We start from the raw sequence: 72,089 nt of genomic DNA on the forward strand, positions 1-72,089 counted from the left end.
ACCCTGTGCGCTGAATGAGGCAGGGGTCCTGTAGAAAAAATAGGATATGATCACGTAATTAAAGATTGGATCATAAGGCATCTGTACAAAAGGGCTGACTTAAGGTTGCATGGGTTATTTTCTTTAAAAAAAATTAAAAAGGGATTTTTGAATGATTTTTTAAATGAAGTAAATAAAGGGATAATAAGAATCTTTTATAATGGAAAGTTTGGCAACCTAAATATAGGGGTCGCTACCAGCTCCACCTTTAGTATCTATATTCATGTTAATATGTATGTATATATAACATAACAAGACAGAAATTGCTATTCCATATTAGGCTAGTGGTCTTTCTACACCAGTCTCTGAGACCTGCCGTCATCAGTGTCCAGTATCAGCTGCTTCTGAGAGGTAAGCAAGAACCCAGTAGTGTATACTGTGACAGGGTCAGGCCAGATAGCTACAGGAGAGTGATAGAAGGCAGACATATTAGCCCCAGGTTAAGTAGGTCCCTTTTCCCTGGGTAAGGTAACAGGGAAGGTTCCAGAACAATCAGGAGCCTTCTGGAAACAATTAAGACAGGCTGATTCGAACACCTGCAGCCAATCAAGAAGCTGCTAGAATCAATTAAGGCAGGCTAATCAGGGCACCTGGGTTTAAAAAGGAGCTCACTTCAGTTTGTGGTGTGTGTGTGAGGAGCTGGGAGCAAGAGGCGCAAGGAGCTGAGAACGTGTACTGTTGGAGGACTGGGGAGTACAAGCATTATCAGACACCAGGAGGAAGGTCCTACGGTGAGAATAAAGAAGGTGTTGGGAAGAGGCCATGGGGAAGTAGCCCAGGGACTTGTAGCTGTCGCACAGCTGTTCCAGGAGGCACTCTAGACAGCTGCATTCCACAGGGCCCTGGGCTGGAACCTAGAGTAGAGGGTGGGCCTGGGTTCCCCTCAAACCTCCCAACTCCTGGTCAGACACAGGAGGAGTTGACCTGGACTGTGGGTTCACGAAAATGGGCAAACTGAGGGCTGCCGTGAAGCTCCGAGGCGAGCAAATCCGCCAATAAGTGCAAGACTCACCAAGGTGGTGGAGGAACTTTGTCACAATACTTATATAATAAGATGCCCATAGGGGAAGTTTCTTACCAGCTTCCTTCAGTCTATAGTTGTTTGATGTCTTGAAGCATGAGGAAGCAGCACTGTGGAAAGGGATCACAGTGCATCACAAGCTAAATATGAGTCAATGGTGTAACACTGTTTCAAAAAAAGCAATCATCATTCTGGGATGTATTAGCAGGAGTGTTGTAAGCAGGACACAAGAAGTAATTCTTCTGTTCTATTCTGCGCTGATAAGGCCTCAACTGGAGTATTGTGTCCATTTCTGGGCGCTGCATTTCAGGAAAGATGTGGAGAAATTGGAGAAAGTCCAGAGGAGAGCAGCAAAAATGAATAAAGGTCTAGAAAACATGACTTATGAGGGAAGACTGAAAAAATTTGAGAAGTCTGAAAAACAGAAGTCTGAGAGAGGACATAACAGTTTTCAAGTACATAAAAGTTTGTTACAATGAGGAGGAGGAAAAATTGTTCTCCTTAACCTCTGAGAATAGGACAAGAATGGGCTTAAATTGCAGCCAGGGAGGTTTAGGTTAGACATTAGGAAAAACTTCATGTCAGGGTAATTAAGCACTGGAACAAGTTGCCTAGAGAGGTTGTGGAATCTCCATTACGGGTGGTTTTTAAGAGATGGTCTAGTTCTTACATAGTCCTGCTTTGAGCTGGACTAGATGAACTATTTAGGTCCCTTCCAGAACTATATGTCTATGATTCTGTGAGGGTTTACATCACTTATGAATTGTTTATCCTATCTAATGGAACTGGGATGTCCTCATTATCCATATAAATATCTGATCCTTTTTGTAATCCTTCTAAAATCTTGCCTTCAATTATAGCTTGTTACGGCGAGTTCCACAGGCTACTTAGGAATTTCCAGACTAATTTCCATGGGCGTTTGGAACTTGCTTTCTTCCATGATCCATACAACCCTGTGTTTGTTAACCTTCAGGGTATGCTGTAAGGACCCACCTTCCTTACCTGGCTAGTAAGGAGATAGGTATTGGAAAGGGGTGATGTGGGGATCTGACGGAGAGGTTAGTTAACGTAGTTGTCACTGGACAATTTCATGGATCTTGCTAGCATTTTAGTTACGGGCATTGTCTTTTCGAAGAGGAGTAAAAATCCAAACATATCAATAATGCCCCATGGGACAGACTGAAAACCCCTTACTCACCTTAGTGAGGCATTATTTACCTGCGTAGTCCCCTTTAAATCAGTAGAATGGGAGGCAGTGTGGTGAGAGCACTAGAATTTAGGAGACCTGGGTTCTAATCCTGGCTCAGCCACTAGTCTGCTGGGTGACCATAGACAAGTCACTTCCCTGCTCTGTGCCTCAGCTTCCCCATCTGTAAAATGGAGATAATGTTACTGCCCCACCTTTTCTATTGATGAAAAGCTCTTTATAAAAGTGAGGTGGTAGTTTTATTATTTATTACTCAGGGGTGTACGTGTTCCCCGACATAAGTAAAGGTTGCACGATTTCTAGTACTGGAGGTAGGGGGGAGATGTTCCTTTTATCAATTCTAAAAGCATTGCCTTTCAATTTCATTGACTGTCCGCTTGTGCTTGTATTATGACAGAAGGTAAACGAGACCCTTATTTACCCTCTTTATGCCACTCATTATTTTATATGCCTTTATCACATCCCTTCTTATTCATCTCCTCCCTAGATTAAACAGTCCTAATCTCCTCCCTCTCTTCTTGTGTGGAAGCATTTCCATGCTTCTTATCATTTTTGTTGCCCCGTCATTTTGTTTGGTTTTTTTTGACTGCTGCTACACATTAAGCGGAGGTTTTCACTAAGCTGTCCACAGTGACACCCATGCCCTCTTCCCCCTGAGTTATTACAGTTAATTTAGAACCCAGCAATGTGTATGAGCCACTCACATTATTCCTGCCAACCTGCTCTGTGGTGCATTTGTCAACAGTGAACTTCATCTGCCATCTTGCTAGTGAATTATCCGGGTCATCTCACATGAGTGGTGATAAAGCCTTTTATCCAGCACTAGCATGTATCCTATGTATACCACATACATTACAGGGGAAGAGGACAAAAGAAGCCTTCTTTAGGAATGTTTTATAGAGGCTGAAAATGTTTTTGAGGACTTTTTTTTTTTTTTTTTTTGGTATCCTTCTGCTTGTCAGCCAAGGGCTTTAGTTGCCATGAGTCCAACTGTACAGGACTCAGAGGGTACCATCAAAGCCTTAAAATAGCTTTTCCATGCCTAAAAATGCCATGATTATAAATTCTGGTCACTGGACCTTGCTGGGCTTGGCATGCTGCTTGTCCCCTTGGGAAGCTAAGGATCTCCTCTCACCAAGGAGATAAAGCTCCCATTTCCAGACCTGTAGGGCTGTGTGTAGAAATGCTCCCACTGGCCTAGGGCTCAGTATTGCCCATCCTGAGCTTTTGGCCGGTGTGATTTGTATAGTGGAGGAGAGGAGAAGGAAACATTTCTCTGGCAGGTAGTTCAAAAGAAAAGATTTCTGCTGGAAGCTGCTCAGGGGTTGGAATGTGGGAAGAAGGCTGATGGGAGCTGGATTAGCAGGCAGATGAGGCAGTCAGAGATGCAAGGGAAATTGATTACGTGACTCTGCAACTTATCACGTGTATAGCTCCTCCACTCGTGTAGAGGGTTCATATTTCTATGCGTTTGTGTGCATGTGTGTGCAATATACACATACATACGCTCTGTTTAATATATAAATGTTATTTGTATATAACCTGCTGGTCAGCCTGTGCCCTGATTCAGAGAAGATATGGGTTTGTAACAGGTCTTTAGTTCAAGCATTAGCGACTTATGCTTTTAGCTTCGGAGCTCCCCAGTTCAATCCCTGGCATCAGCCAAGATAGCAGCCATAAGCCCTTGAAGCCACAAGGACCTGTGCTCCCAAGTCTCTTGAAAAAACTCACCCAAACCTAACCTCAAGAAACACGCTGGTATTAAACTAGGAACCAAAATGAAAACACTAAAGTTCCTCTTTTTCTTGGAAGTGACTATAAAAACAGCATTGTGGGGTTCTGTGTTCATGGTCTTTCAGTGATTCAAGATCAAAATTGGCTCCATTTACATGTAATATTTCTAACTACCAGCCCCGCAATATTCAGTCTGGGAATTGAGAGTCAAGATGGGCTTTTTTCATCTGTCATATCATCACAGGGAGAGCTGCTCCACATTTTTCACTGAGAAATGGCCTTTTCTTCAAAATGAACTTTTTTGTGGAAAAACTCCGTTTTAAATACGTTATTCCATTTTGGTTTTTTTTCTTTTTTCCTTTCCTTCACTTTTTGCTTCTTGCCCTCCCCTTCCCTTCCCCCCCCCATTTTCTTCCCTTCTCCCCACACATTTTCAAGCATAATTTTTTTCTGAGAAAAGAAGGGGGAAAAAATCCATAAATGAATAATAGTAGAAAAATTATCTTACGAAAAAATTTGGAAAAAGAAAAACTAGTCCATTCTGAACTCTGCAACGTAAAAGCAACTTTTGTTTCACCAAGTTGTTTTATCGTTTTTTGATCCTCTCTGACCACCAGTGATAAAGGTTATTCTGGTACAGCCCTGCTGTTTTCAGTGACTTTTGAAAGGTGCAATTTATTGGAAGCTAGTAAACAATTCTGTTGGAGACGCGTCTCCTCTTAGCTGTGTTGGCTCTGCAGGGCTGCCAAGAGTAAAAAGCAGTAAAAATGGATTCTTGGTGCTAATGTCAGCAGATCTGAGTACGAATCAACACAGGGAGCACATCCATGGACTGAGTTGATGCCACGTACATAGTCACTCATGAATAAAAGTTTTTGACCTGGATTCCTCAGCCTGTCTGGAATGGACTTGCACCAGAGAAAGGAGATTTGGGCCCATATGTCCCACCCTCACACCCACACTCCTTTTATTGTAAACCTTTAAGAAGGACCCTGGCATTAAACATTAGCCTTTACATGTCCTATCGCTGGCATTTTGCCTGCGTCCAAGCCCAGCCACTTACCGGAGCCTGGCACTTTGCACTTGTGGGAGGGTGACATTTCATGCATGGCATTTACACATTAGAAAGCTGGCATTTCACACCTAGAGTATGCTGGTATTTACGAGCTAGGGCACTGGTATTTCATGCGTAGTTACCATCCAGCAATTTAGACAAGGTCGTTCAGCCAGAAAGATATGATGGACTTTTTTTTTATAGGGGAAATAGGGGACAAACAAAAACAAGCACCAAAATAATTTATTTGATTTTTATTGCACTGCAAATTAATGTATTTATTGCTATATGGCAAGCCAAACCCCATCATCCCTTCTTGCTATTAGCTAATTTTTAAGTTACTTATTCTTTGCTTTGAATCTCTAATGTCCCCTCCCTTCTTTCAACAACACTGTACAGGTCAGTTGCCTCTTCCATCCCAGAAGCAATCAAAACAGTTGACAATCTACAAGAAACACTTTGCCTACCACTGAAGGACGGTCACATCTGCCGTGGGAATTGTCTGTTGACCACAAGCAATCAGGACCTCAGCATTGATGGTGACATCAGCAGCTCAGCATCTGTGCTGGGGCACTGGCATAGGTGCTAGAACTGGGGGTGCTGCCGCACCACCTGACTTGAAGAGGTTTCCATCACATAACAGGGTTTACAATTTGGTTCTATGGCTCTCAGCACCCCCACTATACAAATTGTTCAAGCACCCCTGGGCACTGGCTCTGTGGCACAGAATTAGATGCTCCACCTACTCAACCATCACAAAGACCTCCTGCCATAGGTGGGTGTTCCCTGGAGAGCTCCCATTCATAGAGTGACTGGCCTTGTTTGGGAGATCTTACAAGACCAAGACTGAATGCTTTAGATACCATAACTTCATAAAGCTATGGGGATGTGGATAGGAGTGGGCAAGGATTTCCCTGCCCGCTCTGTGTCCAGCCAGAGATGAGTTTGCTGCTTTAACAGGGAAGGGAACTTGGTGGATCCCTGTCACCCCATGATGCACCCCCAGTAGTTTGCAGAGTCCAGAATGCTCTGCCCCTAAAAAACCATCAGCTCTGGAGTCACAGCTGGTGATTCTATGGTGATTCTATGCCCAGGTCGTCATGTCACGTGGCTCTCCCGTAAGCACCACTGAGATCTTGCTGGCATGGATCTTTCCTCCTCTTCCATCCGACTTCTGTAAACTCCACACAGTAGCGGCACTAGAGCATGGTGATGAGGCAAAGGGACATGCCCACAGCATTTGATTTTGTTTAAGGCTATGGCTACGCTACAGACTATGACAGCATAATTTATTTCGCTCAGGAGAGCTCTCCCATCAGCATAGAGCATCTTCACCAGACGCGATGCAGGTGCACCCCTGCAGCACTGTAGATGTAGACATGCCCTTAAAAACACTGTATCCCTTTCTCTGCTCCTGTCCGGAATACTTACATTGTGCTGGCTGTATAAACCCAATGGGAAGACTCCTTGGCACCCAACCCCCTATTCCTCATCTGTAGGCTTGGCAGAATTCGATTTTTATTTTTTCATAATTTCAGTGGATAATATTGATGTTTGTTTTTAAGCACTTTTTTTATCCACAGTTGTGCAAAATTAAGGGATTTAAGCATTTTTATGTTATTTTTATTGACTTAAATTTTCACAGTTGTGGGAAACGGGGGGGGGAGCAAGCAAGGGGGGGGGGTCAGACGGTAATCATTTAATTATGGTAGACGTTGAGATTCAGAAAGTTAAAGCTTTATAACTGTTAAAACACAATTTGTCAACACCACATGTCAAAATGCACACAGTAAATATCCTTAAATCAAACTCTAATAAGTTTTCAAGCAGCATTTGTCTTACTTTGTCTGTCTGTAACTTTTGATTATTATGGATGGAAATATTTTTTCACCTGTTTGTGCGCATGGAGTGAAATTGATGTTTACCAATCAAAATCGAAACCTTCCAAGCCTATCCATCTGTGATCAGGAAATTAGGAAAGACAAGGTGCGTGAGGTACCATCTTTTATTGGACCGATGTCTGTTGGTGAAATTAGAGAATTAACAGGCCCTGGATCCTCTTGTGGCTGGTAACATGCTGCATGATTTTCTTTTCCTCTGAGAACTCTCAGCCAAACAATTTGTATTGTGGCTTTTGGCCAAAATGTTGGTGAAACACCAGCACTGGTAGTGGTTGATAATATAACAATCTGTCCTTATGCAGTCCATTGCAGGGCAGGGCATGGGTTGCAGGGAGAAGCAGAAATGCTTTGGGACAATGGAGAACACAGCATGAGGTCACTGTATATGCTCAGATTGTAAACTCCTTGGGGCAGGCGCTATTTTTTTGTCCTGTGTTTGTACAGCACCTAGCACAATGGGGTCCTGGTGCATGATTTGGAGGGCCTCGGTGCTACCACAATAGAAATAATAATAACAATGATCCTCTGGCCCTATAGCCTGGCTCTTCCTGTGTCTGGAACCAATCTGATGCCAAAGCTAGGGTGTGGATAAACTGGCCAAAATCTGAACCTTGGCCCAAAACATGAACAGAATTGTTTTGGGGCTTCAGAAAAGATTATCATTTCTTTTGTGCACATCGCTGCTTTCCTGGCCCAGGCAGAACATGAAATAGAAATGCTAAAATACCACAAGCAAGGTGGTTCCCATGTTATTCCTGGCAGGGGTGGAAGCAGAAGTCTCTGGATAGAGAGAAATGCTCCAGCCCAGTTTATAGACCCACGTGTTCTGGGATCAGCATTTGAACTTCTGGCTGTATTAGGTGATGAGAGAGCCTCAGGCAATGGATAAAACACAGATGGAAGCATAAGGAGATGTGAGTTCTAGTCCCTGTTCTGCCATCAAGTTGCTGTGTGATTTTTGAGAAGGGAATCTCTGTGCCTCAATTTCCCTCTTTGGAAAATGTGGATAACACATAACCTAGCTCACACAAGGGAGGTGAAGCTCAGTGTTTGTAAAATGCTTTGAACTTCTCAGCAGGTGATTATGGAGTATGATTATCTCTGAACCCGTTGGGTCAATGCTTCTGGAATAATGGTAGCGGTGCTAAGTAGTTACTTAGCTGTTCTGTAATGTTTTTCATCAGCAGCTCTCAAAGCGCTGTACAAAGAAGGGCAGTATCATTATCCCCATTGTACAGATGGGGAAACTGAGGCACAGGTCAGTGATGTGACTTGCCAAGATCACCCAGCAGGCCAGTGGCAGTGCTAGGAAGAACTGTCCTGAGTCTCAGTCTAGTGCACTATCCACTAGGTCACATTGCTTTCCCCTACAGGCACGTCACTTCTGAGGGAGTGAGGAGCAGGAAGGGAAAAGCGAAGATGAGCCCTTGAGGCAAAGTGAAAGAGGCTCCTTTGAATCATAGAATCATAGAATATCAGGGTTGGAAGGGACCTTAAGAGGTCATCTAGTCCAACCCCCTGCTCAAAGCAGGACCAATCCCCAATTTTTGCCCCAGATCCCTAAATGGCCCCCTCAAGGATTGAACTCACAACCCTGGGTTTAGCAGGCAATGCTCAAACCACTGAGCTATCCCTCCCCCCTTTGGGGGAGAGGGGGCAATAATAGACACTGCCAGGGCATGGCAAGCGTAACTAAAACCCGCCAGAAGCCGTTCAATTGTGCCTGAACTTTGCGAGTCACAATGAAGGGCGCGCTGGCTGTGGAGATCTATCTGCTGCCAGTCTGCACACCGTGGCACATTCATTAAGTATCTTTAAGATGGATACACCCCCCAATTCACCTCATGCGAGAGCCTCGGAATTTATTTCCTGCTGAACTGCACCATCAATCACAGCCCGACAACCCAGCCGCAGCTGCGTGCAGCTAGGGGCCTGCTCGGCAGGCATGTAGCCAGAGAGACGTGGGACCGGCTGGGGAGTTTAATTACTCCCCCATCAAATGGAATAGGCAATGAGCCTGGCTCAGAGGGCCCCTGTCCCCAGGGTGCTCGCAGCTTTCCGCCAGGAGGGAGTGCCATTCAGACCTCCGTGGTTCTCTCTGTCCCATGCTGAGTGGCGCTGGCTTTGTGCCTTCAAAGTGCAGAGTGGTCTATGTTGAGTGGGGACTAGCTCAGCTCTTCTAGGCCCCGGGCGCCCTTCTTGGGAATAGGTTGCCTCCATTCCTCTGATCTCAGGTGCCCTGGCTATTGCATGCTTGGGAGAGGAGGCACTCTTCATACCTCAAATGCCCAGAGGGCCTGCTGCCCCATACTGACAAGGGGGTGGTCTCCATGTGCCCTAGAACTCCCTCTGCTCCACCCTGGGTTGGGACTGTCCCCTTGCCTGGAGCTAGTGCTTATCTGGTAGAATATCCTTTTGGAGCACAGGTACCTAAGTGAATACATGTCTGCATGACAACAGTAATCCAGTTTGTCTCTGATCTATCGCTAATCAATCCCAGCTGCTGTGGAGCTGGCTAATTGTGGAGGAATAAGGATTCACCTTGAGCAGTACAGGGAAGGGGAAACAAGGGGGTGAAGATGGAAGCTGTGTGTGTTTATTGTTCATTGATTGAAAGCCAGGGTCCAGTTTCCTGAGTATTACCCCAGAATAGCTATTCAATATTTTCCCTTTCTACTTAATGTTAACTCGCTTGAGCCATGCTGGGGGGAAACCAGGAAGAGACTGTTTTCTGCTAGTGATTGACTCGGGTAGCAGGGCTGGAAGGTAAGTGAGTCAGTGTCCCTGAGCTCTATGAATTGGGGAGGCACAGTCCCCTCTCATGAATTCTGCCCAGAAATGTCTGCCCTGTCTGATTTTAGGTTCCTGATGATATATCAGATTGACCAGAGCTAATTAAATCACCCAGCGTCGGTTTGTACAGCCCATGCTGTCACAGCTTCACTGCTATTGTTATTGGAGCTAGCTAGATCAAAGCTAGCTCGGGTGTGTCTAGACCTGTTGGTGTTACACCTCCGACTACAGCCTAGACGTACCCAAAGCCTGAGTTGTTTTGCTTTTCTTTCATAAGAACTGCCATATAGGTCAGCCGAATGGTCCATCTAGCCCAGGAGCCTGTCTCCTGAGGTATGAACAAAACAGGGCAATTTTGAGTGATCCATCCCCTGTTGTCTAGTCCCAGCTTCTGGCAGTCAGAGGTTTAGGGACACCCAGAGCATGGTGTTGTGTAGCTGGACCATCTTGGCTAATAGCCATGGATAGATCTATCCTCCTTGAGACCTATTTAATTTATCTTTGAACCCAGTTATAATTTTTGTCTTCACAACATCCCCAGGCAACGAGTTCCACAGGTTGACTGTGCGTTGTGTGAAAAAGTGCTTTCTTTTGTTTGTTTAAAACCTGCTGCCTATTAACTTTGCTGGGGGCCCTCTGTTCTTGTGTTATGTGAAGGGGTAAGTAACACTTCCTTATTCACTTTTTGCACACCAGTCACAATTTTATAGACCTATATCAGATCCCCCCTTAGTTGTCTCTTTTCTGAGCTGAAAAGTCCCAGTCTTTTTAATCTCTTCTCATATGGAAGCTTGTTCCATACCCCTAATAATTTTCATTGCCCTTTTCTGTACTTTTTCCAGTTCTAAGATATCATTTTTTGAGATGCAGAGATGAGAACTGCATGCAGTACTCAAGGTGTGGGCGTACTATAGATTTATATAGTGGCATTATGGTATTTTCTGTCTTCTTATCTGTCCCTTTCCTAATGGTGCCTAACTTGTATTAGCTCTTTTGATTGCCACTGCACATTGAGCAGATGTTTTCAGAGAACTATCCACAATGACTGCAAGATCTCTTTCTTGAGTGGTAACAGCTAATTTAGACCCCATCATTTTGTATGTACAGTTCGGATTATGCTTTCCAGTGTGTATTACTTTGTACTTAACATGAAATTTCATCTGCCACTTTGTTGCCCAGTTAAGTGAGATCCCTTTGTAACTCTTTGCAGACAGCTTTGGATTTAACTATCTTGAGTAATTTTGTATCATCTACAGATTTTGCCACCTCCCTTTCCAGATCATTTATGAACATGTTGTGAATAGCATAGGACCCAGTACAGATCCTTGGGGTCCCCCCACTGTTTACCTCTCTCCACGGTGAAAACTAACCGTTTATTCCTACGCTTTGTTTCTTTTAACCAGTTACTGATTCATTAGAGGGCCTTCCCTCTTAACCAAACCAAGCAGTCATGGGATAAGAGCCTTTGGTGAGGGACCTTGTCAAAGGCTTTCTGAAAGTCCAGATACGCTGTATCGACTGTATCCCTCTTGTCCATGTGCTTGTTGACACCCTCATAGAATTCTAGTAGATTGGAGAGGTATGATTTCCCTTTACAAAAGCCACATTGCCTCTTCCCCATCATACTGTGTTCATCTAGGTGTCTGACAATTCTGTTCTTTACTATAGTTTCAACCAATTTGCCTGGTACTGAAGTTAGGCTTATCAGCCTGTAATTGCCAGGATTGCCTCTGGAGCCTTTTTTTAAAAATTGGTGTTATATGAGCTACCCTCCAGTCATCTGACACAGAGGCTGATTTCAGAGATAGGCTACGTACCACAGTTCTGCAATTTTATATCTGAGTTCCTTCAGAACTCTTGGGTGAATACCATGTGGTTCGGGTGATTTATTATTGTTTCATTAATCAATTTGTTCCAGAACCTCCTTTGCTGACACCTCAATCTGGGAGAGTTCCTCAGATTTGTCACTTAAAAAGAATCTCTCAGATGTGGGGATCTCCCCCCACACATCCCCTGCAGTGAAGACGGATGCAAAGAATTCATTTAGATTCTCCTTAGCGGCCTGGTTTTCCCTAAGTGCTCCTTTAGCACCTTGATCATCCAGCGGCTCCACTGATTGGCAGGTTTTCTGCTTCTGATGTACTGAAACTATATATATACACACACACACACATATACACACACACACATATAAACTATTGCTGTTAGTTTTTGTGTATTAGTTTAGTTGCTCTTCAAATTCTTTCCTGGCGTGTATAATATTTTTATACAAGAGTTGCCAGAGTTTATGCTTTTCTCACTAGGATTTGACTTCCAGTTTTTAGAGGATGCCTTTTTGCCAGTAACTTCCTCTTTTACTCTGCTGTTTAGCCATGGTGGCATTTTTATTTTTATTTTTTATAAACCTTTATTATGGTGTTTTTAAATACTCTCCATGCAGTTTGCAGTCATTTCACTGTTGGGAGTGTTCCTTTTAATTTCAGTTTAACTATCCTCCTCATTTTTGTGTAGTTCCCCTTTTTGAAGTTAAATGCTACCATGGTGGGTTTCTTTGGTATTTTTCCCTCTACAAAGATGTTAAATTTAATTACATGATGGCAGCTATTACCGAGCTGTTCAGCCTCTTCCCCTATTAGCATCAAGGTTGTTCTAACTATAGAAACAGATGCTTTGGTTGGGTTCCAGTAGGGGATTGTAGGAAGAAGAGAACTTAAGGGGAGAGTGAGTTACTCATGCCCCAGGAGAAAGGTAAGGTTCCTCTCCCAAGGCAGGATTAAGTTAAAATAGGTGAAACACTGAACTGGAAGCCTCTAGTCACAGGCAGAATTTCCCTGTCCTGCTCACTTGCACAACCAGAGACCTCAGAGACAGGCCAATTGTGGAGCTTCTCATATGTGTTATGCAGGAGGCCAAACTAGAGGAGCTGGTGGTCTGTTCTGCCTTTAAAACCTATTAATCTATTGATGGTGAAAATAACTGACCTGAACATGCACCTCAAACCTGAATCAAACTCAAAACAAACACTCCTGAGGTTCAGAAACGTTGAGGTAATTTCCGCCCTCCCCCCCCTTCATATGTCTCTGGATCTGAATAGAAGAAGCAGCATGACATTAATGGATTGTGGCATTTCCAACCCATCCAGAAGCAGAGCCAGACATTCAGACCTGTTTGGAGAAATCTTCTGGATATTTTTGCCAATAGGTCCAGGGTGATAGACCATTTGGCAAGATACAAAGTCTTTCTATTGGGTCAAATATTCAGTATTCTATGAGTTAGAGAAAATCCCTTTCACTGGCCTACACTACCTATGTGTATAGAAGTGAAACCACCACCTCGAAAAGGTGGTCAAGGCAATCAACAGGCTAATGAGGCTTTGAGGATCATCTACATGCCACTCGTTGTCTGTAGACTGTGGCATTGGCAGGAAGTTCAACATTTTATTATGTGCACCTCAGGATTCCTGTAAACACTTAAACAGGAAGAGAAGCAAGAATCTAGGCCTACCCTAATATGTCTGGAACACCTGCATGGGGATATGGAAATGCATTTTGTTACTGTGGACCAATTCATAGGTGCCAACTCCGGGGCTGGAGCACTCACGGGGAAAGAAAAAAAAAAGTGGATGTCAGCACCCACCAGCCACAGCTGTTTGGTGGCACCCCCATTTAGCTGATTAGGGAACCAACAAACAGTGCTTTGGCAGCTAGGGGAGGGTGGAGATCACCAAGGGGGTGGGGGTATCAGGGAAGGGGTGGAGTGGGGGCAGGAAGAGGCAGAGCAAGGGTGGGGCCTTGGGGGAGTGGACATCGTGGGGGTGGGAAGAGGTGGAGTGGGGGCAGGGCTTTGGGGGAGGGGTGGAGTGGGGCGGGGCCTCAGGGCAGAGCACGGGTGGAGCACCCTCAGGGAAAATTAAAACTCAGCGCATATGCGCCAATTAGTGAAAAAAAAACCTCTCTCCAGAGCTGTGTGTTGTGCTAGGGACAACCCCTCATGTACACCTCAAAACAAAGGTGATTGTAATAAAAGGGACTTACCATAACAGACACCACCCTCCTTCTGTGATCCAAGCTGCACACGAGCAGACTGAGATAACAGCAAGAGGCAGCCTGTTAAACTATGAGGAGGAGAGACATGGATGGTTACACCGTGCTGTTGGTAATAGTTCCATCCTTCAGCATTTGCTCTGTGCCCGTAAACCACAGCTTTCCATGGTGTTTGTAAAGTGCTAATAAATGGACCTATCTTTCACATTGGCGATTGGCTCTCCCTTTTCTGCCCTTTGCCAAAGGGACTCTGCTTTTGTTCAACAACTGGAGTTGGATGTGGAACTAGTAACACTGGGATTACCACTGTTTAGGGCACCTTGGGAGGATGCGGGGGGGAGAGGGGGGGAAGGGTGCTGAATTCTGAGCTCAGAAATGACAGTGCCAGGATTGAAGTATTGACTTGGGCACTGCATCTGGAGCTGGGCAGGGAACAGGTTTCCCATCCTGCAAATATTTGAGAATTTGAAATTTTTTCACATCTTGATTTGGGACAAAAGGTCAAAAACCTGATTTGTTTCATTTTGGATCAATCAAAACATTTCATTGAGAGACTTTGGAAATGTTTCATTTTGATTTTGACCTTTTTTCTTTGACCTTTTTTTGCTCTAATCTATCTTACATTTCTAAATACAAAGTTGTTCGGAACCGGAAAACTAGAAGTTTTCATTTAAAAATGCCAAAATAAAAGTTTTTGACAATTTCAAAACAGGATTCCTTGGCAGTGTTTTGAGTTGAGAAACTCATTGAATCCATTCTTGTTTTGCAAGCCGTTTCAGTTTTGATTAATCAACATTGTCAAAAAATTCTCAACCAGTTAAACAGAATGGTCCGACCCAGTATGGCCAAAGGTCCATCTAGCCCAGTATCCGGTCTTCTGACAGTGGCCAATGCCAGGTGCCCCAGAGGGAATTAACAGAACAGGTAATCATCAAGTGATCCATCCCCTGTTGCCCATTTCCAGCTTCTGGCAAACAGAGACTAGGGACACCATCCTTGCCTATCCTGGTTAATAACCATTGATGGGACCTATCCTCCATGAATTTATCTAGTTCTTTTTTTAAAACCCTGTGTAGCAAAGCAAGACTCACCACCGCAGCGCCTCCTGCTGGTCATCCTGGGAATTAGCTCTCCAGCTTAAGGAGTGCCCTCTGCAGGCCGGTGTCTCACCTCTCAGCTGGCCCCTGTGTCCCTCCCAGACCCAGGTACCCCTCTACCTCAGGGTTCTGCCCCCAGCAGTAACCCACAATCTGGGTTTCCCGCCCCCCAAGGAAACCCCAACCCTCTAAAGCCACCTTGCCTCAGTGGCTACTGCCAGTCATCATCTAGCCCCTGCTCACTGGGGCAGACTGCAGTCTATAATGGCCATTCATCACTGGCAAGGAGGTTGGACCAGCTGCCTCTGCCTATCTCTGGGCTGCCCCAGTACCTTTCGGGCCTTAAACAAGGCCTACAGCCTGGGAGTTTACCAGGCTGGAGCTCCCCAGCTCCCTTGCCGTATTCCTCTGCTCTGCTTCGGTACCTTGCTTCCAGGCAGTTAGCCCTTCCTACTCCAGGGCTAGAGTGAGACTCCTCCAGCTTTTGGCCCACAGCCCTCTTATAAGGACCAGCTGGGCCCTGATTGAGCTGGCCACAGCTGTGGTCAGCTACTCACTCAGCTTCCCCCAGCTGTTCTCCCCAGGGCAGCCCTCTCCCAGGGCTGTTTTAACCCCTTCAGGGCCGGGGCGGGGTGACCACCCTGCTGCACCCTGTTATAATCTTGGCCTTCACAACATCCTCTGGTAAGAGTTCCATAGGTTGACTGTGCGTTGTGTGAAGAAAACTTCCTTTTGTTTGTTTTACACCTGATGCCTATTAATTTCATATGGTGACTCCTAGTTCTTGTGTTACAAGAAGGAGTAAATAACACTTCCTCATTTATTTTCTCCACACCAGTCATGATTTTATAGACTTCTGTCATGTCTCCCAGTTGTAATTGGGATCTCCTGCCATGGACACCAAACTTCTCCTACATATGAATCATTCTCCCACATGTCAAGTTTCAGTCTCATATTGCCATGGGATGCCAGTCCTTACACCCATGTGGCTTCTACATGTTGTGTCCTTTCAGCTTCTGATAAATTCTGCAGTCAGACAACTTGCAAATTATTTATATTTATGCAGAGACCTGGGTTTTTCTTCTTTAATTTCTTCTTATGATTTTTTCCTTCTCTTTTTTTTTATCCCATGTCAGCTTGGTTCCTACAGATTATCCTGTAAGAGTAAAATAAGGACTTGTCAACCCTTTTTAGGCATTTGTTAAGATGAAAATAACGTTCCTAACCTTTTTTAATGCTTTATTTTCTGCTTCCTCTGCTGCGTCTTGATATAATTTGACTGTCTAAAGGATCTTCAGCCCAAAAGAGAAAAGCAAGGGGGAAGAATAAGAATAATAACGTATTTCTGACAAGATGATAAGGGTTTTAAGTATTACAGCGTAAATCCTGCCTTCAAAGGTGAAATACCATGCCTGAACCCCGGGCTTTTGTTCAGCATTCCTTGCCAGCTGATAATCCTGTGTCCCTGTCTGTGTTGGAGTGTAGGGAACACCTGTCTCTTTAAGATGGGAAATTTCAGTGAGAAGAAAGGAAGTGTGCCACTTGTGATATTGAAATGAACGGCGAGGTGAGAGCAGAGAAGAAGAGGATTTTCAATGGTAATGAGGCTTCGCCTGGGTTGGGATAATTTTTTTTCTCCCCTTCTTTCCTTTCAAGCATAAGATGATGTTTAAAGGGCTGTTTCTTTTTATCCTTTCCCTTCGTTTGTTGGTTCTTTTTGCCCCAGCTGTTGTGTTTGCGCCGCAAAGAGAAAACCGGGATTTGTAATTAAGATGAATTCTGGAGATGACAATGGCTTGCTACCATAAAAGTGATAGTTACGAGGTTAATGGATGCTGCTGGTGCATGGGCAGTGAAAGCACCTAGCCAAAGCTAGAAGGATCTCAGGAGCATTTCTCTTCTACCACATGTGCATGTGCACACGCCCCGCTCCCCAAAAAATTAGAGATGGGCCCAACCTGCCACATTTGGATGTAAACCTTAGGTGAGATTCTGTGCTGCCCTTCTAAGAGGCCAGATGCTGCTAAGACTTTGCTTGCTGCGACCCTGCTCCCAACATTTCCCTTCCCCATCCCTGCCCTGGCATGCCTTCTATGCCAGGATTTGCAAAGGGGTCCTCAGAAAGCAGCCGTATGGCTGTCTTCCTCAATTTCTACATTGGAGAACTCCTCCCGCAGATCCTGGGCTTTTAGGGATCCTTTATGCCCTTCTGGCCCTTTTATCCCATGTAAAGGGGCCAGGCAGGGGTGAGATCTCACCCTGAACTGTCACAAGCTTTGAAGGAATCTGAATCCAGGCTGTTGGCTCATCTGCATTAGAAAGATGTGGCACTGGTCAAATTCACTCCCGGATCTTTGGGGTGACTGAGGTCACAGATTTTAAGGCCACAAAGGATATTGTGATAATCTAGTCTTGCATATCACAGCCAGAGAACCTCACCCAGTGATCTGTGCATCAAGCACATAACTTCAGCTTGAGCTAGAGCATCTCTCTCAGAAAAACACTCAGTCTTGATGTACAGACTGTCGCATCCTTATGTAAAAAGAAAAGGAGTACTTGTGGCACCTTAGAGACTAACCAGTTTATTTGAGCATAAGCTCACGAAAGCTTATGCTCAAATAAATTGGTTAGTCTCTAAGGTGCCACAAGTACTCCTTTTCTTTTTGCGAATACAGACTAACACGGCTGTTACTCTGAAACCTATCCTTATGTAAGTTGTTCCAATGATTTCTACTCTCCCTGTTAAAAATTTGTACCTTATTTTGAATAGGAATTTGTTTAGCTTCAGCTTCCAACTGCTGGATCTTGGCATACCTTTGCTAGATTGAAGAGCCCTCTGCGATTTGAAATCTTTTCCTTATGTAGGTACTTGTAGCCCCTGATGAATAAGACTCATTGAATTTTTTGATAGAAATGTTTTTTTGACAGAAAAATGTGTTTTTAACAAAACAAAGCTTTTCACATGAATGTCTGCTTTCCGTGGAACCTTTTGACTTTCCATCAAGAAAACAAACCAAAACATTTTGGCTGAAAACCAAACATTTCGATTTGGAAATGGTGCCATGGTGCCTCATGGGAATTATAGTTCATGTTCTTCATTCCCTCATTCTTTTCAATGGATCATGTTCCCCAGCTGGACTACACCTCCCATAATACACTGCAACCATGAGACTCCCTTGATGCACTGCGGAGGCTCAGAAAGAGCAGAGACTGTGATTGATGTAACAAGAGAGACATAATCCAGCCAGGGAGTCCCCATTTACAATTACTTACATCATGTAACTAGTTTTTAATTCATTTAATATGGGCTGCATTGATTTTGTTTGTCCTGAGTTTTGGGGGTTCATGCCCATCGCTACTAGAAATGTTAATAAACTAGGATCAAGATACTGAGCTTTTTGTCACTCTGAGGTTCCTACTTTTTCATTTGGATCTTATGAATATTATGAATAAGAACTTCGTGATGGGCAAGGTGAAAACTAACCCGTGTTTTCCCCCAAACAAAGATTTGCATCCTAATCTAGGTTCAAAATTTTGGTTAACTTTATATTCCCGCATAATTTTCCACTTATGAAGCTGCCTCTACACTTCTTGTCTCTGGCCAGGCATACAAGGAGAATAGCTGAAATATACAAAAGAGGCAATATGGAAACTATTATGGAAAGCCAAGAAGTATGGGCAAATTTCCTGGAGAAGCATCTATATGCTAAGGTGCTTCTCAGACCCAAAGTGAACCAAAAAGCCTTCCAAAGATCCCCCACCACTGATAAGAAGTGGCTCCAATTTCAGAGTGATTTAGGCTGAAATCTTTTTGTTCTGTACAAAAAAAGAGTTCTGGTAAGAGTTCTAGCCCATTAGAATCTTAAGTATTTATGGTCGTCACCCATCATTCATTAAAAGACCTTTATCAAAATTCTGTGGGCCTAATCCCTATCTGGTAGAAATCCATGAATCTCTGTTGACTTTAATAAAGCTGCATTGATTTACATCTGGAGAGGATCTGGTTATTCATCGAAAGTGCCACATCTTCCAGTTTGCTTGGCCTTCGCTCTGGCGAAGAAGAGAAATGCTCTCTGTCTCTGGTTAATTGCAGGAATTGCTGACACAGGATGCTGCTGCTGTTTTGCAGGGTTCATTTGGGTCAGAAGGGTTCCGAGTTCAAATGTGCTATCCGCTTGGGAAGTATAAGCAAAGACGGTACACATTCAGCTACTCCAATATTTATTCTGGGCCTCCCTTTTTAACCAAACCTCTTGAGTCGCCCTTTTTTTCCCATCAAACATTGTTTGGCTTGGTTTTTTGATATATATATATATTTTATTTTCTCCCTCTTCATTGTACAAGATGTGACAGTAAATCTATCATGTATGCAGAGGATTGTGCCGGGTGTTCTAACCGTCATTTGCATCCAGATGTGTTAATGGCTTTGGGGTATCTCCTGATAATGTTGTTTTTTTGTGCTGCATATATTACACCATAAAAAGTTAATGTGCAGAATCTGACTTTAAATTCACGAGAGTGAAAAATTCTTCAGAGCTGGGTCCTCAGCTCCCAGCATTGTGTGTCAGGGACTAAAGCACAGACAGTGTGTTTGGGAGAGTGGCACAGTACAGAGTATCATCGGCCTTTGTTCTGAATGCCCTCGCTTTGGGGAATTTAAGACAGAGCAATAAGGTGGTTTAAATATGCTCTAGCTAGGGCTGCTTGTGTCTGCCTCAGTGAGGCCCTGGACTAAGGTCAGGTTGCCAATCTTCATATTTTTTTTAGCTGAGCCAGATGGTAAGCACCTGTATTCTGTGGGAGACTGGAATAATGGTGGTGGCTGCAGGGAAGGACTGAGGTGTACCTGCTGAGATGGGGGAAGAGCCCTTACAGTGGGAGGCAGCTTAACCTATTTTTCTGGCTGGAACGATAGCCTGGCTGCTGGGAAAGCCTGGATCTGAGTCCAGGTTCAGACGAGAACTCACTTTGGACACATCATTTCAGCTACGTTTGTGAAACCATCCCGCCTTTTGGGTGCCTTCATTTTTGCCTGCCCAACCTGAATCCCTTAAAGCCTGGCTTCTCAGAGGGGCTGGGCCCCCTCCAGCTGCCACTAGCTCCTGGAGGAGTTGGGGGTGCTAAGCAGTGCTGAAAATCCAGGCCCAAGTGTCCCAGATGGAGCACCAAGGCACCCAGAATTAGAGGACCCTTCTGCAGACATGGGTCTCAGTCTCTCTGCCTCTCTCTCTCTGCACAGGGGTAGTGTGAGGCTTAACCAGTGATGCACTCTGTGGTCTTGAAATACAAGGCACTGTATGAGGGTAAAGCATTATGTCAGGGGTGGCCAACCTGTGGCTCCGGAGCCACATGCTGCTCTTTAGAAGCTAATATGCGGCTCCTTGTGTAGGCACCGTCTCTGGGGCTGGAGCTACAGGTGCCAACTTTCTAATGGGCCAGGAGGTGCTCACTACTCCAACCCTGGCTCTGCCACAGGCCCTCCCCCCACTCCACCCCTTCCCGCCCCTCTCCTGAGCCTGCCGTGCCCTCATTCCTTCCCCCTCCCCCCCAGAGCCTCCTGCCTGCCACGAAACAGCGAACTGGGAGGTGTGCGGAGGGAGGGAGCAGGAGGCGCTGATTGGCAGGGCTGCCGGTAGGTGGGAGGCACTTGGAGCGGGGGAGGAGGAGCTGCTGGGGGGCTGCTGACGTATTACTGTGGCACTTCGACAATGTCCATTGGTAAATTCTGGCTCCTTCTCAGGCTCAGGTTGGCCACCCCGCCTTAGGGTTTCATTGGAACATTGGAGTACTGAGGTGGCGGGCAGAGCGATGCTGTGCCCTGGCCTGCAACAGCAGAAGAGGCTGCAGGTTGGGCATAAGGTGCTTGGGCAGAGCATTGTTGGTGAAACCTGCAGTGCTTCCTGTGCTCCTTCTGGCTGTAACCAGTGGACTTTCTCTCCTTGAAACGACGGCCTCCCTCATTCACAGTCCTTGTCATGTATTCCTCTGCTGCTCGCATGGACATTAGAGCCAGAGTGTGGAGGGAAGAGAACAGCACTCCCATGCACAGACAGGCCCAGAAAGGGGAGGGTGGGAAGCAAATAATCACACCCTGAATAGGAATAAGTGTGAGTGTGTATGTGGGGACAGACAAGAGAATCTCACTCCTCGTGCCATCTGCTGCAGGGTTGATTTTTTTCTGCTTATTCTCTCTCTCGTGCTCTCTCTCTCTCTCGTGCTTTGGGGTGTTATAGCTCCTCAGCCTAGGCAAGTGAGGAATGTTTAGGGGAATCAGCAGAAAACCAGCTCTCCAGCATGCTTGTAATAGAGTGATGGGTATAAACCCTAGCTCTGGATCTCCAGCCCTTGAACTGTGGGGAACTTTGGGTCTGCATCCAAACCTTATGACTGGAGCCCTTCTCTGGTTGGAACATAGTTCAGTCAGGATTCGTTGTCTTTGCTAAGAGGAGAGCTGAAGGCATAATGGATTTTTCAGCTTGCTGGCAATTCCAAAAAATCAGGAAAAATGTTATTTCAAGTCTAACCAAAAATGAATTGTGTTCAAAGTGTTCAGCACACGGTAAGCATTGCCGCTTGGGTTTTTTAAAAAAAATACTAAAGGAAATGTAGAAATGAAAAGTGATTTCAAACAAAAAAAAGTCACAATATTTCATTTCAAAAATGTCAAAATGAAACATTTAGATAATTTTTTGGAAATTTTTTAGGGTTTTTTTTTCACACCAAAACAATTCAGTGAAACTGACTCAAACTTGCAAAAAGTTTCGGTGTTACCAAATCTGCACTTTTTGCTGGACAAAAAGGTTTAGCTGAAAAATTTCACCCAGCTCCATGAGAGCTTTACGAGAGGCCTTTACCTGCCAGGGAGGCTTGTGCCATTAGGCACATGGGGAAAATGCTCCAGAAAGGAGAAACTCAAATCCACGTTGCATGTGCTGCTAATGGCGAGTCTACACTTCAAAATTAAATTGACTTAGTTATGTTGTCCAGGGCTGTGGAAAATTTAGCTCCCTGACTATTAGTAAGGTCAACCCTAACCCCAAGTGTAGACATGGTTAGGTCGATGGAAGAATTCTGTTACCTAACAGAGAGGTGGATCAGCTGCATTGATGGAAAACCCCCTTCCACTGAGGCAGGAAGTGTCAGGCTTGCCCAAGCCTCTAGATGGGGAGCCATCAGTGCTTCAATGGCGTAGCTGCAGTGCCCTAGCTGGGTTGCTGTAGGGTTTGTAGTGTAGACACAGCCTCAGACAGCTGCAGTGCTTGGCATTGTGAGTGGCACCCCAGGAGCATACACCTCGGGGGCACTTGGGAACCCAGGGAGAAGGGAAAGTTAGATTTTACTGGTGGTGCCAGATGACCCCACAGAGATTTCTCCTGAGGCCCACCTGCCTGACCCTCCTGTGCCTTGACATGCCTGTGGGGTGAATAAATACCATTCTCTCTCCCTTCTCAGTGAGTGGATGTGCTTGATTGGTTAATATGTTAAAGGATTTACTGTTCCTTGTGGGCACTCCCCATGGTAGAGGCAGAGCTGAGCCGAACCACCCATGGAGAGCACTGGAAGGCTTTGAACCCCAGGGAGGCAAAATACCTCGTAAAAGGCAACCGGGGATACCAGGCTTGCTGCACCACCCTTCAGGAGTGTGTGTGTGTGCGGGGCAGGATTAGGATCTTGCCTCCTTTCCTCCCTGTCTGGAGGCATTTGTGCCTCAGGGGTGCTATGAGAGAGCAGCCCCCACACTTGGCAGCACACCAGGACTGCTGTTGTGACTGGGCCCTGGGCTGGGGAAGGGGCCTCACTTTCTCCCACACATCCCCTTCCAAATGTGCCAGCCACAGCTAACCCTGATGGTGGCCAGTGTGATATCGAGAGGGATCTGGCCCAAGCCCACTAACGCCTTTCACATAGGCCACTGAAGAGCTGTCAGATGGCAGTGACTGCTAGTCACCACCCAAATGGGCCAGATTTGAGTAAGTGACCTAGAATGGACCCCACTGTGCCATATGTGCCATTGCCAATCTCCTGAGCTGCCCAGTTGCCTGGAGCTTTGGATCTGTTTGGTTTTAGAGACAGGCTATGTCTACACTACAAGTTAGGGGCATGGTTTCAGGTGAGTTTCTGCTTGGCACAGCTGTGTCTCTACTGCCGCTACCAGTGGCTACACGGCTATTTAATACTCAGGAGAGAGCTAACACCAGTACGTGTACACAAGCAGGGGACTCGGACCCATAGCTCGCAGTGTAGCTATTGCCTAAAGAGGGCAATGAAGGAAATTCAGAGTTCTTCAGAAGCCAAATTCAGCTAAGGTATTAGGACGGGTTGCACTACTGACTTCATCAGAGTTACACCAGCTTGTCACCAGGGCTGGATTTGGTGCCTAGAGTCTGGTATCAGGGCAGTCCCTTTCCCTGGCTCATTCGCTGAGTGTGGCTGATGTGGAAGTGGGTGGCTTGCTGATGACCACAGCCCGTTCGTAGAACTCACAAAACTCCCTTTGACCTCTGTGAAAGGGTGCAGAGTACTCACCTTTGGTGGGTCCTTAAAATGCAGCCAATTCAACAGGACAGGAAAACATAATCCCAGCAACCCTCTGTGCTCCCACAGGGAAAAGCCAACACCCATTAGAGCCCTTATGTGATGGCAGGGATCTGCTCCAATAGCCATCGAAACATCAAGGAGAAACTGTTCCATTTCTGGAGGTCAGTCTGTAAAGTCCGCCTCTCTGCAGCACAGGGGCCTGAGGGCTGGGAGATGATGGGGCTGGGGGGCAGGGGTTTGCAAGGTTTTATTTTCTATGTTCAAAGAAAATATAAAAGACTCTGTGTTCTTCTTCCATCCCTTCCTTTGTTCCTCCATCTTCAGGCAAAGCTTGTCCGTTCCACACCCCCCACACACATCCCCAGCTTTATTTCATTGGAATTTTCTAAATCTAACATTAGGAGGACAAAGACCTATTCCTGAACTGGTACTGCACCTTTGTCCACCCCAGCATACCTGCTAGTTAACTCTTCAGATGCTAGAGCTGTGCTTTCCAAGCATGGTTGTTTAGGGATACCAAACTCAGTCAGTGTCCATTGCAATATAGAGGCATGAGTCATAAATACAGCTTTCTTAGAATGTTCATAGTCTTCATTAACCCGGGAGGCGAGGGGGTAAGTGACAGGAGCAGGCTAAGGCCAGGGCCCAGAAAATTAAAGTTCATAGGAGATTAATTGAAGGTCAGATCTAGATGCTTGCAATACTTTGGGGGCACTTGATGCCTCCTAGCCACTATCCCAAGTTCTAACGTAGCAAACGAATCACAGTCTTAACTACAGCTGAGCCAGATGGATCCTGGATGGTCTGGAATAGTGGAGTCTTGCATGTCAGGACCAAGGCTGCAGAAGTGGAGCGGTAGAGTGTGGGTCAGAGCGGAGGTACATTGACAGAGCTGAATGGAGAGGGACATGGAATAGCAGGGAGTGTTAGAGGGCAGAGATGGACAGAGTAAGTTTGGCCTCAGAAAGTTAAAGTAGCTGGTTCTTGCTGCCGCAGAATCTACAGCACCAAAGAAGGTGTCCGTGTGCAGACTCCTGGACAGAAATCAAATTGGGAGGGAAAGGGGGAGGGGGAAGTTCAGGGTTAATTGAGCACCAGTTGAAACGCTAAAGATGTAGGAAGCCCTGGTGAAGCAGAGCAAGGAGCGGCATACGGATCTGATCACCACGTGGTGCATGAGAGCATCTGAAATCTTCTCGCCCACCCACATGCACACGCGCTGCGGAGGCCCCAGCAAATGCCACCGCACGTGCCAGTTCGAGCTGTTAGTGCCAAAGGACCCAATGCAGGGCTGGAAGAAATGGAAGCTACGCCTTGGTGTGTAGGTGGCAGCGAGAGGCAGCTGCTGTGAAGTACGTGCTGAGGGGGTGGAAGGACTGCAGTAGGGAAAGCAGCCAGCAGGGGGGTGTAATAAGCAAAGCAGGAGGGCTAGTTTATCAAACACCATCTTATAGCAACTAGTTGCTGTTGTAACCCCATCAGTGCACTATAAGTTACACTGTGCTGGCTCCCTGAGGTTCAGCTTGCATCCTGTTTGAATCTGGCCCTAAACTCAGTTCCTTTCCCACCGACTGGGGGAATTGCCTTGTGGTGCCAATACCAACTTCTCTTTCTTGACTGGCAGGCCCAGCCTGCCTGGGTGGGTTCTGTTCAGTTGGGCGCCAGAACACAAAGCTTTCCGAGGGTAACGCCTGCCAGGACTCTGTAGACTGGCAGTGTTGAGGCATGAGGTTCTTCACCTGACTGGGGGCAGGTTGCCATGGTTACTACACTGCCTGACTTCCACGGCAGTGGGAATTTTTCTGCTGACAGTTACAATCCATCACCTTGGAGGCCTGCTGACCCCTTTCCCCTCATGACTACTTTTCATCTCCTGCCTAAACACAGTGGCCTCGGCTGAGTCCTCCCCATCCCAACATGACTGCCCATCGCTCCGCTTCCAGCGCTGCATGTGGAAGTGTCGCCAGCAGTGGTGGAGTATTGCAGACGGGTCCTGCTGAAGGTGCACAGGCCCCAACTAGGCCCACTGAGAACAGCAGCAATGCAGAGTGCGGAGCATGCCCTCTTGGCAGCATGCTCCCATGTAGCTCCTTCCTTGGCTATCTGGTGCAACCGAGTGCAGCTACACCATAAGGGAGCAGCCTTGAGTAATGTGTTGGTTTGGGTGGCCATGTCTCCCACTAGTGGCCATTCCCTGTAAACTCACTAATAAACCTGTAATAAAAGGAGGTGAAAGTCATGAATTTGATCCCCACTGGTGACTGTCGTGTGTGCCTATGCATGCAGCTATGGTGCATTATGCTGGGACCTCTACAATGCTGATTGTAGTGGAAGTAACAGCCTCTGAGCACATGTTCTACAGGGGAGGCTGGGGTTAGCTTGTAGCTATCTTACTGTTACAGTGAATGCTGCAGGTATTGAATACAGGGGTATGTTCCATTGGAGACATTTTTAATAAGAACTATAATCAAAACAGAGAGGGTTTTTTTTTGCTACTGTGGGGCATGTAGTTTTGTGTCTGAGCTCATAAAATGTCTGAATTGTTTTTCTTAAAAGACTGTTTAATGTGAAATCCCTCCTTTCACTCATTTCACCTTGCAAAAACCTTGTGTTTTGCTCATTTCAAATTATATTGATGTGGAGGAGATGGAAGATGATCTCCTTGGCTTTTCCTGGGGGATTGTGCTGTTTCTGGGAGGCTCAAGTTCCCAGCTGGAAGCTGGTGGTGACGTGGAAGCTCTCAAAGAGGATGGTTAGTTATGAATTAGAGATGAGAGCCTGATGGGGCCTGTCCCTCTGTGAATGAGGAAGGGTTTAAACCCCTTACCTGGGCAGAAGGAGGAAGCTAGCCCCTAAATACTCCCTCAGCTACCATACCTGGAGAGAGGAGCTCTGGCTTGTTATTTGACTGCTGGAAGCAGAGCTTACAGCTGCACCTCATAAATGGGGAAAGGCCATAAAAAAGGAAGCAGAGGCTTCTGGGAGGAAAAGCATTGCTGAGAAGGAATAGGAGCTGTTCTCTGGTCTTCTCCAAAGTCAGGAGCCTCCTGAACTAGGGCAAAAAAGGAACTAGTGACTGTTTGCCTGCCTTGTTCCAGTGAAGGCTCTGCTATACCCAGAGTCTGTATCCCTCGTAAGAGCTGCCTTTGGTTGCTGTCTCCATCTGGACCATGGGCTGAAGGAAGGAGCTCTGTGTAGTGTGTGGGCACGGGGATTTGATGGAAGGCAGCCACCCTGCCTGTGTGCTGTTTGGTTTGTTGCTGTGGACAAAGGCTGTTTGGTTTTTCTCTGCCTGAGAGTGGAACTCTATTGGGGGAGCCAGGGGGTTTCTAACAGAAAGGATCTGTGACCCCAAGCCTTGGGGTAGGGACAATGGCCTTGTGACAGGGTCCAAACCCCGCAGTCACAGCCCTGGATGCTCCCTAACCTGGGTGGTTGTAACCCATGTGCAAACATTCTTGTTGGGGTGCGCAGATTTGGCCCATTAGAGGGGTTTAGGTGGGAACTCTGATTCAAACCTGCATCTAGATTCATTATTTCCATATGGGGCTTTCTCTAGCCAGGATGAAATGGGCTTTCATGTGTAGTCTATTGCCTGAACCAAAGGAGAATTTTCTAGTATTGTCATTAACTCTCCAGCTTGGAGATGAAATCTCATATCCTATTGCCTTGAGAGCACTCTCTGCAGCAATACCCTGACAGCTTAAGTCCTTCCCCGTTTCCAGTGTATCAGCATATCAGCTGTCCACTTGAAACCACTGACAGTGAGCAAGGCCAAAGCATACTGCAACTGTCCTTTTGTCACAGGAGCTGCTGGCTATACTGTGGGGTTCTTGATCCCATCCCCCTGTTGCAGAGCTGGATCTGGGATGGGTCTGGGAGCAGATGCTGCAGGCCAGTCTGTGGGGTTTCTTATTGCATTCCCATGGCACAGAGCTGGGTCTGGGAGCAGGCGCTGCTGGACTTTGCTTCAAGGGGCCAATGTTCTGTCTTTTATGTCTGATGCTCAATTCTTATCCTCGTGGTGTTCCCTGGCCTGGTGATTTTATTGGTTAATAATCTCAGCCCTCTATCATTCTCCTTGTTATGCAGATGATACACCGATTTACTGTCCTCCCTGTCAAGCCTCCTCTGTAGAGAGAGCCAGCAGTAAACATCTTCTAATAAACCAGCGTTGCATGTTCTGTGGTCAGAGTATTAACCCCTGGTATTCAGCTCAGATTATTTGGGCACTGCAAAATAATGGAATAAGGAGGTGTGGACGAAATTCATTCGCTATGTCTAGTCTGGTCTCTTGTGAGCTAAGAACTCCTTGGCTGTCACCTCCACATTTCCCTGAGACTTGGAAATTCCTGGGGAGCGTTAGCAGGTTTCCTGGCCCTGGGCTCAGATGCCTGCTTTTCGGTAGCAGTCTGACAACCCTGCGGAAGCCTTGCAGGAGCCAGTCGTGCTGGGGTTTTGGTAAATACCCAGCTTTGCAGTGGGTTCTCAAATAACACCAAAATAACTTTCCCTGGTGTGTGGCCAGTTCTTGGAGTGGCTGTGTAATCCCTCTAAATGAAGATTCAGGATTGCTGTTGCTGGACCATCAGCCTGGAGCCCAGAATTCAGTTCCCTGGAGTCAGATGGAAATAACTCTGCAAAAGCCAGAACAGGGTTAATGTTGTATCTCCTCCTAAAAAAATGTCGTGGACTGCAATTGTGTTACAGTATGACTTTTTTTTGGTCCCCATTGAGCTGAAAGTTGGACTGTTCTTTGAACCTGTGTGTGTTTGAGTCCAAATATGGCAGTTCCCTGTATCCCAGCCCTTCGCTCCCCTCCTCCTCCTGTTGGTTGGGGAAGCCATCCTCCATCCGCCTCCACTGCTGCATGGAATTGCTTTCCAAGCTGTGATGGGACCAAACAAACAGAACTTGTTGCTCACTGTGACTGATTTAAAGTAACAACCCCAAAGAGCCGGTGACGTAATGACCCAGTCTATCATCTTTACAGTCAGTCGTTTGAATACACAATGCCCATTCCCGTTCCTATTACAGAGCCAATACCCGGTCACAGAGAGTATTTCATTGTCTGAGGAATACTTATGCAAACTAACACAATGGCTTAATAGGGAACACCTGGAGAAATCTCCAAAGAAAGTGCTGTAAATTTCTCCTTCCGCTGTATTTATGGGAAAATTTTTCACTTATATTTATAGTTTCCCCGACACGTTGTTGTGGCTCTTTTGCATAGATTTGCATAGAGTGTTATATGAGTTAAGGAGGTGTTGGAGGAGGAGGTGTTAATGGGCAGCCCTGTGTTTCTTGCAAAACAGGTTCCCATGACAAATCTCTTACCCTGTTCTCCAACAGACTCCCAACTTCCTGCTGGGCACACAGGCTTGCCCAAGCCTCTAGATGGGAACTTTAATTTAAGGTTCAGAACATTGGAAGATATTCAGCCCTTCTCCCTTTAATGAATCCAGACCAGTGTGAGAAATCAGTCACCTGCTAAATCCAGCTCCAAGTGAGCGATCGGCCAAATCCAGCCACAGAACAATAGCTAACAAAGGGAAACATAGCGATTGCTCGGTTATCAGAGCAAAGAAGGTTGGACACTGAAAAAACATCATTTGATTGCTGGATTTGAGGGGGCGCCGTGGGCTGGGTTTGGTGGCTGCCCACAGGGGCACTGGATTTTGCAATCAGTGTTATGGAGCACGCTTGGATGGAATTGGCAGGTGGCAGTGAGGGGTTGTGATGGACCCCTGAGGTACAACCTGGATCTGTGGAACTGCTGTGCACCCTTCACTCTCCAACTGGGCTGTCTCTCCCAGTGCTGTGCTAGTGACAAGCAGCCAACCCCTCCAGGTGCTGTTATCACTCAGCCACCAACATGCAGAGACACACCCAGCTAAGTCGCATGAATGCTCTCTAAGCCACTCGTGAACTGCACATAAGAGACACCTGCACATTCCGCCCAGACTCAGCCTTGCACCGCAGAAGTGCACTGTCTTATACTGCTCAAGACCTTCTCTTGAACAATGCAAGCGCATTAATTAGTTTGCCACTTCATCAAAGGATAGTGGATATGCGCCAGCCTCTGTAATCTGGGAAGATTTCCCAAGCACTTTAGACAAACTCATTGGTAAAGATAAAACATTAAAATAAGTTTATTAACTATAGAAAGACAGGTTTTAAGTGATTATAAGTGGCAGGCATGAAGGTCAGAGATAGTTACCAAAGAAATAAAAATAAAATTGCAGTCTAAATTCTAAACCCTATCATAGAATCATAGAATATCAGGGTTGGAAGGGACCTCAGGAGGTCATCTAGTCCAACCCCCTGCTCAAAGCAGGACCAATCCCCAATTAAATCATCCCAGCCAGGGCTTTGTCAAGCCTGACCTTAAAAACTTCTAAGGAAGGAGATTCTACCACCTCCCTAGGTAACGCATTCCAGTGTTTCACCACCCTCCTAGTGAAAAAGTTTTTCCTAATATCAAACCTAAACCTCCCCCACTGCAACTTGAGACCATTACTCCTTGTCCTGTCCTCTTCTACCACTGAGAATAGTCTAGAACCATCCTCTCTGGAACCACCTCTCGGGTAGTTGAAAGCAGCTATCAAATCCCCCCTTATTCTTCTCTTCTGCAGACTAAACAATCCCAGCTCCCTCAGCCTCTCCTCATAAGTCATGTGTTCCAGACCCCTAATCATTTTTGTTGCCCTTCGCTGGACTCTCTCTAATTTATCCACATCCTTCTTGTAGTGTGGGGCCCAAAACTGGACACAGTACTCCAGATGAGGCCTCACCAATGTCGAATAGAGGGGGACGATCACGTCCCTCAATCTGCTCGCTATGCCCCTACTTATACATCCCAAAATGCCATTGGCCTTCTTGGCAACAAGGGCACACTGCTGACTCATATCCAGCTTCTTGTCCACTGTCACCCCTAGGTCCTTTTCTGCAGAACTGCTGCCTAGCCATTTGGTCCCTAGTCTGTAGCTGTGCATTGGGTTCTTCCGTCCTAAGTGCAGGACCCTGCACTTATCCTTGTTGAACCTCATCAGATTTCTTTTGGCCGAATCCTCCAATTTGTCTAGGTCCCTCTGTATCCTATCCCTGCCCTCCAGCGTATCTACCACTCCTCCCAGTTTAGTATCATCCGCAAATTTGCTGAGAGTGCAATCCACACCATCCTCCAGATCATTTATGAAGATATTGAACAAAACCGGCCCCAGGACCGACCCCTGGGGCACTCCACTTGACACCGGCTGCCAACTAGATATGGAGCCATTGATCACTACCTGTTGAGCCCGACAATCTAGCCAACTTTCTACCCACCTTATAGTGCATTCATCCAGCCCATACTTCTTTAACTTGCTGACAAGAATACTGTGGGAGATCGTGTCAAAAGCTTTGCTAAAGTCAAGAAACAATACATCCACTGCTTTCCCTTCATCCACAGAACCAGTAATCTCATCATAGAAGGCGATTAGATTAGTCAGGCATGACCTTCCCTTGGTGAATCCATGCTGACTGTTCCTGATCACTTTCCTCTCATGTAAGTGCTTCAGGATTGATTCTTTGAGGACCTGCTCCATGATTTTTCCGGGGACTGAGGTGAGGCTGACTGGCCTGTAGTTCCCAGGATCCTCCTTCTTCCCTTTTTTAAAGATTGGCACTACATTAGCCTTTTTCCAGTCATCCGGGACTTCCCCCGTTCGCCATGAGTTTTCAAAGATAATGGCCAATGGCTCTGCAATCACAGCCGCCAATTCCTTTAGCACTCTCGGATGCAACTCGTCCGGCCCCATGGACTTGTGCACGTCCAGCTTTTCTAAATAGTCCCTAACCACCTCTTTCTCCACAGAGGGCTGGCCATCTATTCCCCATGTTGTGATGCCCAGCGCAGCAGTCTGGGAGCTGACCTTGTTCGTGAAGACAGAGGCAAAAAAAGCATTGAGTACATTAGCTTTTTCCACATCCTCTGTCACTAGATTGCCTCCCTCATTCATTAAGGGGCCCACACTTTCCTTGGCTTTCTTCTTGTTGCCAACATACCTGAAGAAACCCTTCTTGTTACTCTTGACATCTCTTGCTAGCTGCAGCTCCAGGTGCGATTTGGCCCTCCTGATTTCATTCCTACATGCCCGAGCAATATTTTTATACTCTTCCCTGGTCATATGTCCAACCTTCCACTTCTTGTAAGCTTCTTTTTTATGTTTAAGATATGCTAGGATTTCACCATTAAGCCAAGCTGGTCGCCTGCCATATTTACTATTCTTTCGACACATCGGGATGGTTTGTCCCTGTAACCTCAACAGGGATTCCTTGAAATACAGCCAGCTCTCCTGGACTCCTTTCCCCTTCATGTTAGTCCCCCAGGGGATCTTACCCATCTGTTCCCTGAGGGAGTCGAAGTCTGCTTTCCTGAAGTCCAGGGTCCGTATCAGACTAAGAAATATTTGAATCAAGCAGTTTTTCTTACCCTGCTAGGTGTTGTAAGTAGTTCACAGTTCTTAATACACAGACTGAATTCCCTGCTCAGCCTAGGACCAATTTCCCCAGTTCAAAGTCTTTTCCAACTAAACATTCTTGTTGCCTTCAAAGTAGGTAGGGGAAGAAGGAGGCCAGGGGCTGATGTCAGAGTCCCCAATTTATACCTCCAAATCCATGGGCATGGAAAGATACTGCCTCAGACATGGAGTCAGGGGTCACATGTTCTATGTGCCCTGCTGAGGGACTGGGCCTCCATTGTCTGTGTGCTTCAGGAGGGACCCACTGGGAGAGTGGATTCTCCTTAATGCGCTATCAACCTATGACTGGCTAGTCCTATTGTAAATCCATCTTGGGGGTGTTAGTTGCTCCTTTATTGCCACCGAAAGGCCAGCTGTGGGTGTCTCCCAGGCTCACAACATATTTCAGTAACACACACACACAGCAAAACTTCCTAACTTCAGATACAATGGTAACACATATAATTCAACAGGATAGTAATGTTCAACAGATCATGACTTCTCAGATGATACCTCACAAGGCATACTTTGTACAAAACATATCAAAATCATACCCCAGTGATGAATGTGGAGGTACCGAGTGTCACTGGGATGTGTGCCGGATTTGGGCAGCGATACAGGATGATGTGTGCTGGATTTGGGGGAAGGCTGCAATATCTTGGTTCTGATTGACTGTTGCTCTCTAGTGGCTAGCCCATAGATAAAATGAGGGATCTATTACTTGAGCTTGCTGAGGGAGATCTTCTTTAGCTCAAGTGGCAGAGGCCTGTGTTCTTGAAGCTCAAGGAATAGGGTCCTGGCCCCAGCTATATTTGTGTGCCTGTTGCCTACAGCATGTGGTAGGGTTATAGAATTCTATTGTTCTGTGGCGGGATTTGGCCGATCGCTCGCTTGGAGCTGGATTTAGCAGGTGACTGATTTCTCTCGCTGGTCTGGATTAATCAAAGGGAGAAGGGCTGAATATCTTCCAATGTTTTGAACCTTAAATTAAGGGCCTGGCTATCTACTGACATTCCGAAGGAGATCAAATTAAAGAATTTCAGTGTTGATAGTTAAAGATGACAGGACGATAATGGCTCCCGCCAGTATTTATGAAGTACTGTTTTTTTAAAAAATATGTTTTCCTCCTAAAAATTAAGTGAATTTGATGCCAGTGCAAGGTACCAGCTTGACAGCCCCAAGGCCTCTCTCCATCCATATAACAGGTACCAGCAGTGGAAATGTCTTCCACACTGCCCCCTACTGGTGTGTTTCAACCCTTTCCAGAGTACAGCTATCTCTAGGAGTGAGGGGGAATCCAGCTTCCATTCCTCCTTCTTAGTTCTCTAGTGAGATTGCCAGCAAGGAAAGGAAACCAATTGTGACCGTGGCACCTCGTCTCCAGCAGTCGCAGAACTTCAGCAGGTGACTGTGTTTGGCCTCTACCAGCCTGGTCCAGAGTCAGACCAGGCACCTAGCTATCTGAGGCCATGTTTTCAATCATCACTCCCTAAGCCCTCGTGTGCTTGTGCCATCTCCCGGAATGTTTGTTCTCTTTGTGGCCGAGTGAGCACTTGCATGGTGGCCCACTGGGTGGCCCATTTTTGGAGGGAAGGCAGCCTGTTCTGTCCCCATGCTGCACACTCACTTGGTAGATATCAGCATGCGTGTAGACATGGATTGTGCAGGGTCTTCTAACCCTGTATTTTACCTACAGCATGGGTTTCCATGCCAAACCAGGCAGTGCCATGTGAGCCTGAGGAAGGGGTAGGTGGCCAGCACCCTAGGTAATCAGCTGCCTTGGCGTCTTCATGTTGTACCTTCAACACACAGCCGCACCTTGGGCTCTCTGAGTATTTGTAGATTGTCCCTAGTGCAATATCGCTGCAAAAACCTCCCTCTACCCATAATATCAAATCTATTAATCAGCTTCTCAGTCTCATGCTGTAGGGTTTATAACCAGCTAACAAAAGCAGCTTTGGCAGCCGCTCCCTTAAATGCTCTCTCTGGAAACACATCTGGATCAGCTGGGCAACTCTTCAAAATTGGGAGAGCATATGGGAGGGGATTGGCAGCGGGGTGGGGGAGGGGATTTGCAGCTGCATCCCCTGCCTCTTGGAAACTCATTTTGAAAATTGCATTGGAAGCCGATAAGTTTAATGTCTGTTTAATCAAGGTGAGCTGTAGCTCACGAAAGCTTATGCTCAAATAAATTTGTTAGTCTCTAAGGTGCCACAAATACTCCTTTTCTTTTTGTTTAATCAAGGGAGCCCGAGAGGAAGGGAGAAAGAGCTCTGCATGCGGTGTGTGAACAGTTTCCCTTTATAGTTAGGGGGGAAGGAACTAGAAGTGCTATGAAGAGCTATTTTTTCCTCTTTTAATTTTTTAAAAGCTCCTTGCCTGGTGAGAGGGAAAGCTGAGTTAATTATATTGAGTTTATCTCCTCCGTTTTGGTCTGAGATCAATCTTAACAAATCTTACAGCACCCAGTGTTTGCAAAAGGCAGGGGGAGGCAGCGGGTGAGAAAAGGCCCAATTTCCTTTTGCTAATGTGATCACACTGCCACCTGGCAGGAGAACTGGCGCTGGGCGCTCTCCCTCTGCTGCTCGCTCTGTCTGGCAGCATGCCGAGCAGGCTGGGGCAGGACTTTTGGGAAAGCCTGGCAGGTTTGCAGGATCCCAGAGAAGCCGCGCTTCTGCCCAGTCTCCTTTTAGATGCTGCTTAATTCCCAGCAGTGTTAACTAATGCAGGCAAAAGTGGTGGAGGAAGAGAGAAGGAAGGGATGTCTAAAGCAGTGGGTTGGTGGCAGTTTTTCCTTTCTCAGGGCTTGTTAAGGCTGTCTTGCCTGGGTACCTGGCTGTCAGATTTGTGGCTCCTGACCTGCGGCTGTGGGTCGGTGCTATATGGGTGCTCTAGGGAGCCTGGTTTCCTACTCGCTGAGTGATCTTGGGGAAATGACTCCCCATTTCCACCTTGGTTACCTTTTCTGTGAAACAGGGAAGCTTCTCTGTGTCCATCTCGTAGGAGATGGCGTGGCTCAGTTAATCTGTATGTGTAGAGTGCTTTCAGATCCCTCCCTGACAGGTTGATTTATTGTATTGAGCTGATGATTCCCAGCCACACCGCTGGTTGCAAAGCCAGTGGTTGCCACCACATGCATGCGCTGCACTATGAGTCCACCCTCTGCAGGAAACTGGGATGGGAGGAAGTAGAACAGATATCCCAGGAGCGTGTGAGGATTAAGGAATGAGAGGTTTGAAAGGTACACTTGGGAGATGAATTTCAGGAGAGTTGGATGTCCATCTGTATTCAAGCTGGTTCTTCAGCACTCTGGCATAAGGCTCATAAGAGGCCTGGATGCAGGATCCTATTCTGGGTCTGATTCTGACAGTACTACATAAAACTCTGATGTTCTTCTCAAGACATAAACTCATGCTATGAGATTTTCATGGCCATGTTTGGGGAACTTCCTCCAACTGTGGACATAAGTTGCATGTCACCTTATCCACCCGACGCCGGGCTGAGACTATACATAGCCTGCCTCAGGAAGCAACAACCCACTGCACTAAGGTCCCTGGCACACAGCAGAGTTAAGTCTGAATGGTGTTCTGTCTCCTCCGGTTTCCCTGTCCCGAGGGGACACTGTGCCATTGCGAAGGTTCATCACAGGTGGGGTTTACACATGGAACCCTGCAAGGGCAGGCTCAGGTTGATCTCTATAGCCTGGCAGAAGAGCTCCTTGCAAGTGGAGAATTCTCTCCCCGGCACTTGGAAGCCTAAACCTGAAGGGATCTGCTTGGAGAAGGAAGTGAGAAGGGACTTCTTGGTACAGCAGGCAGATAAGCTGGCCCTGGGGCAGAAGGTTCCATAGGGCAGCAGTCCATGGAGTGCAGTTGGGTTGTGGATGAGGCAGCAGTCTGCATGGTAGGCTGGTTCCCCATCCCATTGGGGGCTTTGTAGACTAGGACCAGCATATTCAGTTCAGGATGGTAGCAGAAGGGGGGGCTGTTGGGGGGTAAGGAAGCAGAGTGGTGATGAGCTCACATCACCTTGGAGTGCTTCTGAGGCAGGGTGCTTCATGCTGCACCAGCTGCAGCTACTGTGTATGGGTGGAGATCAACCCCATGGAGGGAAAATCGATGGTGAAAGTATGGATCAGAGTAGCCAGGTTCTCCTTTGTGAGTAAGACTCATTATAGCACTATCTGGAACTTCTCTGGAGCTTTGAGGGAGGTGCCTGTACCATCTCTGTGCAGGGTCTGACTTTTAAATAGTTGGCTTCTGAAGAGCTCCACCCTGGACTCCCTCTGCCCCTCTCCCTTCACTACCTGCATCATCTCAACCTAGTGCTGCTGTGTCCCGGGGAATTATCTTTATTGGAAAGAGCTGTCTGGGCTGAAGATCTACGTGGAACTGGGTAAATCCTCCCAGAATGTCCTGTCTTGACATGCTCTGAGATTCCTTAAAGTCTGGCATACATGGCATAGATTCTTTGGAGCCTGCCTCTGCTATGCCCAGGACTGATGAAGAGGACTGACCCAGCAGGGCTGGTCCCTGTAAGGGGAGATGGACCCGGCCCCACCTCTGGTACACTTGGCTCACCTCCCCAGGTGGCAAGAATGAAGGTCATGTGGTTCAATCAGACTACTATCTTTCTTAGCCCAGAGGCCCAGGGAGAAAGGGGCAGTGGCAGCAGCAGATGGCTGCAGAGATAGAGAAGGCTCATTTGGATCCCCTGAGATAGCACGGGAGAAAAGGACTGCAGTGAGGTAGGGCTGGGGTGACCTGCCAAGGCAGAAGAGAGACCAGACTCCAGGAAAAGCCCTGGGAGTCCGAGCCCTGCTAAAGAGTGAGACAGACTTTCATTAGAGTGTGGAGGACAGAGACTGTTTTGGTTTGTGTTGTACTTTGGCTCAGAGTGGGGAATAGCCCGGAGAGTCAGCACTCTGATAAGAGGGAGAAGAACTGCGAGTTGAGCCCAGGAGGGTGGCAGACCATTGGTTTATGTTAATTTGGGACTGTTGTTGAAGGTGGTGTGTCTTTTGGACGTGGAGTACCCTGAAAGGGGATTGAACTCTGAGAGTGACCCAGCCAGAGGGTGAATCTCTGGGAGAGTCAGAAAAACCCTGGTGAGGGGAAACTGAGGCAGGGCTACTGCAGGGCCCCCCCATGTCACAAGGGGGACCTCTGCAGGTGGCGACTCAGTTCGAATGAATTAGTGGTAAAAAGGCCAGTGGCTGGCCTACTCTGTCACACCTGCCCAAGCTAGCCATAGTGCTAGAACAGTAGGAGAAATGTGGAGAAAGCAACAGAACAAGAAAGGAGAAAAGCAGTGTCCATGAGGGAACTCGGTGTGTCTCTGTAAGAATTTGCTGCCATGGCTGTCTCACACAATTGCAGCAGATTCCCAGAATTTGGAAAAGTGCAGTACTCAAAAGAAAGGCAATCATCAATTACACAGCTCCATGAATGCCAATACCCAGCTGAGGGGGTGGCTCTTTCTCACAGCACAGCTAACTGGCACCAAACGTGACCAAAACAACATGTATCTTCACGCGGTGTTCAAAGGCAGGACTGGTTTGCTCTCTGATAAGCATCCCTGAGATGCTTTTCGATACAGAACTGCCGGGACACCCCTTAATGATGCAATCCTCTGCTGAGGAATGTTGGGGGCCGCTGGGCCTGATCTCCAGAACCTCCTGGGGTAGCCGGCACCATTTCTTACCATGGGGTTGATGGCATAACCGGGTGGCTGTTTAGGAAGCAGGTCTTGCACACACGGAGCAAAATCTGTTCTTTAAATGATAGCTCAGCCTGTGGGCCTCTCTCTTGATTTTTCTTGCAGTGACACTTGGTATTCTGAGCTTCAGAACAAACTAAACTCCATGTTGGAGAGATGGGTTTTTTTTTGTTTTGTTTTGTTTTTTGCTAACGGCAGAAAACAGAAGCATTTCAAAGTAGTGCCAGATTGCAAATGACAAATACACAGTCTTCTTTATTCAGAGAACTGAGATGCTCTTCTTATAAATTAAAAAACCAGTGGATATATAGGGGAAATGTTTTGGAGGCCACAGTGCTGCTGTTATATACACACACACACACACACACACTATTTATTTATGTTCTAAATCATTGTCACACGCCTAGAAGGCTTTTTACCTGCAGTGGCTGGAGTTCAGGGTTCAGAATTTCTCCTACAATAGCCAAAGACCTTGCTACTGCCTAAAGCATTGCACAGGAGTGGGCTGAGTTACCTTTCCAGTACTGCACTAGATGTTAGCCAATTCATCAGCTGTCACAGGAGAAACAATGAGCGAATGCCACCCGCTGCCCTTCACTCATTGTGGGCTGGGGCTGGCATCTTGGAATCCTGATACATGTGCCTTGGTAGGTAACCAAAGGAGGGAATTATTTTCACCAACATTCTTGCTTCTAAACATAGGACCCACTACTGCAGGCCACACAAACACAGGAAGCCCAGTTGAAGTCAATGGGACTCCTTGCGTGTGTAATGGGTGAAGTTGGCTTTTTTGCGGCTGAGTGTCTAGCTGGATTCTGACTCTGCTCATCTCTGGGCTACAAAAACAGGCAGGCAAATCCTGGTATTGGAGTGCATATAATCCTACAACAGGGCTCCTAGCTGTCTGACTGGTGTATGCCAATGGCCCCCCCGACCCTATGACCACATCGTAAAATTGAAAAAGATATCAGGATCTGCTCTCGTCTAGCCATAAATAAAAGGAAAGTAGTCACAGCCCCATGGGACCTGCTTGTATTCTCTCTCCGCCCCATGAAGATTATAACCCCCAGGCTGAGAACCCACGATGGATGCAAAATGGGGACCTGTCCATTTCTGAGAATCCTTGGTTAGGTTCACAAACGTGTGCAAAATGGGAAGTCATGGCTGAAAAGATGGCCATTGGTATTTAAACCTAAGCATGTTCTGCTATGTCTGGGATCTTAACCAGCTTTAATTATTTAAGACATGCATAGAAATTCTGTAAAACTCCGTAAAAATCTATTGCTTATCATAAGAGATCCCAGCGTCTTTGCAGAGTACGTCCTTAGCAATTAAATGACAATGCTCGTTCTCTCCAGCCATCTTGAATGACTGTACTTGCCTTTTGGAGTAGAATTAGCCCGAGGAGCTAAGAGTGCATGTGTGTATCTAATTCATGGTTACTCAGAGTATGGCGGTGTCATTTCCAGTTGGGGCAGACACATCAGCGCTAGCTCTGCTTGAGCTAGTGTGCTAAAAATAGTGGTATAGCCTCAGTGGCCCAAGCAGTGGGATGGGCTAGCCACCTGAGGGCATACCTACAGTTTCAGACACAGTTGTACTCAGGGTGGCTAGCCCATTGCACTGCCGTGGCTACACTTCTCCTTTTTTGCACGCTAGCTTGGTCAGAGGTCGTGTGGATAGTTCTAGTCGAGCTGGCAATGACACCGTCCAGCTCCAGGAACTACTTTGGAAGTATGCTGCCAAAGTGGGGTCACCCCACCACCAGTGACTATGCACTATGGCGTGTTCAGATGTGTCGGGGGGCGAATGCGCCCCACCTGTCAGGGTGGAATATCATTGAAACAATAATTCTGTGCTACCCCATTTCTGAATCATAGAAAGATAGAAATGTCAGGCTGGAAGGGCCCTCAAGAGGTCATCACGTCCACTCCACTGTGCTGAGGCAGGATCAAGTAACCCTAGACCAGGGGTCAGTAACCTTTGGCACACGGTCCATCAGGGTAATCCGTTGGTGGGCTGTGAGACATTTTGCTGACTTAGACCATCCACAGCTCCCAGTGGCCGTGGTTCACCTTTCCCGGCCAATGGGAGCTGCGGGAAGTGGCGTGGGCCGCAAGGACGTGCTGGCCGCCACTTCCCGCAGTTCCCATTGGCCAGGAAGGGTGAACCACGGCCCATCAGGAGCTGCGGGGGGCTGTGCCCACGGATGGTCAATGTATACAAAATGCCTCGTGGCCTGCCAGCGGATTACCCTGATGGGCCGCATGCTGAAGGTTGTTGACCCTTGCCCTAGACCATCCCTGACAGGTGTTTGTCTGACCTGTTCTTAAAAATCTCCAATGAGGGGATTCCACAACCTCCCTTGGAAGCCTATTCCAGAGCTTAACTACCCTGATAGTTAGAAAGTTTTTCTTAATATCTACCCTAAATCTCCCTTGCTGCAGATTAAGCCCATTACTTGTCCTACATTCAGCGGACGTGCAGCACAAACAATCACGGTTCACTTTATAACAGCCTTTAGTATTACCCATCAGTTATCTTTTCTCAAGACTAAACATGCCCAGTTTTTCAACCTTTCCTCGTAGGTCAGGTTTTCTAAACCATTTTTTTATCATTTTAGTTGCTCTCCTCTGGACTCTCTCCAAATTGTCCATCTTAAAGTGTGGTGCCCAAAATTGGACACCCTATTGCAGCTGAGGCCCCAAAGGTGCCGAGTTGAGTGGGACAGTTACCTGTATCTTATATAGGACACTCCTGTTAATACACCCCAGAACCATGTTAGCCTTTTTTGCAACTGCATCATGGTGTTGACTCTTACTCAATTTGTGATCCACTATAAACCCCCAGCCCTCCAATGCTTCATGCTGCAAATGGTCTGCCTGCTGAACCGCAACTCTCTGTTCTTTTGCAGGTCTTTAGTTGCAGAAGAAGGTCTTTGCAGGATTTCTTCACTGGTAAGTGCTGTGTGGTTTCCTTTAGTCCAATTACTAACTAGTGTTGAAGCATCTGTTAGTTATTCAGCATTGCTCTGTGTGTTTGTACGCATGATGGCCTTGATTGTTCACTTCCCTACACTGGAGTAATACTAGTGAAATGAACAGATTCGCACCAGTGTGCTGAGTACAGGATGAGGCCCAATAAGTGTACTGTTTGGCACAATGCAGCCCCAGTGATTATTGGCTGTTGATGGGACATTCACTCTGGTTCATTGTATCTCAACGGTCGGGTCCAGAAATTGACATCTGTTAGTTCTAGGGTTTTTTAAAGCAATACAGAAAAATATTGAGGGTCTGATCTTCCCCTTATGTGCAGGAATTCTGTGCTGGTACGGCCACTGACTTTGTTAGGGCTGCTCTTGACTCATACCTGTGCCAAAGATTCCTCCCCCGTGACATTTAAAATGAGCACAGAAGTGTGCACCCATGTAGGTGCAACAATTTATGTGCCATGGAATAATGGGCTGTTACCACTATTATTGCATGTCTGTGTAATCTTCAAAGGGAAACTGTGGGCATCTTCCGTTCTGCCTCGCTACATTTTGATGGATGGAAACTGGAAACTTCAATTCAGTAACTGACATGATGGTTTAAATAAAAGCCAGGATGCCTCTAAATCATCGTAGTAGTGAGGCTGTCCCTAAGGGCTAGGCTTGGGAGGACCTTTTCAAAGATCAGAAGGCAAAGTGTTCTGTAGGCGTAGAGCAGCGGTTCCCCTCAGGACCTTGCAAAGGAGCAAGGTTTAGATAAAGCACAAACAGAGCATTTTGGGTCGTAAGAAAATGTGAAAAGTCAAAGAAGCAGGAGCTCCGGCTTTACCTGTGTTGGACGAGTTGATTTTGTCATCTGTAACCTTTTCAGAGACGGGCTTATTTCAAACCTTCCCTTACAGATGCTGTTCCGTAGCTACCTAGTCACTGTATTTGTTTTCCATTTGTTATACAAAATGCAGTAGCAAATCACACAAGAAGTGTATTAAGCCTGGCTACTTTCCTATCAATTCTAGGACTTGTCGATTTCAGCCAGAGAGGGACTTGGCTCAACTTTCAGAATGAAAAATCACTTTATTAAAAAAAGGGAAAGCATCTCAGTTTCTTAAAAACACAGAAATGTTGTGGGAAATGCTGCAATTTCTATGAATGGCAGAGTTTCTAATACCAAATGTCCGAAGTTAGATGATATTTAGAAACTACTGGAATGCAGGCAAATGAAATCTAGGTACATTTTTAATCCACAGAAGTTCTTATAGTATATTTTTAAGTATCAACATTGTTTTATTAATAGCATAGACTGTAATGAGGAGTTCTGGCTAACATGGAGGGTTATTTACTTTGCAGAGTAACTAAACCTAATGACAGTGCAGAGCAAAAAGAGGATGTTTACATATGGGAATGACCTCCCTGTAGAGAAATGAAAAGATGAGGGAAGGCTCTATTAAAGCACATTTCTGTGCTTTGAAAACTAGCAACAGGAAAGATGTGCACTTCTGATGTGGGGCTCGTATGTGAGAGGGTGCATGTCAGTCACTCCCTGTCCTGAATGTTATGGTCTGCATGTGAGCAAAGTGAATACATTTAGGAAATTCAGAGGAATATTTGTGTGAAATTTCTTGCTGGTGATCACCTAGTTGACAACTAGAGTAGATGGGCCACTGGCCTGTCCATATGTAAAATTTCCCAAACCTCTGTTCAAGACTGAAAGGAATCCTAGAAGACTGAGTGCGTATTCACACTGTATCTTATCATGATGGTCCTGCAGCAGTGTGTATATGTAATCACTGACTAAAAGTGATCTCTGCTGGGCTGAACTAAGACGAAGTGGGGCCCACATCAAACAAAACATTCCAGCCCCCCAACATCTCACACAGCTCACTTCAAGCTACCTCCTCCCTTCCAGTCTCACTCCATTCTATGTCCTATCACTCAACATGGGAAGGGATGGCAGGGCTTTCCTGGTCTACTGCTTTGCCTGGATTAAGTGGCCTCCTTGCAGGACCTCTTGTTTCTGCCCTACTCTGCTGGCATGCTGGCTCACCCGCCAGCTCCCCATCAGTATTTTGGTGTGAAGCCTGCAAAGGCTGATCCACTCCAGTAAAACTACCATCGCCCACCTGCGACTGGCCAAGCTGGTGAGGGCCTTGCACTCAACTAGATGGCATTGCTCTGTCTCTAATGCAATAACTTTTGAACAGTACCTCAGATCCATTCCAAATCATCAGAGAATTTTCTAGGCATCAGTGGCCAGAATCCTACAGATTTGAGGGGAAATCAGAAAACTGAAAGGGGGAAAACAGGAGACACATGGAGTCCCTTTCAGCTGCTTAGCACCGCTTCAGCTTCAAGCACCTGTGCAATTGTCTATAGATCAAACAACTGTCTGATGGCACCCATGAATGCTTTCCAGCCTAACCAAATCCCTAGTTCATCCCTGCCCATTCTCCTAGTAAAGGTTAACACATTAACATCTTGAATGATTCATCTCCCAGACAAAAAAAAAATAATAATTGGGGGAGGGGGGCATGGGTAGTGTGCACAGCCCCTAGCATAGAGGGAAATGGAAGACATTGATATGGGAGGAGGAGAAAATTGGACACACAGAGTTCCTTGTGGGGGGACCCTAGAACGGGAAAGGGGGGGTACTCAGAGCCACATAGCATGTGGGGGAATGGGGAGACTCTGGCAAGGGGAGGGAATGGGAGAAACACAGAGACCCTGGCATGAAGAAGGATATGGGGGGTTGCAGAAAGTTCCTGCAATAGACGGGGTTGGGGGGTGGCACATAGGGAGCTTGTGGGGAGATGGAAGGATGCAAGGAGCCCCTAGCATGTGCTGTGAACTCAGTGGACAGAAGCAGCAAAGAGTACAACACTCCCCCATCTTCCAGTTTAGCTGGCCTGTAAGTATGTCAGGATAGACACTGTCTTCTGCAGCAGCAAACCGGCTGTCAGCAGGGCTGGATTAGCACAAGCAAAGGAGGCACGTGACTGGGGCCCAAATTCGTGGGAGAGAGCCCCAAATTTTGCATTTTCTTTAACCGATGCACAAACAGAAAGAACTTCACTCCCCTGCGTGAGTAGCGTTGCTATGTGGCGCACGGGCCTGCAGTGCCACTCAGATCTGGTCCAGCTGCCCCTGTGTCATGACTCAGTCTCTGCCCACTCATGACGGAGGGGCAGCTGGGGAAGATTTGAGCAGCATTGCAACCCCGGGCGTGCCAGGTCACAATACCACCCACTCTGGTGACCGAAGCTCTTTCTGTCGGTGCACAAATCTGCCCCCATGGATGAGGGCGCGAAGTTAGTCTTCGCACACCTGAGATTCACTTTGTCATTCCCAACAGAGCCGAGGGAAGAAGAGCCCCGCCGCCCCAGAAGTGTGTTTCCCTAGGGCCCAGTGATGGGTTAATCTAGCCCTGGCTATCAGCGCGTCATAAAGGCTGATAGCCGGTGAAGAAGCTGTGCTGTGTTGCAGACAGGCAGGTGGGGGGAGTGTGTCGAAGAGTGGCAGGGCCTGCCGTCTGGCAGGGCTGAAGATGGAGGTATCCCTCCAGAGTGAGAGAGGAGGGCTCCAGGTTGTGGGTGGGGGGGATTCTGCAGCCAGCAGCTGGAACTGGCTCGGCTAGAGGCTGTTGGCACCATCCTCTGCATGCGAGAGCCCCCTGCTGCGGTGGGGCCTTGGATCTCTGTGTTTAAGAGGATCCAGTTTTAATCTGCCACTGAGTCTGCTTTATTCAGAAAGCCTGTTAGAGGCAAATGATAGGTTTGTTAGCTAAAGTGCCTGGCTTGTTGCGCTTTGATTGTCGTCCCTTAAAAATATATATTGCAAAGTACTGCCTAATGAAAGAGTGGGTAAGGCAGGGGACTGGCAATCAGGACTCCTGGGTTCTCTTCCTGATCTTGCCACTGACTCACTATGTGTCCTTGGCTAACTCCCTAAAGACCCATTTTCAGCAGGGGTGTGTCCAAATCAAGGTACCTAAATAAATGTCCTGTCTCTTCCAAAGTTGCTGAGCACCAGCAACTCCTAGTCCCTTTGACCTCAATCGAGTTGTTCTTGACCAGGGTAAATCCTGTGGCTGATAAGCTACTTGCTAAAACACCTTCAGTAGGTTAGCTCTGTTGCCTTAGCTTCCCCCTAAATAGAAGAGGAACTTGGTGCAGACCGATACCTGTGTCTTTCCCTATGGGACATTATAAACATTATTTTCCCTGAAAAGAGTGCTAATATAGTAATATCAGATCAGCAAACTACTAAATAAGATGCCATTCACTGGTGACGAAAAGGCACCTAATGATGGGTTTTAGCAGGGTATGCTATCTAATATCTCTGTCTGTTTCAGGGGAGGCCTTTTTCCTTTTTCTTTGTGATCAGGTTGTTCCTGCTGTGGAGCTGAATACATCATCTTTAAACCTAGTGCACGGCCTAAAAGGTTTGGAAAGGGGCGGGGCAAGAGTATCGAAAAGAAGATCATGTGGCGAGAACATTACCTTTGTTAACAAGATCCCATTGACACTGTAACCCTCGAAATAAGGCCATGGGCCAGATTCAGATCTCTGGGTAAATCTGGAGTTCACTGATTTCTGAAGTCCACTGACTTCACTAGTTACCCTAGATCTACTCGTGCTTAACTGAGGTCTGAATTGGGCCCTCTATATCTGCAGAAGTCTATGATACCTGGGTGCATAGCTGTTTCTGATCCCACATGGTGACGTAATGTCTATTTTAGTTCTGACTGTATCCAGATTTGAAGATAGCCATGATCCCAGATCGTGTCTGACTGAGACACTGACAATGCAATGATGTCTCCTCCTCCTCTGAGAGTCGACTGTAGGGTTCTGAAGGCTCCAGCAAGGTTAGTGTGGAGAGTCTTCCCCACGCCCATTCGCTCTTATGCAGCACAGTCGCACCGCTTTCGGAATGAGTGTGAACAGACCCGGAAAATGATGTTCTTTCATCACAGTGAAACAATCAAGAGGCTCAAAACATATTTACAGCTTGCTCCCAACATTGGCAGCCACGGCACATCGTCGCTTTCAATCCAATTTACTGTCCCCAACGTGACTCGGTGTTTCAGTGGGAACTTTCTCACCTCCTTCTGATCGAATTCATTTAGGAGGCTGGCTGCCTTGCGGGTACTAGCCGGTTCCTGTTCAGCAGAGACGGTGGCATGCTCGTGATGAGATTGAGGAGGGAAGGTCCCACCCTTATTTACACCTCAGGGCAAAGCATGGATGTATGTCCTACAGACCACACAACACGGAGGACCAAATTCAGAAATGGATGAGTGGAAGTTAAACACCAAATGCACAGATGGAGGCAGATAAAATGAAGGGCTGGGGCTACTTTATTTTCCATCCTCCTGTTAGTTGGGGATGCTGGCACACATTAAATGGATTAAAATCTGGCTAACTGATAGGTCTCCAAATGTCATTGTAAATGAGGAATCAGGATCAAACGGGTGTGTGTCTGTGGGGCCCTGCAGGGATTGGTTCTTGACTGTCATAAACATAACATCATCACCGGTAAAGTCTGCAGATGACCGAAAAAAACGGGGGAGGGAGGGTAGCTAATAATGAAGAGGGCAGGTCACTAACACAGAGCAATATGGATTGCTTGGTAAACTGGGCACAAGCAAACAATATGCATTCTAATATGGCGAAATGTAAATCTCTATATCTAGAAACAAAGCATGCAGGCCATACTTGCAGGAAGAGGGAACTCTGATAAAGATTTGGGGATCATGGTGGATACTCAGATGAATGTGAGCTCCCAGTACAAGACTATTGTCAAAATGGCTAATGCAATCCATGGATGCATAAATCAGGGAATCTCAAGTAGGAGTAGAGAGGATATTTTACATCTGTACTTGGCACTGGTGAGACAGCTGCTGGAATACCATGTCCAGTTCTGGTGTGTTGCCCATTCAAGAGAGATGTTGATAAATTGGAGAGGGTTCAGAGAAGAGCCCTGAGAATGATTAAAGGCTTGGAAAACCTGCCTTATAGTGATAGACTCAAGGAGCTCAATCTACTTAGCTTAACAAAGAGAAGGTTAAGAGGTAAATTGATTACAGTCTGTAAATACCTACATGGGGAATAAATATTTAGTAGTGGACTCCTCAATCTAACAGAGAAAGGTATAACACAACACAACGGCTGGAAATAAACCATAAATTTTTAACAATGAGCGTAATTAACCACTAGAACAACTTACCAAAGGTTGTGGTGGGTTCTCCATCCCTGACAATTTTTAAATCAAGATGGGATGTTTTTCTGAGAGATCTGCTCTAGGAATTATTTTGGAGATGTTCTTTGGCCTGTGCTATACAGGAGGTCAGACTAGATGATCACAATGGCCCCTTCTGGCCTTGAAACCTATGAATGGGAACATTGGAGAGAGAAGCTGCTGTGAAGAAAGAGGGAAAGGAGATGTTAAGAAGACAAGAGTGAGACTAGCTCAGGACTATGAAAGGAAAGGAAACCACACAGATGGGTGCCTCAGAGATGGCATCTCATGTGATGTCTTGCAGTAAAGTTACTGAATAAAAGAGCCATGGTTCAACATCTCCTGCCGTCCTTCTGCCTATTTCAATCTTCCACATCTACCAACTGGGCAAAGGCCTCTCCAGAACTTCTCTCACTCTAGACTTTGGAAAGAAATTAGAACTTCAGCATCAAGAGACTGCTACCGTAGCTCATTGTGCCTTTCCACTAATATTACTACCACAGGTGAACCTGGTGGGGACTTTTTTTGTTCTCCTTAGAGTCAATCCAAAACTGGTTGCTAGACCTGTGGACCCAGCAACAATGAGCCCATAATCTCCAATAAAGGGACATCACCCTCCTGCTTCCCTTCGGTGCCTTGCCACAGACTTGAGAACAACCAAAATAAAGACAGGTCCTGAAAAATCCATTCCAGGCAATACACGAGACCCACATCATGTTGGATCAGGACTCTGAGAGGTTTTCAGTGTATTGCTGACATTCAACATAAGTGAGGGTCCCCAGTGAAACTGGAAACTTTTTCCATTGGTACTTGGCCACAGCTTAGAAGGCAGCAGAAGGCTCCCAATAGCTGCAGACCTCAGTGACAATTGAGTCTAGCCTTTGGTGTTTGGTGTAACAGGGATACAAGTAGCAACTTGGAAATAGAAATGGGACTCCAAAAAAACCAGATCCCAAGATCACCAAACTCTGGAGAACCGGGGATCTGGGTCTGAATCCCAACTCTACAAAGGACTGAGGCTGCAGCTGTGGAAGAGTGCAGATCCTGCTCCCAATCAGCAAGCTGGCTGGCTTCAAGATTCCAAAGAGCTCAAAACTGCAGTCCTAACAGCTCCATTAGGTTGAGATCCACGCCAGCGAAGCCATGTGGAGATACACCAATTTGTGAGGGAACACACAGTCTGCGAGTGGATGGTCTCCACCTCAGGACTGAGGTGCACTAGGAAACCCAGTTTTGAATGAACATTGAGCAGGTTTATGCACCTTTCATAGAGATTCCTCCAGGGCAGACACAGTGGTATAACAGAAGTTTCGTATTGTTCCATGCAGTAGCTGGCATGTGAACCTTCAGAGGCCTTAAATCTCAGATTCACTGTGTCCATAATCTCCGTAAACGCTTAGGGCCAAATCCTGCCCTGATTTGCACCTTCTGCCACTCCATTGACTTCAGCAGAGTAGCACATGGTATAAGGCCAAAATCCGGCTCCTCCTCTTGAGCTGGTGTTTGCCTGTTGCAAGCTGCTGCATAAATGAATTGGAAGCAGTTGGAAGTCCTTCGGGTACTGGAACTGGTTCAAGGGAAACCTCATGCACAGCAGCAGTGAGGAGTTAACTGTGGAACCAGGATGCTTGAAAACTTGGAGTGCTCTGGAGCTGTCTCCAGTCAGGGTGAGAAGAACGCATGTGTGTGCGCATGCGTGTATTCAAGAGGGGCGGGAGAAAATGATAGAACATTCTCCAAGAAAGAGGAAGGGAAGAGAGGCAAGGAAGGGAGAGGGTAGAAAAGACAATGAAGAAGGAAGTGATGGGGAGAGTCACAGGTTCCTCCATCATCTCTTCATGTTCCTCCCTTTCCCCAAGTATGGTAGTCAGCTCACTGCTTCTATCTCCCAAATCCTCTTACAGTCCTCCTATTTCACAGCTCTTACAGGTCCCACCATGTGTGTTAGCAGAGATAAAGCTCCCCTCCCACACTGAGCTCTTTCCCTAAGCATAGTTAACCACAGTCTACTGTGGCAAACAGTCTTATAGGGAGATGCCTTGAATTTGGCTTTCTTCTCTCCCTAGGTGGCTCCTGCCTTTTTTTCTTCTCTTGCTTCCTCTCAGCCCCTTTCCCTCAGTCACTCTCTCTTTCCTGCAGGCTACATGGCAGTCTCATGGCTGTGATAAATGAGCTTAATCTGCACTGCAAATTAATCACATTGTCATGCTGGCAGAGGGAGAGGCAGCTGCATGAAATGCCTGAATCTCTGGCTAATTTATCACAAGGCCGAATGCAGAACCACTCCAAGGTTTAACACTTCTTCAGCCACCCTCTGGGTCTGGGCATGCTCAGTAGAGCAAGCTGCAGCCAAAGACACTGAAAAACTAACTCAGGGCTGGGCCTTGAGAGTTAAACACCTTGGAACAGGAGTTCCCTCTTGCAAGTGGCCTGGAAGGACCTTTTGTGTCTTGCCATGCTTTGCAACAGGGAGCAACTAGGCATGCTGGGAACTTCTTGCTTAAATCTGAGGATTGGAATTCATGGGCCCTGGTGTGTCAATGAAATATTATGCCTGCAAACCATGATTGTGGTCTCTTGACGTGGCAGATGGGCACATCAGGTTGTGCCTATCTAGAGGATTATCACATCCCAAGCATTTAAAAATACAGATAGACGCTTCTGACAATAAAACCTTCCCAGCTGTTAATACGGTTTTCACTGCTGCTTCCAGCATAAGGTTCAACACCAACTGTGCTGCTTCTGCTACTCATCCCATTGCCCAGAAAAGCCTGGGCCAACAGGCGAGGCTTTCATGGTTAGCTGAGATGCTTGCATGCAGCTCTAGGTATGCTTACCATGAAATCAATCCCGCTGAGCCCTGCACTTCACCGCTCTGCAGCAAACTGCTCCCTAAAGTTATGGGTCTGAAAAGCATTTTCTCTGCAAGGAATATCATGCAGGCAGAGCTATCTATGGCACTTGCTGATTTAACTGCTGTGGGGTGTGTAATGGGCAAATCAGAAAAATAGCTGTAGTGACAAGGATTCTAAGACTTCCAAAAATGTGGATATCTGCCAATGGCGTAAACTGGCGCGGTCTAGCTAGACCAGGGGTTCCCAAACTTGGTTCAGGGCTTGTTCAGGGTAAGCCCCTGGTGGGCCATGAGACACTTTGTTTACCTGAACGGCCCCGGGTACGGCTGCTCGCAGCTCCCAGTGGCCGCGGTTCGCCATTCCGGGCCAATGGGAGCTGTGGGAAGCAGCACAAGCCGGGCCACCACTTCCTGCAGCTCCTGGTTGGCTGGGAACAAAGCGTCTCGCGGCCTGCCAGGGGCTTACTCTGAACAAGCCGCGAATCAAGTTTGGGAACCCCTGAGCTAGACTGATATATTGTAACCTTGCCCCTTAGCTGGGATGCCATTTAGCTGAAGATGTACTTATTATCCAATATAGTCTTCAGCATACTTGCATGGCTCTGAGACACTAGATAGTTAAACCCTTATGACCAGATCCTCAGCTGGTGTAGTTAGGCTGCAGCTCCATTGACTCCTGGGAGCTTTACCAATTTACACCAGCTGAAGATTTGAGGTCACAGTTCCTTTGGTTGCTCCTAGAGGTGCATCAAGGCTTGAGCTTAGCTAGGTCCAAGTTGTCGGTTCTAAAAATCTAGCTTGTTCAATGCCAACCGTTTCCCTCCTTTTTAACACAGATCTAGTTGGATGGGTCTCCTTATGTTTCCCATATAATTTAAATTCCTCATGCCAGATTCTCTGCTTGGTAGTGTGTGCTCACAGAGACAATTGCTTTAGCTTATTTCTTGCTGATGTCTCCCTGTGACAAGAGGATCTAGGATTGCTATCTTGCAGATGTCTCCCTGTGACAGGAGGATCTAAGATTGTTATCAAGAAGCTGCTCTGTCTGATCAAAAGGATTTTTGCTGAATCTGCTGGTGAAGCAATTCAGCCCAGCGTACTGACTGGCCAGCCAGTGTTTGATGTGTGTGAATTTCCAAAGATCTAAGATCTGTCTCCTAGAGGTCTGAGTCGCTAGCTAACAAGATTGTATCGGATATTAACCAGATCCTCCCAAAGATCTGGATTCTTCTGAGGGCTGGTCAGGGGAAATGTCAGTCATACACTTAGGCCCACATCCTGAAAGAGATTTAGGTGCTTAAGTCCCATTGATTTCAATGGGAGTTAGGTGCCTAAATACCTCTGTGAATCTGGGCCCTAAAATAAATACATAAATTTAAATGTTTTAAGAAGTGGTTTGAGAGAGCTCTGTTGTCCAGTCTCTTTCCACTGAAAGGGCTTGAGTCTCAAGATGTTAAATAGAGCTGCACAAACAGCAAATAATTAGAGCCCTGCGCTGATACAAGATTTGTATCTACATCCGATCTGCAAACATGGCCTGTGGAGATAAAGTGGATATCTGCAGATTTGCAGGGCTCTACAAATAATTTGTTTGACTAATTTAGTCCCTTTCGTTCTGTTCATAGCCTACAAACAGAAGTTAGATAAAACATAAACTTACTCTATCTGGAAGGTTTCAGCGTAACATTATTTCTTGAAATCCAGAACCTTAGCACAAAAGTACCAAAAACAATGAGAGAAAGCAGTCTGCTCACAAAGGCAGAGAGAAACAACTCAATCTACCTTGCTGCGTTAGGCTTTGTCAAGGTTTCTTCCCCACTCTGAACTCTAGGGTACAAATGTGGGGACCTGCATGAAAAAATCCCTAAGCTTATTTTTACCAGCTTAGGTTAAAACTTCCCCAAGGTACAAACTATTTTACTTTTTGTCCCTGGACTTTATTGCTGCCACCACCAAGCATCTAACAAATATAACCACTTGGAAATGTCTTTCCCCCCAAAATCCCCCCAAGACCTACACCCCCTTTCGTGGGGAAGGCTTGATAAAAATCCTCACCAATTTGCATAGGTGAACACAGACCCAAACCTTTGGATCTTAAGAACAATGAAAAAGCAATCAGGTTCTTAAAAGAAGAATTTTAATTGAAGAAAAAGTAAAAGAATCACCTCTGTAAAATCAGGATGGTAAATACCTTACAGGGTAATCAGATTCAAAACATAGAGACTCCCTCTAGGCAAAACCTTAAGTTACAAAAACAGAAATATACATTCCATTCAGCACAACTTATTTTATCAGCCATTTAAACAAAACAGAATCTAACACATATCTAACTAGATTGCTTACTGACTTTTTACAGGAGTTCTGACCTGCCTTACTGCTCTGGTCCTGGCAAAAGCAACACACAGACAGAGAGAACCCTTTGTTCCCCCACCTCCAACTTTGAAAGTATCTTGTCTCCCCATTGGTCATTTTGGTCAGGTGCCAGCGAGGTTATCCTAGCTTCTTAACCCTTTACAGTTGAAAGGATTTTTCCTCTGATCAGGAGGAATTTAAAGGTGTTTACCCTTCCCTTTATATTTATGACAAGCTTGTTCTTTGTAGACTGACTGCTGAAAGAGCCTGATTGCACACTTTGCTACAGAGCCCCGCAGTTTGCAAGCAGGAAACCCCTCACATTTAAAGTGACAGCTTGTAATTTTAACACAAGTTTTCAATTTCAATACACCTTTTCCTCTTTGATCTATCCACCAAAGAGCCAGGATTTTCTCAGACTTGTTCACTGTTACTAATTGTTCAGTGAATCATTTTGTCACAAACTAATCGGTTCAAGTAACTGTGTGGTGACCAAGTCATATGATCATTGTTATCTGATTGGATTGCCCAAGTTTATAAATAGGAGGAGTTTCTGAGGAAATCACAGGGGCTTTGATTATCTCAGAGAGAGCATAGATTGTGGAATGGGAATGTTTGCAAATGGAAGAGCAGGAGATAGAAGCCTGATGCATGTTAAGCCACTTGGAATCTTTTCTAGCTCTCTCTTGCACAGGCAAGGGCATTATATTTGGGTATATGCAGATTGTAAAATGGCTGGGTTCCTTCCTGGGCGAGGACAAGGTAGGGGTGTATGTGTAAGCAGCTCAGACTTCTTTGCATGTAAAGACTGCTAGACAGCAGTTTCCACTTGTCACAGCTTGCATCATCGATCATGTGTGCACGTACATGCATGGTCCTGATGGTAAAGGTTATGGCCAGATCCTTGACTGGCTCATTTAATTGTCTCTGCCAGGGCTCTGCCCAAAGGAGTATTTCACCTATTACATGCAACACAATACTGTTTTATGTATATTGTCCAGTTAGGGTGACCAGAGTCCTGATTTTATAGGAACAGTGCCGATATTTGGGGCTTTGTGTTATATAGGCTCCTATTACCCACCAGCCCCGTCCCGATTTTTCACACTTGCTATCTGGTCACCCTTAGTCCAGTGGATGGACTGAATACGTTGGCTTCCATTTTGTCACACAACTATCTACTTTTCACCCCGGTCATTAATCTTATGTATTTGTACAATACTGTGTGCAAAGGGTTCCTCTGCCTATCTTTGTCAGTCTTATTATCTGCATTATTCTCAGGTTCCTGGACTGGGATTTTGCAGAATGCTGTTTCATTGCTGTGTTTTGTTAAATATGGCTCCATATAAGGCTGGACACTTATCTACCTGGTACACTCATTTCATTTACTGGCCTTGCACTTTCTGTCCTCATTCAGTATAGTCACTGCCAGCCACCGAGTAGCGGTGTTTGTCCTCAGCTCTAGTCACTTAACATTGTGCATCTTTTTTGTTTGATTGCCAGGATAGTTTTGTAAGAGTCGTCTTAACTGTGTCCCATTCCCAACTCGTGTGTGTGTCTGTGTGTAACAGCACCCTACATGTATTTTTCAAGTTCAGTTATTCAGAATACTGGTATCCACCTTCTGTCACAATTAATTAGTCACATGTGCATACTCTGCTACAAAGACTACTGTCAGATGCCTATGTCGACCTGTTCTCCACAAATCACCAACAAGTCCTCTGGACCGCTGCTGGTTCACAAACTGCAGCTTTGGACCAATTGATCTAATGGAAGCTTCTTCCCACTCTGTCACTTCCTATCCAGAGACTCGTGCCAACTAAATCTGGGAAGAGCTAAAACCATATACTTGGGAGCTTGCAAAAATACAACCTACAGTGGGGAGATGGCTTAACTCTCTCTGTGTCATGCAAGAGCTAGCATGATTTCTGGTGAGAGCTTTTCCAAACTGTGAGGGCTGCAAGAGGGCATTTGCTGTGGGATGCAAAGTAATGGAAAACCCAAAGTGCTGTGGTGGGTGGTTCAGTATGTGGCATTTCTCTGAGCCATTGCCTCAGCATGGTGCTAAGAGGAAGTGTACTGCCGGAGGCGTCATCTCCTGGATGAGATGAAAAACTGAGGTTCTGGCAGTTTGTCACTGGCCATCAATAAGTTTAGGCTTGAAATTAAAGGGAGGTTTTTAACCATCAGGAGTGAAATTCTGGAACAGCCTTCCTATGGAGAAATAGGAGCCAAAAACCTAACTGGCTTCAAGACTGAGCTTGATGAATTTATGGAGGGGATGGCATGATGAGGTTGCCTACAATGGCATATGGCACATCTGTGGCTGCTTTTAGTAAATATCTCCAACACCCGGAGGTGGGACATTAGATGGGGAGGGCTCTGAGTTACTACAGAGAATTCTTTCCCAGGTGTCTGCCTGGTGGGTCTTGCCCATATGCTCAGGGTCTAACTGATCACCATATTTGGGATTGGGTAGGAATTTTTCCCCAGGTCAGATAAGCAAAAAGCCACCAGGGTGTCTGCTATCCTCTGCAGAGTAAGGTATGGGTCACTTGCTGGTATGAACTAGAATAAATGGTGGAGTCACTGTGACTGGAAGTCTTTAAATTAAGACTTGAGGACTTTAGTTACTCAGCCAGAGGTTATGGGCCTATTACAAGAGAGCATGGGTGAGCGTCTGTGGCTGCAATGTGCAGGAAGTCAGACTAGATCAGACTCAGAGATGTGCAAACTACGGCCCACGGGCCACATCCGGCTCACGGGACCATCCTGCCAGGCCCTTGAGCTCCCTGCTGGGGAGGCTAGCCTCCAGCCCCTTCCCCGCTGTCCCCACTGTCCTCCCTTCCCCTCAGCCATGGCACCGCACGGGCAGCTCTCTGGGCGGCGGGGTTGCGCACTCCTGCAGGGCAGCGCAGCAGCGTGTCTGGCTCTGGCCGGGTGGCAGGGCTGCTAGACATGCCACTCTGAGCAGCGTGGTAAGGGGGCTGGGGCCGGGGCCGGTGAGTCCCAGGGGGCAATCAGGGGACAGGGAGCAGGGGGCGGTTGGATAGGTGTGGGAGTCCCGGGGTCCTGTCGGGGCGGTTGGATGGGGCGGAGGTTTTGGGGGGGCCGGTTAGGGGACAGGGAACAGGGGGGTTGGAAAGGCATGGGAATCCCGGGGGGCCTGTCAGGGGGCGGAGATGTGGATAGGGGTCGGGGCAGTCAGCGGACAGGGAGCAGGGGGTTGGATGGGTGGGGGGTTCTGAGGGAGGCAGTCAGGGGGTGAGTGGTAGGAGGGGGTAGAGAGGGGGTGGCGCCAGGCTGTTTTGGGAGGCACAGCCTTCCCTTCCTGGCCCTCCATACAGTTTTGCAATCCCAATGTGGCCCTCAGGCCAAAAAGTTTGCCCACCCCTGGACTAGATGATCATGATGGTTCCATCTGGCCTTAAAGTTTAAGGGGCTGCGTCACCAAAGAACTTATGGCACTTTTTCAAGATTTATTTGTACTTGATGTGTTTTGTCAGCACCCAGACTTGTGCTAGGTGCTCTGCACAACCGCTAGAGCAGACTCGACTTGGGAGTTTGCAGCCTAATGTCTGGTATGACAGAATGAGTATTAATGCATCCGATGAAGTTAGCTGTAGCTCACGAAAGCTTATGTTTAAATAAATTTGTTAATCTCTAAGGTGCCACAAGTCCTCCTGTTCTTTTTCAAGACTAACACGACTGCTACTCTGAAACCTGTAATACCTACAGCGAGTCAAAAACTTTCAGAGGGCAAGGATTTTTCATCAAAAATGGGCTTTTTACAAAATGAAGCATTTCATACAAAACAGTCAATTCTTTTGTTTTTCAAAATAAAAGTTATGTTCTTTAAAAAAACAAAACCCCAAAACAAACCCAAACTTTCTTTTCCCTTTTTTTTTTTAATATTGAACTTTAACTACATATGGTTACCAAAATCTTGTTTACTCTCAAGCAGTACAGCAAACTGACTTTGGTAAACCAAAAAACATTAACATGTTTTGGGGGAAAGCTCAAAATTCTAGAAACACCACAAAGGGTCCATTTTGAACATTTGGAAGCTAAAACAATTTGGAATCGCTGTGAGAAGAGGCTTTCATTTTTGACAAGCTCTAGTAATGACCGAGGAAGGGAGAAGTAAAGTTCTGACTTCCAGGGTTCTAGTCCAATTCTAATCTAGATGATTGTATTCTACCTAGGAGTATGCATTTTCCCCATGCAGTCTCAGCTGAATATAGTGTCCTCTTCACTTCCTAACCCTAGTGCTGTGTAGTGCTGTTGCATGCTATGCAACAGCCACTGTGTGCTATTCTGTGGCTTCAGCTCTGTGATAGATAAAGTGATTCTAATCAATAAAGTGTCATTTTTAAAGTCCTTTGGGATAAAAGGCTCTTGACTAAATTTACCACTCAGAGGAACAGGACTAGCTCAATCTATGTTAATATAAATGAGAGCCTGACACACAACATTCTTCAAACTAGACCCATTAAATGCCCCCACTGATAATCTTCCTGCTCGGGGCATTTCTCAAGGGTTTATTAATCCAAATGGTGCCCTGGCTCGGAAATCTTTTCCAACAGAGAGGAAAGGAATGAAATGTTAAAGACCGTGGAGGCGTGTCAGAAGCAACCTTCATAAATTGCTTTTAATCCATGCACTGCACCACCATCTTCCCTTGGACCCTGCAACATGTCTGTTTTAAACAGTGGACTAGTTATATTTCACAGCACGCAGGAGAAAGTGATTGGTAGGGGGAGAGGAAGTCTCTGTATTCTGTGGAGTCCTGGGAACTGTAGTTGACTACTTGAGGGAGACGCTGGGACCAACAAATTAATTTTCATTAACGTCTCTCCTGGGACTTCAGGAGAGCTAGCTAATAGCTCCTTGCATTCCCATGTGCTTTCCACACTGGGTGGAGGTTCTTCAGAGCCCCTCATTAACCTTTCTATGCCGCAAGCTATGATGCGGCCTGCAATAATGCAGAATAGTGCAAATACTCCATTGTAGACCAAGCCTCATTCTAAGATCCAGGTCTCTGTTGCAGAGAGCACTACTTCCAATAGTGTCATTGTCACAGCTGCAACACAAGGGTAGAATATTAATGGGTGCCAGTGTCTACTGGTGTACAGCCTCCTAGGGTAAGTCCCATGTATGGCCTCTGTACTGTAATTTTTTTAATAGTATGTCAGGATCAGAGCTGATTGAAAAGTTTTTTTTTATTTTTTTTTCTGCAGAAAACTTCAGTGCAAATGAAAGAAAAAATAGGTAAAAAATCAAAACCTGAAGCATTTTGATTCTGAGAGGTCACTGCGGTTCGTCATAGGAGTTGTCATTTGGGCGCCTCATATTCCCATTCTCCTCTATGGTCTGGGGCTTCCTGGCTGGACTACATCTCCCAAGATGTATCACAGTCTCATCTCTTCATTAGGGGAACATGGCAGTTGCATGGCTGCAGTGCATCATGGGATATGACCTCGATCCGGGGACACATACCAGGAAAAATGTTGTTCAGGTGAATACGCAGCTTTCTGTCAAACCTGTTTAGCTGGAAAATGGCTGGCTCCAGTTGCAAGACTGATACTTGCTGGCATGTGTCTTTATGTACATGCTTCTGTTGAAATATAATGGACTCGTTCATGCTGAAAATTTAGGAGAAGTGCTCCTTCTACTACAACTGAGTAGGACCAAGCTATGTGGTGAAGCTTAAAGTAGTGAGTTTGAATCATGTGATACTGCCTGTATGGGAAATGATTAGGTAACGGCATCTGAATAACCACACAAATCGCTACAATGCACACAGAGAGAATAACGAGTGGTGTTACTTTGCGTGATTGTAGGCACAAAAAGTTGTGCTTCCCCCCGACTCTCTGAGGTGTGTTTGAAACTTCGTTTCACTTTAGGTGGAAGTTTAGATCAATCCTTATTCCTTCCAAAGTAGTTTTTCCAGTCCTAGCAGGGGAGCAGTTCTGAGACTTGAACTCAAGACAGGAGCCTGACTGCAAAAACTCTATTTGGGTGCCATCTTTTCAAGGCACACACGAGGGCAGGAGAGTTTGTGTCCATGCTTAGCTCCTGTGAGCACTGATACAGCATGGAAATTCCCCGCAAATACAGGCAGAACCAGATCTCAGTTCTATCAAGCTTTCAAATAAAAAACAGTACATAAAAATAAATCCTGCTCATCAGCTATCTTGTAGTCCCATTCCTCAACTGTCTTTAAAGTTTCCCAGTAATGCTTTCTTCCTTCCACTATTAAAAAAGTTCACAAGCTGGATTTGCCATTCTGGTATCCAAATGAAAAGCAGGTTCTCCCTTCCATTCTCATGCTCTGTACTGTAATAGATGTGCATGTGCGTATCACTATTGCTCCCCACTGCAAGGAACACCAGACCTATACATGTTATGCCACTATGTCACTTTTCACGGCTGGAGATATATAGTGTCACAGATGATATAAGCTTGAAAATGGAAGAGTGCAAACAAATCCCCCTTTAGCTGAGGTGGTTGATGTTTCTTAAACATGAGCCAAAGGTCTCTTAGTTCAAGTTTCCACTATTCATAACAGTGAAGTAAGTGGGGCATGATGTTTCACTGACAGTCCTGATACCTGTGCACCATGGGCCTGATTCTCCATCCACTCTGATGTAAGTCAAGAGTAAACTCCATTGAAAGCAATGTGCTTACACCAATGCAATTGAGAGGAGAATCTGGGGCCACAGATGCAGAGTGGCAGGGTGTAAATTCTTCCTACGTGGGTAACAGAGCATGAACTCCTGCTGTCTTTCCTGACAGTAAGGCCTCAGTCCAGGTTTCAGCCTGTCCGACACTTCCCGTTCTGTGTAGCTAAGCATGGATTATGTCCCCAGGAAGGAGAGGACATTGACGATGCCAGTTTCTAGCGGGATGTCAAGTGCCTGGGGTCTGTCCCAAGGTGTTCACCCTTGCCTTGTAAGTGCCCTCCAGCGTTAAGGGCTAAGGGAGATGGCAGGGGCCATGCAGTGCGTGAACAGGTGCAGCATGCTGTGAGAGCACTGATTGATCTCTTCAGAGGGCTCAGCAGCCTGCTTACTCCACAGAGAGAGTGTTTTCAAACGTCTGTCAGAGCCTCTCCAGCTGCTAGAGCTTGGGAAAAGCCAGCTAATTGTAGCTATTTTCAGCCACTTTGCTGCAATCTCCAGTGATTGCTGCTGCGGCTCTTGGGCCTTTTAGGATTCAGAATTAAGTTTCCATAAGGATATGCACTCTAGGAATTCATTTGTTTAAATCCTCTCTTTGCAGCTGCATGTAGACATGCATACACTGTGGTACGTAGCAACATGGCATCCTGCTAATAGAACAGAGATTGCAGGCCTGACAGCTAGAAGCCACCTCTTAATCTGCCACTGTGTTATTCTAGGTGCAAGGAATTGTGGCCACAAATAATGTGATTTTTTATGTTTAACTGCCTATTTGCACACGCACATCAGAGTTTGGGGTCTAAATGACCCCAATAGCACCTGTAATTATCTGGGTCGATAAAACCAGAGGCCCATTTGAGGCCCTTTGTGTAAATATAGAGTTGAGGGAAATTTAGAATTTCTGTCCCATGGGAAATTTCAACGTTTGTTTCATCCCAGAAAGGATGAACAATTGAAAGGTTTTGCGGAACAGGAATTCCTCCCCAAAATCTCGATTTTTTGGAAATATCCAAGTTTCATGTTGTCATTTGCAATCTAAATGAAAGGTTTTGACATTTTTGAAATCAAAATATTGTCACCCACTGGAGGTCTCCTGGTCAGTGCATGGGGGGCTGAGAGGTTGACTCAGAAGGCTGTATAGCAGCTGCTTTTAAGGTGGCTGCTTCTCTGAACCAAACTCTAAATTCTCTGAGGCTTGTCCATCACTAGCTGTAATATACAGTGCGTTAAACTGTCACTTAAAAAATTTATGGGGAAGCTGCCTTACTAGTCTCCTTTTAAGGTTATACTAAAATTTAAACTCCTTTTTCCCCCCAAGGGGAAACTGCAGACTGTCATAGTAAAAAAAAATGTCCCTGTGTATCAAACACCCACATATATAAAAAGCACTGGGATTGAAACCTCAGGCCACCACAAATGGCACCGCTCATGTAGCTGTTGATCGGAGGGAAGTCTTTATTTCTACATTTTATTTATCATAATTTCCCAGTAGCATAAAAGTCAGATGGTTACCCAGGCTGAGAACAGACGTCCTGGTATCAACCTAGAAGCCTGGTACATGACTTATTTAAGCTGCAGTGAATAAACTGTTCCCCTCTTCCCCTGTCTCCAGCCATTTTGAAGTGTAATTATGATTATGAAGCATGACATTTGGGAGAGGGCTTTCCGTCTGTTGCAGGCAGCCTGGCTTCCTGAAGGAGGTCTCTCTAGACCAGCTTCTCATCTCGCCTGCATGATCCAACCTTCCTGTTCTTTCATGTTGTTAGGAGCCTGCTTCTCCACATTGCCCCATTCCAAAAGCTTTGGTCTGGATTACTCCCACCAGATGCGTGGGGAGAAGCTCAACGTGCTCTGAAGGTTCAGCATCAGATGAGCATCCAAACATAGGTAGTTGTGTACTTGTGAGTGGAGAACACTCGCATCTCCCCCACCCTTGAAGCTTTGGTTCAGTTTAGTTACATACCTGAATGTGTGGCTGATCATCTAAACTATCTGAACCCCTTAGCTCTGCAAAATGGGCCAGGAAGCCTCCCAAGGAAAGACTTTTTCACAGTACGTCCTGCTTCTGGTCTGGCCAGATAGATCAAGAGACCTTCCAGTTCTTGGCAGAACCAATCATTTTAGGAACCTGTGGCCCTAAAGAAGTGTTCAGTTTCCGCTGGAGTCTGGAGTCTGGTTCTGACTTTACCCAGAGCTGGATCCTTTCCCTCCCCCTCCCTTCCCTGAATCCCAACTATCATGTAAGCTAGAGATGGATCAGAACTATTAAATCGTGCTCCCATCACCTGGGGTCAGCGCAGGACTGTTCCCTGCATAGTCTTGTCCAAACTAGCATTAAATGTCCTAAGCCAGCAGTTCGCAACCAGGGATCCGGGGCCCCTGGGGGGCCATGAGCAGGTTTCAGGGGGTCTGCCAAGCAGGGCCAGCATTAGACTCACTGGGGCCCAGGGCAGAAAGTCGAACCCCTCCACTCAGGGCTGAAGCCAAAGCATGAGCAACTTAGCTTTGCAGGGCCCCATGGGGCCCCAGGCAACTGCCCTGCTTGCTATCCCCTAACTCTGGCCCTGGCTTTTATATGCAGAAATACAGTGGTTGTGGTACAGGTGGGCTGTGGAGATTTTATAGCATATTGGGGGGGCCTCATGAAGAAAAGGGTTGAGAATCCCTGTCCTAAGCCATAGGGTATCTAGCTCTTCCTTTGGGCAGCTGCCCTGGAGCCTAATGAATCCCATTGTTGGGAAGCTGCTTCCTGGTATTCAGCCTAAACGTCCCTTTTCTTAAGTCTTCCTGTTACTAGAGCCCTGCATGGATACACGAATGTGTATCCACATCTGATCCGCAAAAATTATCTGCAGATATCCACGGATTTGCAGGGCTCTACAATGGAGGCTGGGCTGAGGCTCCAAGGCACACACCCTCACCAGAGCCTGATCAGGAGAGCTGCTGGCAGCTGTGGGGAGCCTGCGTGGACTCGCAGACCCTCCACCTGTCCTCGGCCATGAGTAGGGAGCCTGGGGGGTGGGGACATGGCTGAGGGCTGATCTTGCTTGCCCCCACCTCCCACACCATGGGCAGGTGGAAGGTCTGCCGCGGCTCCCCACGGCTCCCCGGCTAGGCTCCACACTGGCCTGGCCGGGGAGGGGGGAGACCTGTGGGGCTGCCCGGGGGCTGCTCGGGCCCCCCGCCCAGGGCAGAAGGAGGGTCTGCCGTGGCTCCCCACAACTGCCCACCTGGCTCTTACTGTGGCTGAGCTGTGGCTCCAAGCCGCCCCCGTCCCTGGCGCGCCTGAGCAGCCCCCAACCTGTGTCCCTGCTCCCCTGCCCACTGTTCCAGCCTCCCTGCCCAGCGTCCCTGCCCTCCGCCCAGTGCCCCTGCCCCCCAGGACCCCCGCCCAGGGCAGGTGGAGGACCTGTGCCGTGGTTCCTCACAGCTGCCCACCCAGTTCCTACCATCAGAGCCCTGTGCAGATATACAAAATTTGTATCCACATCCACCTGCTATCCACAGAAATGGTCCATGGATAGCCACATCCGTGGATTTGCAGGGCTCTATCCATTACACCCTCCCTTGCACAGACCCCCCAAAATAACTCCCCACTGTCCTTAAGACTTCTGCTCTTCAGATAGCTGGAGACTTGCATCACCCTCGCAGATGTCCTTTAGTCCTCAGATTTCCAGTCTCCAGTTCTATCTTCCTAGGATGTCCCCGGCTATTGTACAGGCAGATGAGATTGCTCTGTGCCCAGGCAGGGGAACTAGGTTATTATCTGACTCCTACGGGACCCAGCTGTGGTGTTTTACAGTGATGGGTTTAGAGAACTGCTTCCCCAGTCCTCCTGTCCTCTGCGGGCCAGGCTGGGAGGACCTCAGGTGATGTCACTTAGCTCTGTGAGAAGGACAGCTGGTCCCTTATGGAGCCTGAGAGAAGGAATTTGGTATGTCTCTCGAGCCAGAGAAAGATCCTACAAGAGCTGTGCCATTATCCTCTGCTGTCAGTATAACCTCCCCACACCCCTGGCAATGTCTCACTATAGGGATGAAGGGAAGACAGAGAAAGAGGCTTAGCAGAGGGTCCAGCAGCAAGTTCCAGGCATGGTAGCCATTCGATTGGACTGTGATATGGGGTTTGGGGGCGTTTGCCAGCTCTTGCAGTGTAGATAATGCAATTAAGGGCTTTTCTCACCTTCCACTCGGCCATTCCCCTCTTAAGCAGTGCTGTCATTTCTGCCTTGCTGAGGTGAGAGCACCTGGACTATCTGTATGGGGAAATAGTTTCTCTGAAGAAGACTGGGGAGCCTCTAAACCCTGCCCAGTACTGCTGCTGGATTTGACAGTGGCGGGAGGAAGAGAGGCTGGAGGAATAGCCATTGTCTGGTATGTAATGTTATCAACCTGGTTGTCTCTTTCTAGGAAAGAGACGGGTTTATGATGGGGATTAAAGAGCTAGTGGAATTGCAAAGCCCTGCATGAAATGAGAGACACAGATTTATATATAGAACAGACAAGAAGGAGACTGCACAGCCCATCCCACATCTCTGTCCTGAGTGGGGAAAGCACCAGGGGAACAGAAACCAGGCCCAGTCTCTATGTAGCTGTTCCCCCACAGTGTCTTGCCCCTGTCCTGGGCAAGATAGAATGGGTGAAACAGGCCTCAGGAGTCTCCTCACCAAGGCCAAATCCTGGTCCTGACCAAGTCTTGCTATTTGGTCCCATTTAATTAAAAAGACCCCTATCATCCCACACGTGCTGGTAAGATCCCCTCACACACCACGCAGCCCACTTCCCTCTGCTGACAGAGAGGCTGTGCACTACTTACACATGCTCTCAGCTCCAGAGTATTGTACTCTGTTCCATTGCCAACAGACTACATAACCTTCACTTCACTTACACACACACCCCCTCACCCTGCCCCTGCACACAACCCCTTCTCACATGCGCACACAGCCCCTTCTCATACGCACACTCAAATCCAGCGCACCAAACACTCTCCGTTATCCACCCCCCCATCTCTGTCACTCACGCGTTTGGTCCTGAAGCTGAAGAGCAGTAAGGGTATCTTTCCCTCAGTGGGATGGGGTCTGTGTGAGGGCAGTTGAAGGTGTAAATAATAAGGTGTATTAACTAGAGATGGGCTAGGGAGGTCCATGTTCAGATGTGGGTCTGAAATAGGTTTGGGTGGGGGTTGAGAGTTTGGATTCAAGGTTGAATGAGACCAAAGGCTAGCATTTATGTTCAGTGGTATCAAAATCTTGCTAGCTGATCTTAGGGTATTTCCACCATGTTGGGCTGGATCCAGACACTGGACACTGGGGTGTTTGTAGCAATTAATTTGCAGTGCCTTTGTTTTCTCTTTCACCAATAAGAACTTCTCTCTGCCATCCCACTGCATCGCAGCCTCTTCCCAGCAGTCTCTCGCTCCCTTGGACAAGTCAGTATCAGGCAGTCTTGTAAGAGTGTGCATGAGAGATGGAGACCATCTGCCTAGGACGTTATTTGATATCTCCAGAGATTCCCCTCCAGGCCCTCTCAAACAGAGCTGGTTGAAAATTGGAATTTCCATCTCAAGGGAAATTCTAACTTTTTTTTTGTCCAGGTTTTGGGATGAAAAGTCAAACTAGCGACATTTTTCATGGAATGGAAAGTTTTGAAAAATTTTGATGAGAAATGTCAAAGTTTCATTTTAGTTTGACTGTGTCCAACTGAGCTGCCATGATGACTCAGACCCCCATTGTCCTTTATGGTCTGGGCTCCCTGGCCAGACTACATCTTCTATGCTGCACCTTAGTAGGAGGATTCCCATGATGCAGTGCCATGGTTCAACCGGAGAGGAGACTGTGGTGCATCATGGGAGACAGTCCTCCTAAGGAACCCAGACCTTACTGGGGAATGCAAACATGAGGCAACACAGCAGCTCGGGGATTGGGAACAGTTCAGTGTCTAGCTGACCCAAAATCAAATGTTGTTGTAATCTGGCCAAACAAAGCCAAGTGTTTTGGGTTGACTCAGCCCAAAAACAATTTTAGATTTTTTCCCACTGAAAAACCAAATAAATTCAGCAATATTAATTTCCCCTAGAAACTGCATTTTCCATTTAAAAATAATTTCTTTGGAAAATTCCCAACTAGCTCTACCTACAAAGACTTGGAGTTGTGCTTTCCTTGACATTTTATTTGTGGAGAAGCGTGAATCCCAGCTCACTTCTGTAAGGCCACGATCTCTGACATCTGCCAAGCTAGTATCATGGTTTGTATCCATGCACAATACTGTTAATCACCATGAAAGCTAACCATATTGTACCCTGCAAGCAGCCCAGTCTGCCACCTGGTTGCTTGCCTCTCTCCCCCAGGCATAGCACTGTTCTGCTGTGTGGCCAGGACTCCCTAAGCAAGTCCCTTTGTCCTCTGTCTTCCCAGCAGTCTGTGTGGTAGAACATGCCACAATGCATTGCACCATGACTTTGTGACACTTGTGTAGTGACATTGCATCAGCATTAATGAAATTTCATGAACATTTTAATGGCCCTTCACAATGCAGGATGGACCCATCAAATCAGAACCATCCTTTAAAAACAAAGGAGTTTTTAATGACAAGTATTATCAATTAGCAGTCTATTATATTGCACATTAAGTTGTGATATTAATAGTGTAACATAATACTCATTCAAATTTCACATTAAAATACTAAAACTGGATACTTGGAGACCTTAAACTAACTTAAATCCCCAGCATGTGGCAGTTCAATGATGAGACAGAACACAGCTTTATGCAAGCAAGCAGGCTGGTCAGCTGAGATGGGCTGTTCTGCCCCCCGCCTTCCACCTTCTCCTTTTATTATATTTCTCCCCCCTAAGCATTACACACTGCTACCGCAAAAAGATACACAAAGGAATGTATGACGTTGATTAATATACTTATTTACCATCTTTTATCTACTACAATCCTGGTTCTCAGGCCTTGAGCCCAGGCTAAGAAAGCTTCCCACAGTCACTGTCCCAACAATCAAGTTCTCATGATTCATATCTAGCCCTTGTCCTTGGATAGAGCAATGTGTGCATGGCTTCTACAAAACAGTCAGGGTGTGCCCTGCCTGCTTCCAGGTGGAATAACTAAACATGAACCCTTCACCAGCATCCTGTCCCAACATGCACTGGGGGAAGGATAGTCTTGTGGATAAAGCACCAGATTAGGACTTCGGAGATCAGGGTTCATTTCCTAACTCTGCTGTGAGGTGAGACCTTGGACAAACCTCTTAGTCTCTGTGCCTCCATTCCCCATATGTAAAATAGGGGTGATACTTCCCAACCTCTCATGGGGGCTTATTAGGAATAATTAATTAATGGTTGTGAGGTCATCAGATGCTATAGTGATGGGAGCCAGAGAAGGAGGGAGAGAGGTGGACCTAAAACGAGAGCTGGGTTTCCGTTTGGATCCAGATCAAGCTACTGAAGCTCTGCAAAGCTTGGGTCCAGGGTTTTTGTTTCAGCCCTGTATGGAGATAGGCGCTGGCTGTGACATTTGCAGCTAAATCTTGGTTTGGATTGTAAATTCCTTCTTCCCCATCGCTGGCGTGGAGTGAATGTAAACACACCTGGGGCGTTGGTTTGGCCCTGTGTTTATGTAAAAACTGGGATGCCCCTGTTTAAATTACTTCCAGGCCTTATCCAGGGAAATAGCTTAGGCCTTCCAGGACACGGAAGGAGGAAGGGTGTGTCTGGACATGAGATTTGGGCAGGAGGGATAGCTCAGTGGTTTGAGCATTGGCCTGCTAAACCCAGTGTTGTGAGTTCAATCCTTGAGGGGGCCATTTAGAGATCTGGGCCAAAAAAATTGGGGATTGGTCCTGATTTGAGCAGGGGGTTGGACTAGATGACCTCCTGAGGTCCCTTCCAACCCTGATATTCTATGATTCTGTGATCTTTTCCTAGGTCACAGCACTGGGCATTCCAGAGAGTCAGACCAAAATGGAAAGTGCATTGGGCATGGGCGGCAAGAATGGACTGGTGCCTTATCTCCAGCAAGGAGAGCAACATGCTCTGCAGTTGCCAACAGCAGCACTGGACCAGGCAGTAGCTAGGGCTGACTGCTGTGAGCTGGATGCTTGCTGTCTTGGGCTGAAGCTTGGTGCTTTGAGCTCCATCCCCAGCCACGGCTCCATCCCAAAGGGGTCCTGAGCATTCTAGCAAATCTTAATCCTCCAGGTGGCAATGTTCCATTCTGCCCTGTATGGCTGACTGGTGGTCAGACAAATTCCAACCCTGACCTGCACCTTTATGGAAAATCCCTATAGAACTTAGCAGAGAACTCTGTCCCTGCTATAGAATTCCCTGTGCGATGGGCATTCAGAAAAGGTTCTAGACTAATTTCTATAGAACTTGGTCTTAATTCTGTTGGACTCAGACCAGGCTCTCCTGGGAGAATTTAGCCTTCATGTTAATTCAGGCTTCGGCTTCCCGTTACTGCTCCAGCAATGAAATCTAATCAGGATGTAGAGGGTCTGCCCTCTCTTAACAGAGTAAGAGTGGGGAAGGAAACCCCTATGTGTTTATTCACTTTTGAGCTTTCCAATATGCTCCACCGGTGGACATAAACCCTATCCTGGAAGGACCAGTCTTGCCTGGATGAGAAGGGAATTTGGCTGTTATGTTGATTCAATCCCATCCGTATCCTGTCTGGAGAGATTACCCTCCCCTAAAATTGAACGGGGATAAGGCTCAATGTTCTTTGTTCTGGATTTCTTGTCATTGCACCAATGCCTTGAATGGGTGGGGTTTTTTTATTGTTTTCCCCTGGGTGAGAGGGGAATTCATTCTTCTTGTTGATTCTCTTCTGGCCTCTTTTAAGCAGACCCTGCAGGTCATATCCTCAGTTGGTGTAAATCAATGTAATCGGTGCAGCTGCACAGACTTACATCTGGCTCTGAGAGCATAAACCTATCCACTCCACTTAAAACTGACCATCCTGCAGGCTTCCAAGGTACAGAGAGGCTCCAACATTCGCCATTTTAAAATCAAGTGCTCTCCCCTGCAAATCTGCATCCTCGGGCCATGTTGAATAGGGGAGGGGATGGCAACAGGTTGGCTTAATCCCAGCGGTAACAGCCATAACAAGGCACCTTCTGTTGCCTTCCTGCTTAGCACTTATGTAATGCCTCCCGCTGCGAATAGCAGAAGGCAGGTAGCGAAAGCAAATCGGAAGTAGGAGTCCATCCGCAGCAGACTGCAGTATCCCCAGCAGGCTTTCTGACCTTACGGAAACTGGTTCAGGCCTGTGACGCTCAGAGAAACCCAGACACAAACACAGCTGCCTCCTCTCTCTCACGCTTGTTGCCGCTTATTTTCTCCCCTCTCTCTGGCTGGTGGCCCAGAGCAAGGATTTTTTTGGTCTTTTTCAAAGGGAATAAATCTTTTATCTGTTGACTACAATATCACATTGGCAGCAACGGCCTATAAACCGTGTGCTTTTTTGGGGGCACTCCAGTCTCTCTGCTGGCTTGCTGAGGCCTGCCTCTGTCCCACATGGACCCAACTCAGCCAGCCAGGCAGGAGTTTAACCCCCAAAGGGGAATGTGGACCCAGACGCACTGCAGAGAGACTAGTGCTAACAGCCCCAGGTGTCTGTGGGAGAGGGAAGCACCGGTGGGTTTGCCCTTAGTGCTGGGGAATCAGGGAGAATCATGGAAGCTGTATTGCTCTTGAAGCTTTTCATAAAGCTGGTGCTGAGACCAGTCTGTGGGTGCTGAGTGGAGAGCAGTCAGCACTGAGCTGTGGTACTCAAATGGGTAAAAGGCAGCAATGTAAGAGGCTGGAGAGTGGGGGCATGGCAGGAGCTGGAAGCGGCTGACAGAATACTGGGGATACTGGAACAGCTGACAGAATCGTGCAGGGCAGGGATGCTGTAATGGGCATGGTGGAGGTGGTTGCCCAGGGTCCCATGTGAGGAGATGTCTTGGACCATGAAGGTCCCAGCTTGTGCCAGCTCTGCAGGGAGTGTTGTGGGTGAGAGCAGATCTCTGTTTCAGTCAGGGACCCTGCTACTCACTGCCTGTAGTCTGGCGGGTGGGTTCACGAGATACCCACCCATCTGAGCGGTTCTGAGGCCATGCAGTAGAGGACAGTGGTGTGCATGGTTGCATTGTGGTTGTTAGTTCATATGATGCCATCACACCTGAGTTCTGGTATCTTCTTGGAGTTCTGATGCCATCACACCTGAGTTCTGGTATCTTCTTGTGATTTTCACACGCTCCCCATAGCCATCCCTCATGTCTAGGGGGAGGGCTGGGAGAGCCACCCTCCAGCCCCTGAACAATATAGAAGCTGTGCAGCAGAAGGGGGCGTCCTGGTGCAGCAGAAGGGAACTTTGTTTGAGAAGGAGGAGAGGAGGCCCTGGAGGAGCGGACGTAAGGCCAGGGTATGGCATCTCACAAGCAGAGGAGCCAGACAGATGGACTTGGGGAGGGTGAGGCTCTGTGCCCCACAAAGAGAAGGAGGGACTGTGTGTGAGGGAAGGGAGGGGAGGACGTGGCAGCCACGTGCATGGGAAATGTACCCTGTGGTGCTGTAGCATTGCCAAGGCCCAAGCCCACTGCTCAACGCTAATGCCCGCCTGCTAACAATCCATCATGTGGAAAGCCTCCTTGCAATTTATGGCATCTGGCTTTGTTTGGTTTCCTGCGTTAGTTTGGGAGAAAAAAGGGAAAAGGCATGGCGGGGGGAGGGAGGAAAATGGCTCGCTTTACTTAATTATGACTGATTGTGACAGCTTGCATCTTTAGTCTGAGAAGTATCTATGAGGTGAGGGCTGCTACTCTCGATTGGGATAATTATGTTAATTAAAATGCTTTCTTTATAGCGGTTCTGATTAATAAAAACAGTTCCAGTGCTCTCTTTAAACACTCTAACCTTCTGCTGTGCAAGAAAAGTGGCTTTTCTCAGCAATTTATGACTTTTAGAACAGATTACAGTGGGACAGCCTGCTGCTTTCACGAGGCAACGCTTCCTACGCCACAGAAAGCACAGCCCTTCTCCGTAGAAAACTGGGGGAGGGGAGGGGAAACAACTCAGCTATCAGAGCGGGAGCGGGTGGGAGCATGTGTGCATGTGGGCTGTACGGAGGGGAGGTGTCGGGGAGTCAGGCATTGCCGCTCTGCTGTGAGATTGCCAGGGAATAAAAATACCACTTATTTCTCTAATTGCTGTTTATTTCCTCTGCAAAGTATTGGGATAATTAACAAGCTCCCAATTAAGAAAAATTACATATGGGGGGAAAAACAGGTATCTGTGCCAAGTGAGCCTGTTCTCCCCGTGGTGGAGTAGGGATAGTGGAAGGAGGCAGCTTCTCTGAACGCTCTCCTGGTTAGGGCTGAATGGAGAACCAAAGCTGCGGTGAGTTGGACAGGGTTAGTGCCTGTAGATCTCCATAGATCCTCAACTGCTGGAGTTCCCAGAATAACTATACCCTTCACGGGTTATCTCAACAGCTCAGAGGAGTCTACGAAGGTGGATAAACTTTGTTATCTTCTGGGGAAATTGAGGCATCACTTTTAAAAGCAGCATTTTCAGCAGTAGCCATGAATTTTGAGGGCCTCACCTCTTGATTGCCCAACCTTGGAGACCTGGAGCCTGGCTCTCAGAGGGGCTGAGCACCCAAGTCTAGGAAGTATGAGTGCTTGGCATCTCTTTGAATCAGGCTCAGGATGGGCATGCAGAATCCAAGGCACGCAAAATTGGTGGCTGTTCTTGGGAAAACTTGCCCCTTCCCACTTTTTCTACACAGTGATTCAGTGGCAGAATGGGGAATCCCAAGCCCTAGTCCCCGGCTCTAACCACTCGACAGTGCAGCCTCCCTTGGGGAGAGTAAGGAGTTCTGACCTATTTTCCAGTTACTGAAACCTCTTCAGTTAGTCTGGGACTCTCCTGGTCATGAGGTTCCTCCTGAGAGTCCAGCACTCCCATTGAACACCCGAGTGCATACGAAAAAGTTAACCAGCTGTGGCTGGATAAGTAAGGAATCAGTCTGATTTGTTCACCTCACCCTAATTTGCTGCTTGTCACCCTACATTCACAGGGCAGTCCTAACCCTCACTGACCTATGCTCTCCCCCAAGTCACTCTTTGGCAGGGCAGGTAAGAATCATGACTATTAATGGCCCTATCACCCTGGAATGCGTTACCTAGGGAGGTGGTGGATCTCCTTCCTTAGATATTTTTAAGGTCAGGCTTGACAAAGCCCTGGCTGGGATGATTTAGTTAGGGATTGGTCCTGCTTTGAGCAGGGAGTTGGACTAGATGACCTCCTGAGGTCCATTCCAACCCTGATATTCTATTATTCTAATGGCACTGGGTCCTGCAACACCTATGCAAGTTAATGCAACACCGACATGGAGGCATCTACACCACAGCAGTTGTTATGGAAGTACCGTGGGATGTGAACTGTACAATGCTATTTATGGGAAGAGGAACACCTGGTACCAGGAGTGGAGCCAGTAGGTGGTAAAGGGATCACAATGTAGCTGGAGCTGTAACATCAGTCTCCATCTTGCTGCCCTGGACCCAAGACCTGGCTGGGGAGTTTTTCGATCTCTCTGTCTATATATAGGCCAAAAAATGCAGCTTCATGAAAACCAAGCTGGTTGGTGGGGGATGGTCTGGGGGGGTTTTATGAATTTCTCATCTAAAAAAAATTAAAAGTTTGAAAATTCTCAAAATGTCATATTCTGACATTTTTTAATGAGAAATTTATGTTTGAAATGACGTTTCATTTTGAAATTTAACTTTATTGTCACTAAAAAACTATTTTAAAAAAGAACGAAAAAGATCAAAAATAAAGAAAAAAAATATTTTTTGACAGACCTGAACTGAATTTTTTGGTTGGTTGGTTGGTTGATGGGTTAGTGGAAAATTTGAGACTTTTGTCTTTTTGTCGTGACTCAGGATTGGAAAATTAACGAATTCTCGTGGGACAGGAACATCATTTCTGCCCTACTGTGTCCAGACTCCAGCCCCTCTCTGTGCAGGGAAACTGGCCAGGCACCATCTGCAGCTGGCAGGTCTGGATGGGACAGGGATGACTCCTCCCCATCCTCCATGTTTAGGGGATCTGAGGCATAGTGACTGACCCAGGAGTGCAAGGAGATGGGCCTGATTGCCGATTCGGCAGCGTTATGATGTCTTTGCCCATGGCAGGGTGGAAAGGAGAGGCGTGTGTGCCAAACCTGGGGAATGGGGAGAGGGTCCTCACCCAAAACTGCCCAAGAGGCCTCCGTTTAGAAGGCTCACCCAGATGCAGCCTGTAGAAGCTTGGGGCCTTTACCTTGGGCCCTTTCCTATCACAGCAAAGCC

The sequence above is a fragment of the Eretmochelys imbricata genome, chromosome 10 (genome assembly GCF_965152235.1).
Source record: "Eretmochelys imbricata isolate rEreImb1 chromosome 10, rEreImb1.hap1, whole genome shotgun sequence".
Taxonomy (NCBI): Eukaryota; Metazoa; Chordata; order Testudines; family Cheloniidae; genus Eretmochelys; species Eretmochelys imbricata.